We start from the raw sequence: 72,089 nt of genomic DNA on the forward strand, positions 1-72,089 counted from the left end.
TTTTTTTTTTATCCCAGACAGAGAGTGATGCCGAAAACTCCTCACTCAGCTCCTTAATATAAGCAGTTATATCACGCTCACTGGATGTTCCAGTTGTCACGTCTTTCAGGTCTTTAGCCAAAGGGAAAAAGACTGTCATCATTTTTATTTATTTATTTATTATACAATTTAGTCCACATATGCATAAAAATAAGCAATAAACATATACAAAATTCATACAGTCAAATATTTCAACATTGCAATACATTCCTATATGTTACAAATATTTATAAACTGCAGCCAGCTACTGCATCATCAAATACGTATCCTGAAATATTCCTGGGTACTGCTAAAGCACGAAAACAACTTTCAGGAAAAACCAAGGCAAGCAAATCTCACCTGCTTTCTCATATTGTAATTATTTGCGCATTTGCATTTGCGCATAAAACAACCTTTGAATCCATCAACAAGCTATTCATCCAATCCACCGCCAAGTGCCAATTCACCATTCAAGAATATACAGCGATCCACATTTACCAGTGGATTTTAATTGTTTCCCAAATCTGGTACAAGGCTTTTGGGGTAGAGGTAGCGTAAGAGTTTAGACAACCCGTCCAAAAATCCTCATTCAAGATCGTCTCGTAGTCATGGACTAAGTGACCCAGGTGTAACATGTAAAGATGTCCTAATTTGGGACATGCCATAAAGATATGTTTCACCGTTTCCAAGTTGGAAGGTTTTTAAAGATTCTGCAGAAACGATCCTCAAGGTCCATTTTTTGTAGACCACCCATGACTGACCACACCAGCATTTTATTTATCCTAATAAGCAGGTGTAAACGCCTTACTTTAAGGTCTGGGTAGAGAATTAGATAGCGTTGGGGTCGCATAAATTGATGTACTACTTTTGGGACCGGTGGGTATCCTTGCAGTGTAGCCAAATGCTCGTAATTGCACAGTCTTTCCCATTCTTTTAACTTCCGTGAAAACACTCTTTTTAATGTTTTGTAGCTTGTTCCACGTGAAAAGTCAGGTTTCCAGTTAATATCTACACAGATTGTATTTACCTGCTGAAAAAAGCTATCGTGCTGCCCCTTCCCGGTATAATGAACGGCCATCCGTGCCATGGGGAGGTTTCGATAGTAAGTTGTGAACAGATAAAAAATTCACCTTTACGTTTTAGCAACAGTGCCTACAGGGACAAAAGGCCAAGTTCGAGACGGAGGTGCTCCATCGGACTACTACAAGCAAGATTAAGCATACAGCGCCAGAAACGGCCTTAAACTATTTTTAGCCACTCCAGGTTTGCCAGCTCTAAGCCGTCCAACCCATATAGGATGGCCGGGCAAAACCATTGTTTTTATAACGTTAGCAAGCCCAATAGTGAGTAGCCAGCATATTCCTTTGCAAAACATTTGATTAAAGTCAGCTGTCGTGCTTTGGCGGCCTTTGTGCCTATGATGTTACCATAACTGGCATCACATGATAGATTTAAACCTAAATACTTATATTGGCAGGTGTATGTTGTTGTCGAATAAATTGCAAAGCAACAAGGCACAATTCGGAGGATCATCATTCAGTGCTACTTATGCCAACCCATTTGGGCCAGGCGCTTTGGAATTTTTGGATTTATTAATCAAATCGATCAGACAGCCATAATTAAAATATAAAGGCCATGGGTAATCACTATTTACCGGAATGTCTATTGTAGTTTGTTTTACCAGTATTTTGGCTTCAAGAGACTTTTGCTAGATTAATCCCAGGATAGGGTTTAATAGCCGATTGTCATGTTTAGAGCTCCGTTCCAGGAAAAGGGTGTGCCAAATGGTTTTAGGTTTATGGGTAATCATGACGTCCAGCAGGTGTAGCCACTTCTTATTGAGTACATGAATTTTGTATCTCTTTAGCCAGTTACGGTATTTATTTTTGGTTTTACGAATCAGAGAAAATTTGTCAAAAATAGGTAACGTAGATCTGTGCGTATTACGCACTTCCCTACAAAGTTTTTGTTTAGTTAATCATATTTCCAAATCAAAATGATTTTTTTCCCTCTCACCTAATTGGACTAAATGTTTGCCTCTAATTACACCTGCTTTCTTATTCATGATCTTAATCCATAATTCAATGCACTCTGCATTTAGGTCACACAGTGTATTGTTCTGTTCACCCAAGGAGGTGAGCAATAGCTTTCCTGCCCCTCTGATATTACCCACTGACCAGTGGATTCTGTACCCACCCGGATCAAGTACCAAATCCCCAGGTCCCGACTCTGAGGGATCCCTTGCCAGACCCCAGAACTCAAGTTCTAACCTATGGTGATTGCTATATGGAGTCGGCCTTACATCTAGAGTATGAGCACATTCAAGTAACGGCCCATACGTACATAGTCATTTTCCCCATCTTCCAAGTCAGTTTCCCTGGGTTATCATTCCTCAGATGCCCATTTAGGGAAACCATCTACCATCCTGCACAGAATTTAGACCACTCAGCGCCTTTAGAATTTTACATTTTGAAGATCATCTCATTTCTTTTAGAGATTTTCCCCGCCAAGATTTTCATAACAAACTCCCCACATTTGTCATTCATATCACCACATAATAATATCATAGTTTTCTTGGGGCCCATCACCCAGGGCATCAAAAGCCTATCTAAAAACTCAAAAATGATCTCTGTTTTTAATTCCCTGGAGGGTCATAAATGCATATTAGTAACAGACGTGTAGTTCTATCATCTTGTACCCAACTAGTTTCTACTGCAATTACATGACCACTTTCCTCTATCAGCACTATAAATGCAAAGGGCAATTCCAAAGAGACCCCAATCATTAAACCGCCCGATTGGCGGCCCAAAATGCCTTTTATTGCCATTGATTGAAAAATTGCGTACCTGTCCATGGGGAAAACATTCCACATCCAAGTTTCCTGCAACATTCATATTTTAAACTTAGACAAAAGTGAGAGTGAACCATAAACAGCAGTGATATGGGAATGCCCCTGTGTGTTCCATGATATAATATTTAATCAATTTTGGGCATTCAGCATACCAGGAATGATGCCCCGTAACCACTTCCAACCGTGGGCATTGTCAAAACCCTGTTTGTCCTCTTTTGTTGCTAATACACTGGGAGTGTTTTTCCCTTTCTTATCACATTTGCTACAGTTTTCACACACATTTTCATCAACTTTCGTGGGCGCCTCAGAATCCAAATGATATCCCAAAAATTCCAATGATTCATATTGGGCTCTGATTAGAGTGGCAGTTGTAGGCAGAGCACAATGAATCTTGGACATATAATAACAGCGAGGGCAAAAAGGTTGAACAACGTCCAAATCACTAGAATTCAGAATGCGCAATTATGGAATCTTAGTGAATAGCGTAAGTAAGGATGGGTGGTTTAGCACAGATCTTTTTGCAATTTGATCATTTTTACAAATAGTTACAATCTGTTTTTTCAGATCTGGTTTCACTGGGGGTTGAATAGCGGGTGCCACACTTTGTGGGGTCGGGTTGGTGTTGCAGTTCGATACAGCACCCAGACACAGGTTAGCTGGATCCAACAAACTTTTTTCAGATGATTCTTTGTCAATTATGGTATCCTCATCTAGCACTTCCACCAACTCTTCAATTGAGGCATTGTCTTTCTACAGCCAACCTGTTAGTTTACCTTCACTTTGTAGTCTGCACTTTGTCCTCCTCATTTCTTTCTTTTTAATTTTACGTTTAGAACATTGAGGCGCCAAAGGTTTTAACAGCACCTTAATTTCAAAGTTAGCCACGTTGTTATCATTCAAACGGTTTAAAGATACATATTGTTCATCGGCTGAAGAGGATGCTGCCTCAAGGGAAGGAGGCATTTCGTCCGTAACCAAATTAGGAGATACCGAAAGACGTTGGGACAATGGGGCCCCAGCAAACCCTACATATTCATTTCCAGGTGTATGGTGGTCCTCCAACTTAGATCTTCTATGATCATTTGCAGGTTCTGTGGCGATGTCGTGGTTAAGGTGGTGCATCAAGTTACTCACTTGATAGCATACATCTAACAGTGAGTTATTGTCAATACCACCAAAAGAAGAGTGTGACAAAGATTTACTTGATTCTGGTACTTCATGAATCTGAGCATCATTCGCAATTGGTGCTACGGAAGAATTTTGAGGATGGTCCTCCTTTTTTTGTGTAAAAGGAGATTTCCTAAGATTTACATGTTCCTCGGGATGATCTTGTTCTTTTTGGTGTTTTTGTATCTTCCTGGGGGGCTGTTGATATTTGATCAGGGTGTGCTGGGGTGGGTGCCCTCCGATATCCATTTGATTTGCCATATGGCTTTTGTTTCCTTAAGTTGTAAGTTCTTGTCTTTGTTGCAGTTTTCCCTGTCATAATAATGTGTTGGAGTGAGGGGCATCCCTCCTTTCCCTAGTACAAACTTGGACTATGTGCCTCCAGTGGTGGGAGCTACCCCCGTAGCCCTTATATGATGCCAGTATCACCTGGCAATCGTGTAGATGGGGCCATTGCGCAGGACAAAGGGCATCCATTTTGTATCCCCTTGGCTCCATCTTGGTAACTAGGCCTCACTGCGATAATACAAAAAGGCTTCTCTCGCCTTTGCAGCGCCGCGCACACAGCACACATGACCCCCACCTTTTCTCTTACTGTGTCTGGAAAATTCTGCAGCCCCATTCTCACGCTGAAGCTGAAGGTAATTGCAACAAAGAACAATTGTAACATCTCACTCTTCCTCTGAGATCACTGCCCTGCGTGTGAACCAGCTCGAGCCAAGCAATATAGCTCACCCATCTCCACAAATCTGTCCATGCCCCCTCGCCCTCGCTGTTGGAAAATGACTGCCAGTATAACTCTGTGTCCCTGCAAGGTATTCTCTTGATGTACCAGATATGCAACCTCGCCATGATGCCCACCAAGCGGGCCCCGACTAACATTAGACCGCTCTCATAGTATATTGTCTCCGACTGCTAACAAATGCCAATATGCCTTGGATCTTTTTACAAGTCCAGACCCTAGCTTCAATGAACGTTATCATGATGGTCAAAACCCTTTAACCTGATGCCATATATATATGCTGTTGTTATTAACAATGCAAATACATGTATGAAGTTTATAGGTTTACAACGATTTGTTCAAACGAAATGCAAATTATCATTATTTAGTGCTTGCATCACACAGATGTATTATTTTAGCTTAGTTAGTGGCCACCCCGCTTCACGGCAACCTGACCTTCACCCCTCCTGGACACTGACAACTGGATCACGCAATGCCCATCCTCCCGCCAAAGTACCGACCAATCCGGATGGAACAGTGACACCATAGCCATATGGTACTATTATGACGGTCCAATCCTGCACCAACTTAATACCCTATGTCAATTGCGTCACCTATGACAATTTTCCTCTTTATAATGTGATGTAATTGTGATATTTGTCAGAGCACTCTCGGGCAGCAGAGTTCTTTGGATGCCATTTAGAAAAAGATAGTTTTTTAACTTTGCAACCGGTTCTCTTAGTCTTATTCCCCATCAGGGGTGTCTTGTTTATTCTTTTTGCACGTCTGAAGACAGGGAGGGCTCTTACATTTGGTGACCCCCAGCGGCATGATTTGGGATAGGTGCCTCGAGGTCCGTGCAGTGCGGTGAGATCCGGGACACCCCCCAGCAAAACCATTGCCTCCGCGGTTGACCAGGCTGTGCGCACAACGAGAAGGGGCCAAGGGTTCCCGGTTAACAAATACCCAACTGTAAAAGCTGCTGGCTGAGCCGGGCTACGGCTTGGTTGGGGTGCGGACCAGATTGTGGATAGACCATGAACGGTTACTCTAGGACCACTCGACTGAACACGTGAGTACCGGTTGCAAAAGTTCCCAAGGGAAGGGTAAAGGAAGAAGGGGAACAGATAACAGTGGGCAAAAAAGGTAGTTAGGGTCTGTGTGAATGATACTGAGGCTTTTCTGATCTATCCTTTATATGGCCATTAGGTGTTGTGGAAATAAAGAAGTAAGGGAAAAGTGAGGAAGCCTAGCCCGAACGGGGTAGAAGGCGGCACCGCATAGCATTGTCTCGTCCAGTGCTGATAAATAAGTGAAGATAAAGACAAAATAGTAGGAGCCTCATATATGTAGTAGACTCGGAGTGCTAATTTAGAATATTCTTTTTCTGTATGAGCAGAATTCTTGGCGAGGTAGCGAAAGGGGAGTAAGAGGTGGGGAGTGCATGAGAAAAATAGAACAGTGGGTAAAGAAACTAAAGTAAGGGGAAAAGGGGAGTAAAAGAGCACAGGTAGTATATGTTAAATGTTACATGTTTTTATGTTCTATGTGTTCACGTGGGTCAAGGTGTTACATCTTGCTCTGTTAGTAACTGTTTCTGTGCATACAAATTGAAAAAGGTAATTAAGGTTGATCAAGAAAATTGAAAATGCAATGTATACGAACATGTTTTAAGTAATGGTAAAAGACAGATGTCCACAATTGAAAAAAAAAGAGGTTATCCAAAAGGTGCTGATACCCACAGGTAAGAAGAATGTTGTATAAGGCATCAAGGTGAGAAGAGTGTCAACTAAGTGCTTGTGTGTCTACACACAGGAAACTGTATAACTATGGGGGGAATAACACCATTAGTGCACATCTGCCAACATCTCCCATTGTATAGTGAGAAAATACAGAAGTACTATGACCAGTGCGTGGCGGACATAAAAGGAGATAGCATAACACCCATATGGCTAGAGGGAGGTTCTTTTGATAAAAGGGTGTTGGATCTAGTATCCACACATTTGCTGGCAAAATATAAGGGAAAGCAGTTACAGAATAGAAGGGAAGTGTTAGATTTGTGGCGAATGCTCAAGGAAATAACACCCTCAGGTGAGGTAAGTACAGACAAAGAGGCCGAGAAAGCAAAAACTCCAGAAGAAGTAGGTGGGTCAGCGAGGGGAGATTGTACAACAACCACAACTGAGATTGATACTACTAAAATATAACGGTGTTGACAAGGCCCGCATTAGGATACAGCGAGCCCTGATATGTGCCCACGTGCCCTACCCTGGCCAACCCAGCAGAGACAGTATCTACCGCACCACCCCCATACGACACAAGGGGGCTGTACGGCCCAACTAATGCCCCACCAGAAAACCTAGCACGGTTAACTGGGGATTTAGACAGACAGCTTGCACACGCACAGATAGAAATAAGACGATTAAGAACGTTGTGTGATAGGGGCCAGATGCTACCCAGGGGAGGGGAATTGCCACCATTAGCAGCGGCAGACCTCACACCCCCACCAAGCGTAGCCGGAGAATCAGCACCAGCAACGCCAGCACCATCACAGTCGGCGCCACCACAATCGGTATCAATACCAAGAGGGCAGGAGCAAGAGTGGCAATTGGGAGAGTTCCATTTAAATGGTAAACCAGTGAGAATAATTCACCCAACAACCCCAGATAGCCAGCGTGGGGAAAGACAAGAAGAAGTAAGGCAGCAAGAAGAAGAAGTAGAATAGGTGTGGAGTGATATCGATGAGTATGAATAAGGGGTAGCAGCGGTGGGATCCCCACTGCCATTACATTTCAATGACCTAGATGAAAGGTCGCCACCAAGATGGCAGGGCAGGTTAAGACAGCGAATGGGAAACATGCTAGTAAGCAAGGCAAAGAAGGGGACAGTAAACCAGGAAGAAAGCATACATTACAAATGCCATTGATACACAAAGGGGCAGGAAGGCTGCACTACATGGACAAGAACAATTTGTTGAAACTACTCTCCCCACTCTCGGGTGGGGCGGGGAAATGGATACACGCGTTTGAGAAAAACACAGCAGGAGTCCAATTAGCAATAGGGGACGTGAAAAGTTTGTTGGTGTCTGCTTTTGGCGATCAAGCAGACGCCGTATGGGTGAAGGCGGGGTTCCCGGGAGCGACAATGAGCTGTGACCGGCATGATGGATCGCCGTTTAATAACGTTAGAATGGGATGCATTGCAGCGCACCTTTCCAGACATTCCAGATTTACACTTAGTGATGCAGTGCACGATGGGAGAGTATGAGCAGCCCACGCAATTCATCCTCCGGGTGCAAGACCTGTGGAGAAGTGTAACGGGTACGGCGTGGGATCAATCCACTGCCCTGTTTTATTTTATAATTAAAAAGGGGCTTCCGAAGGAGGTACAGAAGGCCTTGCATAAAATAACTAGGATAGAAGCCAAGGCTGGCCTGAGATCCAAAGCATAATTGTACATCACGGTAGGAGGATCAAAGAAAGAGAAAAGGAGATAGCACAGAAAAGGTTGGCAGACAAGGCAAAATGTGCACAGAATAAGCTAGTGAAGGTCGCAGCACTGAATGCAACTACATCAACTGATAGAAGCAGTGAAGGGGATGATGGAGCAGGAAATGCACCAGTGAGAATGGCCACAGCATGGGCTGCAGGAGGGCAAGAACAGTGGGATGGAGAAGAACAATACAGAGTGCCCCGGTGGCAAGGAAGACTAACAAGGGGACGAGGTGGGTACAAGGGGCCATGAGGGGGGTTCGGAGGAATGAGAAACAGAGGTTTCGGTGGGCCTGGGATGAGAGGAGGACCACAAGGATCATGTTGGAAATGTGGAAGATGGGGACACTATTCAAGAGATTGTAGAATGCGACCTGCGGGGTACTTTCAAGGACAGCCCCTATGGGAAATGAACAGTAATACGGACATGCACACCCAGGTAGCCCCTACTGGTTACCAATGGGGGAGCGGGCATGGTGATCAATATTATAATGAGACCCAAATGCAGCAAAGACAGCAACCCCCTCAACAGCAACCACAACAGAGTGGAGCACAACAGCCTATAGCCAGACAAAATACAGTAGGAACGCAAGCAATAATATTTTTGCAACATCTGCTAACGGTGAACCTGCACCCTTTTGCAGCACAGCAGTGGTAGGAGACAATGTTTTCTCAGTGCCAGGGACTGAGACTTAAGCAGATTAGAACAGCCCACAGAGAGCACTTGCGTGTCCAGTCCTATCCACTACCCTATGTGCAGAAGAGGAATCACTAGTGGGAGCAGAGATAGGAAACAAGCAGTTTATCTTTATGGTAGACTCAGGAGCAGAAAAATGATGACTCATGGAAGGGCGGTTTACGCTCTCAGGAAGAAATTTGGAAATGCAGGGGATCTCTGGGGCTATTTTAAAAGTTTCTTACACAAAGGACCTTGACATAACAGTGGGGGTAGGGGGAACAGTGTGTGCACACTTACTGTATCATGAAGACATGCCAATTTGCTGGGAAGAGATTTGTTGAGTAAATTAAATATGACTATCTCTTTTACCGAGCAGGGAATAGTGTGTTCGACCCCAGGCGTATGCCCCATAAGAGCAATGCTGATGATTAGTACCATGACAAATGAAGTTGCAGTAAGAGAGGTGCCCATTGACATGGACATGTTCATATACTGCATCAGAGTTTTGGCCCGGGTAGTGCCAGAAATAACAAGAACGGATGGAGGGTGCCCGCAGATTTTATCTTTCGCCCAATTGTGAATACAGACTTTGTGCCAGGCACCATCTTGTGTATTGATCTAGAGGGGGTTCAGGTCTCAAGCAAACATATCGCAGTGATAGGACTGGACACACATGGATGCAAATGGAGAACAATACTATGTATAGACACAAGCATAATGTTGCATGATTTAACTGATGAAGAGCTTTTCACTGACAATGAGAGTGATGGAGAAATAATAATGGAAATAAGTATACCATGCAATATTATGATTCAATACAGGGAAATACACAACCCACTCATGGCCAGTGTTAACGAGCCACCTACAATTTTTGAGGAAGATATGGAAAGAGTACTGCCTGAGATCTGGACCACAGGTCCCGATGATGTAGGGTTATTGCATAAAGTAACACCCATTAAGATAAAATTGAAGCCAGGTGCCATACCCTCAAGAGTTAAGCAGTACCCACTATCAAAAGAAGCGGAGGAAGGAATAAGAGAAACAATACGTGCTCTGTTAAAACAAGGAATAATAGTTACATCCAACTCCCCATGTAATACAGCAAAAGTAAGCGGAGGGGTGTGGAGAATGATACAAGATCTCCGCCCACTCAATGACATCATCCAGAAAGAGTTCCCATTAGTTCCTAACCCAACGTCAATACTGTTCAGCATACCCAAAGAAGCCACATGTTTTACAGTGGTAGATTTGAAAAATGCTTTCTTTTCTATACCACTCGATCCAAGCTCCCAGTACCTCACGGTGTTAATGCTAGGAGGGAACAGGTACGAACAATGCAGATTACCACAGGGATATTGTGAAAGCCCAAGCATTTTCAATAGGATCCTACACGAAGATCTTGGAAATATTGATATAGAGAGCACGATAATACAATACGTAGATGATTTGCTCATCTGCAGCAAAACTGAAGAAAAGTGCAGAGAAGACTCTGTAACACTGTTGAATTTGCTAGCTACAAAAGGATATAAGGTAGATAAAGGAAAATTGCAATACTACCTAGCCGTGGTCCTATACCTCGGACAACTAATATCTAATGATGGCAAAAGAAAATTTCCCGACAGAGCAGCGGCTATACGCCACATGATAATACCAAAAACTGTAAAAGACATCCAGAAATTCCTTGGCATCTGTAATTAGTGCCACGCCTGGATACTTGATTATGCAGCCTACATGCGCCCATTGCTACAGGCACTGAAAGAGTCCCAAAAGAATAATGTCCCAATAAAATGGACAAATGAAATGATGCCACAGCACTTCAAGCTACAAGACCTGATCACACACGCACCAGTTCTCACGAACCCAGATTACGAAAGGGAATTCTACCTATACTCACACTGCAATGGCACACTGATGACTGCGGTATTAAAACAGAAAACGTCCATAGGCCACAAGCCATTGGCCTACTACAGCGGAACGCTGGACGAGGTAATGCAAGGTCACTTCGCATGCAAACAAGCTCTGCCTGCAGAGGCCTTCGTCACTGAAAAGATCGCCACAATTGTAATGGGCTGCTCAGTGACGCTGTATGCAGAGTATTCACTTTTTGTGATTTTAGAGTGATCCAAATCAACATTGACAATACAGAGGGCAGCAGCTTATGAGATAATAATCTCCAGCTCAAATGTGCATGTAGTGAGATGTAAAGCAGTAAATCCAGCAACGTTCATTACAGAACCATGTACTGTGGAAGACAAGCAGGAGAACAACTGTGCAACAGACCAGGGAGAGGAAGATGATATCCCCAAAGCAAGTGAGAATGCATTAAAGGAAAGAGAAATATACTTCATAGATGGGTCAGCATCCATAGATACTGAAACGGGAAAAACATGTGGGGATGGCCGTGGTAAGAATGGAAGAAGAGAACTATGAAACGATTGTCCAAAAGTGCCTCCCTTCTCATTATTCCGCACAAGCGGCTGAACTGGTGGCATTAATTGAGGCACTGCATACAGCAAAAGGTTGTGCAGTGACCATATATTCGGATTCAGCATATGCCACAACAACAGTACATACAGGATTATCGCGATGGCTACGAAGAGGGTTCAGACGGGCAGATGGGTCGCCAGTTCAACATGCTACATTACTAAATTAATTAATAGAAGATTTAGCAGAACCATCAGTAGTGGCGGTGGTGAAATGCTAAGCCCATACAAGTAACACAGAAGCGATCTCATTGGGAAATGAGGCAGCAGATGCAGCAGCGAAACACGCCTCGTATTTCAATGTACCCCAACAATTGAATGCATTGTGAAAACACCCACCGCACAACCATTAGAAGAAGCGTATAGCAATACACCAATGACACCACTAATAGAGTTGCAGAGGAGGGCACCAATAGAAGAGCAAGAGTTATGGGCCAAACGAGGGTGTAAGCAATCACCAATATGTCTGATCTGGAGACAGGAAGTGACAGGGAAGGTAGTGATGCCAGTAGAATTATTAGAGGTAGCATTCTAGCATTTGCTTGTAGCAAAACTACATATTGCAGCAGACATACAAGAGCAATGGTTTGTTCCCAACCTGCTGGAGAACTTGTCAAAATTCACCGTAGAATGCACCACATGCCAGATGTACATTTCACGGATGACTCTAAGAACATTACGAGGAACTTTACTGCGTCCTGTGGGACCCTTCAGGGAGCTCCACATTGATTATGCAGACATGGAGGAGAGATGTAATGGGGCAAGGTACTTGATTGTGGTGGTATGCCCCTTCTCAAGGCGGGTGGAGGCAGGACAATGCCCCCCCCCCCAGGATGCAAAGTGTGCTGCCAGGTTTTTGGTGCGAGAGGTGTTCTCAAGGTGGGGAATTTGCGATGTAATAAGATCAGACAACTGCACACATTTTGAGAATGACCTCTTCAAGGAAGTGACATTGCTCCTAGGGGTTAAGCACAAATTGTGTTCTATTTACCATCCAATGGATAACGGGCTGGTGGATAAGATCAAAGGCCTGCTCAAAAGTAAATTGTCAAAGTTGTGCAACACACTCAAGAAGAATTGTGAGTATTGCCTGCCCCTAGCACTTTTCCAACTAAGAATTCAGCCAAGCAAAGACCACCATTTAAGCCCCCATGAAATTGTAACTGGCAGGCGTATCCATACGCCACTCTACCCGATAAGAAAAGCATCAGATGCGCACAGGGCTGCCACAGTGCTGGGGGAAGAATTTAAGGAATATCTTACCCAGTTGACGCGCGCATTGCATACCATAGCGCAACAAATTGCACCACCTTTTACTGAGAATGCTGCAACAGACACTGTAATGCCAGCCCCAGAAGACCCAGGTGACCCATTAATGCCAGGAGATAATGTATACGTAAGGAGTTTTGTTTGGCGGTGGAAATCGCTGAGGTTTCATAGACCCTATGAGGTTGTCTATTGCACACCCACAGCAGTTAAGGTGAAGGGACTGAAGTATTGGGTGCATCTCTCAGATGTGAGGAAAGCACACAATACAGCACTCCCTCAGTGTGAACAAATAAGCATCACTGAAATAGTGAATGAAAGTGAAATGTAATTGCGAAGAGGGTAAAAGAAACAATGCATATGAATGTGCTTGCATGACACTCTCTCTCTCTCACTCTCTCTCTCTGCTCTCTCATCCTTTCTTTCTATCTCTCGCATGTCCTGCACTATCTATCAAATTGAATAAAAAGAAACATAAAGGGGGTAATTCATGGAATAAATGTGCGCCGAAATCAGTGGCTCAAGTAGGCGCAAGCGTGAAAAAGCCAGCTGCGCGTATAATTTCTGGGATGTGTGCCAAAACCGCGCATGGCGCAAACCCGCGCACGCATCATTTCCACATCCCGAATGCCATGCGTGACGTGCACAGCGAAAGCACACAACGTCAGCGCACACATCCAAAAGGGGGCAGAGCAAGGGGCGGAACATGCGGAATGGGGAACAACATGTGAAAATAAGGGCGTAACAGGGGATGTACCGCTGGGAACTACACGGAACGCCCACACGCACGCAACCTACACGTATTCATTGGATTAAATAGGAAAAACCCACGCACATCAAAACACACGCACATGCATAATTACGTCCGCCACACGAAAGCAGGCGGAAGCACCCTTGCGCAGTATAAAAGTGCACGCAAACAACAAACAAGCACATACAGCTACAATGAATGTCACGTTCCTCGCAGCAGTGAACGTGGGACACCGCAGGAGGAGGAGAATAGCCAGGCCCCACATTTTTTTGCCCAGGACCAGCCTTTTTGGGATGCCAGATGACCATGTCTATGGAAGGTATAGGTTTCCACCTCATATCATCCTAGAGCTGGTCTGGGAGTGGAAAGATGAACTCAAATCACCCAGCCTGTGCTCCCAAGTGTTGATCCCCTTGGAGAAGGTGCTCAATGTACTGCATTTGTTGGCCACTGGGTCATTTCAGCGGACAACTACCATAGTGGGGGTGGTCTCACAGGCCACGCAGTCACGCTGCCTACAGCAGGTGTTGGTAATCATCACTGGGCACCCCTCAGTCCACAGGCACATATACATGCCCAGAACACCTGTAGAAAGGCAGGCGGTGGTCCTGGACTTTTACAGGGTGGCACACTTCCCCAAAGTGCTCGGTGCCATAGATTGCACCCATGTGGGCCTACGTCCACTTAGGGCCACTGAAAACTGTTAAGACGGATTTCTGAACTCTGTCCTGGTGGCGCAGAAGTTCAGAAGGCCAACCTAATTACTTGGAACAGGGTAACCTCTGGACAAGCCAGACCAATCAAGGTAGCGATCGCGGCGGTCAAGACTAGGTCTCAAGAGGGGTGAGGGTGACTGAAGGCCCGCAATGAGCACTCAAAGCAAGAGCGCTAACAAACTACTCCAAACAGTTGTTATATCAAAAATAGATACACATTTATTTTAAGGCCTTTAAAATAATGACCGTAGCGAGAAAATCACAATATCACAATATTAAACCAACACATACCATATCAACACAATATATATACAAATACACAGTCGCAAGCGTTTAAAGCCCGAAATATGTAGTCCACCTGCCAGGGAAGGAAAACAGACAGTGCGATAATGCTTTCGACTCAGTTCGCCTTCATAGGCACCTAACTAGATGGAAGTCCGAGCCCTGCGAAGAGTGGAGCCTTGTGCTCAAAGTACCTGCCACGCCGGTGCCGACGGGCACAAGGGGAAGCTCTTTGGAGGAAGTCAGGCGGTTCACGTTAGTGCACAGCAGAAGAAGAACAGGTTCCGCAACTCAAGCGCAGCCTCCACAGCGGGCAGAAGCAGAGCGCGAGCGCGGCAAAAGGGTGCTGTTTTTACACAGCAGGGAAAAGCAATGGGATACTGCAGGAGGGCGACCAGATCCTAGATATACTACTCACCGGTCCCCGAAGCAAGCAGATCCAGGCTTCTCCACGATAGTTTCAGCAGCTGGCAGGTTCAGAAGAGCAGGGAACGCTTTGTAGTCGTGTAGAGCAAAAAGACGTCCCAATCGACGAAACCGGCACAGTTTTGTTGCCGCACAGGACAACGGAGCGGCCGTGTGTATTCGAGCCAAATGAACCCTCCTCCCTTCAGACCTGGGGACGCCAAGCGTACGAAGCGTGGGAGAGGGACAAGGACTCGCAATACAACACAACCTGGCGGCGGTTGCAGAGCCAAACTCCTCTGTAAGCTGGTCAGTCAACTGGATGGCCCAGAGACGCTTCCGAAGGCTTACTTGGCAGGAGATGGTTGAAGATGCCGGGAATAGCTGTTCCTGCTATTCCAAAGGTCGAAGCACCAGTACAGGCCTTCTGGTTCGATCAAAGGAGGACAGGGGCTCTCCGGACGACAGCAGTGCAAAGGAGGATTCCTTCAGCGGGTCACCAGCGATTCCTCGGTCCAGCCTCGTAGTTGCAGGATACTTGGCTCCTGTATTCCTTCGTTCGTGAGAACTCAGGAGATCGACATGGTAGTGGTGTTTCCAGCCCCCTCTTATCCACGGTTCCCTTCGCGCCAAAACGGAGGGGAGCCAATGGGAGATCCGCTCATCAAAACACATACCATACGTGGACCAATCACGGACCACGGTGGTCCCAGGCATTCACACCACCCTCGACTCTCTGGCACCCAGGATGTGTATTGGGACCAGACATCCCAGCCCACACCCTGGAGGCACACAAACGACATGTAGAAGCCCGCGAAAGCAACCACGTTTTGCGAGAAAGTACATGCCCAAATAAGGAAGGCCCCGGGTCGCCGGACCTGGGGAAGGTGAAGGGAGCAAGACGGACAGTGGACAGGACAAAGGAGCCTCGCGGCCTGGCCATTTTGGGAGCCAGGCCACCATTTTGGGTTCAGTGCAAAAACGTGCTCAGAACGCCAAAAGGAGCTCAAAATAAACAAAACGATCGCTGCCACCATTCCAGTCCCTGAATGACTTGCACCGATCAAATACCATCCTAAAAGAGTATCTAGGGCCTGTAGAAGGCTAGAGACCCAAGAGAGCTGTAACTGAGCTTACAGTGCCCTCTTGTGTCTTGTTGCACTAAAGCTGCGACACGATAAAAGAAACTACGGGAAACCACGTTCCCCGGTACTGACTGTCTTAAGGGCATGTCAGTTTCCCCGTAAGAAAGGAGCGAAAGCCCAGAGAAGTGCGGCAGAAGGCTGTACTTCTCTGGCAAAGTCAAGAACAAGGTTAAAAACAATAGCAAAAAGTTTAGGGGTTGCCACATGGAAGGAAAATTCCCTACAATTACGAAATCTTTCCTAACACTCGCCCCTCCCAGACTATGGACAGGGGGAACTAATCCATCCCTGGATGAGTCTCTTGTTCAGGTCGGTTAAACATTCTGGACAACCCATCAGCATTGCTATGTTGGACACCTGGTCTATGCTCAATAGTGAAGTCGAAGCCTTGAAGACTTATGGACCACCTAAGCAACTTTGGATTCTCCCCCTTCATGTTCATTAGCCACTTTAACGGCTTATGGTCAGTCTGCACAGTGAAGTGGGTCCCATAGAGGTAGGGCCTCAGCTTCCTTAGGGCCCACACAACAGAGAAACATTCTTTCTCTACCGTGGACCACCTGAGCTCTCTGTCCTTAAGCTGGCAACTAATAAAACCGATAGGGTGTTCCTTACCCTTCTCATCTACTTGTGATAGTACAGCTCCTATCCCAGTGTCAGAGGCATCCGTCTGCACGATAAAAGGTCTTTGATAATCAGGGGCCCTTAGGACAGGGGCCTGGCACAAGGAGTCTTTTAAGCCATTGAAGGCCTTCTCACACTCGTCGGTCCAAGTTACCTTCTTGGGTTTCTTCGGAGTTGTGAGGGCAGTCAGAGGAGCAGCTATGGTGCCATAGTCTGCCACAAAATTGCGATAATACCCCGTGAGTCCTAAAAAGGCTCTCACTTGGGTTTGCGTAGTGGGGGTAGGCCAGTCTTGTACTGCTTGTACTTTACTGGGTAGAGGCTGTATCCTCCCTCCACCTACTTCATGTCCAAGGTAAACCACTGAGCCTTGTCCAATCTGGCATTTACTAGCCTTTATGGTCAAGTGGGCTTTCTGAAGAGCCTGGAGCACAATCCTGAGGTGTTTCACATGGTCTTCCCAGGTGGCACTGAAAACTGCTATATCGTCCAGATATGCAAGGCAGAATTCGTCCAACCCATTCAACACATGATTCACAAGCCTCTGGAAAGTGGCTGGTGCATTCTTCAACCCGAACGGCATTACCCGGAATTGGTAAAGGCCGTCTGGTGTAGAAAATGCCGTCTTCTCCCTGGCATGTTCTGCTAACGCTATTTGCCAATAGCCAGCAGTGAGGTCAAACGTGCTGAGGTACTTGGAGGCACCCAAAGTATCCACCAGCTCATCTGTTCGAGGCAAGGGGTGTGCATCTGTCTTGGTGACAGCATTCAGAGCCCTGTAATCCACGCAGAACCTCAATTCGGAAGTGCCTGCCTTTGGAACCAGAACCACAGGACTGGACCAAGGACTACTAGAGGGTTCAATCACCCCAAGGTCTAACATTTTGTTGACCTCGGTCTTAATATAAGACCGTACTTTATCCGACATCCTGTATCCCCTACTTTTGGTAGGTACACTGTCTCCTGTGTCAATGTTATGTTTGCACCAAGGTGTCAAACCAGGGGACTGTGAAAACAGGGGGGAAAACTGCCTAAGCAAACTTTTCACCTCCGCCTGCTGATCAGAAGTCAGGTGAGGGGCCACTCGGACACCCTCAATGGAGCTATCTGAAGGACCGCTGTGGAACAGGTCGGGGAGAGGTTCTGACTCCTCTTCCTCAACGTCTGACGCCAGTAGCAGTGCTGCGATTTCGACTCTTGGGACGAAAGCCTTCAGCCTATTCACGTGAAACACTTTTGGAGCCTGTCCAGGCCTTCCAAGGTCCACTAAATAGTTCACCTCACCCAGGGGCTCCACCACTGTGTAAGGGCCTGACCATTTGTCCTGTAAAGCGCGAGGCCTTATTGGATTCATGATCAGGACTTGCTGACCAGGTGTAAAGTTGATGAGGGAAGCTTTCTGGTCGTACCAATGTTTCACCAGCGCTTGCCCTGCCTTCAATTTATCACTAGCCAAGCCCATCAGAAGTACCATCCGTTTTCTGAGCCCTAGCACATAGTCAACTACATTGGTAGTAACAGGGGAAGTGGGCATCTCCCATCCCTCCTTGACAATGGCTAAGGGTCCCCGTACGGGATGACCGAACAGAAGTTCGAAGGGGCTGAAGCCAACACCCTCCTGTGGTACCTCTCGGTAGGCAAACAGCAAGCATGGTAAAAGAAGATCCCATTTTCTTCTCTGGGGCTCCTCCAGAGCCCCAATCATGCTCTTTAACGTTCTGTTGAAACGTTCCACCAGACCATTGGTCTGGGGGTGGTATGCAGAAGAGAACTTGTAGGTGACCCCACATTCTTTCCACATAGCCTGCATATACTTCGACATAAAGTTGCTGCCACGATCTGACACAACTTCTTTAGGGAAGCCAACCCTAGTAAATATGCCGAGTAAAGCTTTTGCAACTGACTTGGCAGTTACAGTTTTCAATGGGATGGCCTCAGGATACCTGGTTGCATGGTCGACCAGCACCAGGATAAATCTATTGCCCGAGGATGTTTGCGGGTCAAGGGGACCAACGATGTCGATCCCTACCCTTTCAAATGGTACCCCCACAACTGGGAGCGGTACCAACGGAGCTTGGATTGTCGCGCCAACCTTACCAGACAACTGGCAGGAGGCACAACTCCTGCAGTGACTTTCTACTTGCACCCCCATCTTGGGCCAGTAGAAGTGCATGGATAACCTTTGCTTGGTCCTCTTCATACCAAGGTGACCAGCAAGGGGAACTTCATGCGCCAACTGCAGGAGGAAGGGCCTAACAGCAAGGGGAACCACCAACCTCCTATGGTCTCCTTCTGTAGACTCTGTGGGCTCACTATACAGGAGTCCACCTTCCCAATAAATCCTATGCTTCCCAGGAGGTTCACCCTCAAGCTGGGAGCAGGCCTGTCTCCTTAGGCCTTCCAGAGATGGGCACTCACGTTGGCCTTTACTGAATTCGTCCCTATCAGGACCTCCTTCAACTAACAAGTCTTTTAGTTCAGGATGATCGTTGGGGTCGAATACTTCAGGCATCGCCACCTCCTCGTCAGGCTCGGGCGATTGACCAACTTCCTCCACCGCAGTGGTAGGCGAGCTCGGGGGAATATTCTCTTTCCCCCGTCTTGACTTGTAGACTCCTTTCGCCTTGGGTTGCCCCTTCGGCTGGGGCGGCGTATTGGACTTGGCCAATGCTGCCCATGCTTGAGACCGTGTGTAGGGTCTTTCGGCAGTGTCTCCTACGAGCCCTAAAGCTCTGAGATCATTACCCAACAAGACCTTTCCCGGGACGTTTCTCTGAATGCTCACTGGAATCCTGACTGCTGTACCATTTAAAGTTAGATTAACAGGGATCACGGGAAACATACGGAGGGGGCCGTCAGCCAACTTAGTGGGCATCAGAGTAGCTCTGGCAACTTCCTCTGAGTCTACCAAGGTAGAATCCACTACAGTTCGACTGCACCCACTATCCCTAAGAGCTGGAGTATCCACTCCATTGATCAGCACACTGTCTTTAAAGTAGTGCTTGGTATTATCCGGAATCCTAGCATACGCCTCTGCGACTTTAGGCTCCCAGGAACCCAGGGACACTAAAACTACCTCGGCCTCTATTCCGCTGGGAAATGAGTCCGAGGAGAAGGATGCTCCTGTAATCTCTTCTTCCTCGTAGGAGGAGAAGGCCAGATTAGCGGAGTGGACCCCCAAAGGTCTAACCTTACAACGGGGATCCCCCTTCACATGGTCAGTTGCTCCACAAGAAAAACAAGCCCCAGTGGGTCTGTTTACGTAGGGAGGCTTATTGTAACCAGAGTTCTGTTTCGGAGGCGCACCTCCACTACCCTGTGAGTTCTCTTGTGTCTTACCCTTGTTTTTCTTTTTGTGGCCCTTTTGGGAAGAAGATTTAGGAGATTCCCCACCCTCCATATCTTTGGACTTTTTCCCCTCCTCCTGCTTACCAGGATGAGTTTTGTCCTTATGGGACACTCGATGTGACACCCATAAGTCTGCTGCAATGGCCAGCTTCTTAGGATCTATCTCCTTCGAATCGGCCAAATGCTGCTTAAGCTCCGGGGAAGAAGAAGCAAAAATGTGTTCCAGCATGACAAGATTTATCATGCCGTCGAAGGTAGAAACCTTATAGCCTTCGACCCAGCCAGTTAAGTTTTTCAAAGATTCAGCGACATAAGATACCCAAGTACCACCTTCCTTTTTCTTATACTCTCGAAAACGCTTTAAATATTGGGCCAGAGTCTTCCCAAACTTTAAAATGAGAGTTTGCTTTAACATTGCGAAATCAGCTCGCTCAGCCTTCGACATTTCCATGATGGCACTACAGCCAGAATGGGGCAGTCTACTGAGCAACCACGCAATCTTATCAGCATTGTCAACTTCTTGAACTTCGCATGCATACTCAAACGCATTCAGCCAGTCCATAATGTCATTCCTTTCTTCATACACACTGAGCAGATCTTTTGGAAACCGTGGATGAGAGGAAGCCCCAGACCCATGTCCAGGACCCTTGGATCCATTTGCAACCTGAAGCTTGGCCAGTTCCAACTGGTGATCCCTGTCTTTTTGTTTTTCTGCCTGTTCGATTTTTAGTTTGGCTATGCTGAATTCAAGCTCCTGCTGCCTAAACCGCAGCTCTTGCTTCTTGAATTCAAGCATAGCCTCCCCATCAGCACTGGCAGAGGAAACATTAGACAGCTCGTCCTCCCTGTCCTCGTGGTCGCGGTGGAACAGTGCGGCGGCAGAACCGTCGGTTCTACCAGTGAGAGCAGCCCCACCACCTTCCGCACTGTCCTCAGAAGTAATAGCGTCAAGCTGCGCTTCTTGCCACGCCACGATTCTTTGGATCATTTCCAATTTCGTGCCTTGAGAGGAAACACCTCTCTCCGCACACATCTTTTTCAGCGTTTCTGATTTGGAAGCATTTAAAGTTAACAACGTACTTGTTTCCATACTGTTTGATAGGACTATGGCCTTTTTAAAGTTATACTATAACAATTCACTACGTGTACTGTTTGGAATAACCTGAAATGCCTTAGTTCGAGCGCAACACTGGATACCTTCAGTCGTATCCCACCGCTGTACACCAATTTGTTAAGACGGATTTCTGAACTCTGTCCTGGTGGCGCAGAAGTTCAGAAGGCCAACCTAATTACTTGGAACAGGGTAACCTCTGGACAAGCCAGACCAATCAAGGTAGCGATCGCGGCGGTCAAGACTAGGTCTCAAGAGGGGTGAGGGTGACTGAAGGCCCGCAATGAGCACACAAAGCAAGAGCGCTAACAAACTACTCCAAACAGTTGTTATATCAAAAATAGATACACATTTATTTTAAGGCCTTTAAAATAATGACCGTAGCGAGAAAATCACAATATCACAATATTAAACCAACACATACCATATCAACACAATATATATACAAATACACAGTCGCAAGCGTTTAAAGCCCGAAATATGTAGTCCACCTGCCAGGGAAGGAAAACAGGCAGTGCGATAATGCTTTCGACTCAGTTCGCCTTCATAGGCACCTAACTAGATGGAAGTCCGAGCCCTGCGAAGAGTGGAGCCTTGTGCTCAAAGTACCTGCCACGCCGGTGCCGACGGGCACAAGGGGAAGCTCTTTGGAGGAAGTCAGTCGGGTCACGTTAGTGCACAGCAGAAGAAGAACAGGTTCCGCAACTCAAGCGCAGCCTCCACAGCGGGCAGAAGCAGAGCGCGAGCCCGGCAAAAGGGTGCTGTTTTTACACAGCAGGGAAAAGCAATGGGATACTGCAGGAGGGCGACCAGATCCTAGATATACTACTCACCGGTCCCCGAAGCAAGCAGACCCAGGCTTCTCCACGATAGTTTCAGCAGCTGGCAGGTTCAGAAGAGCAGGGAACGCTTTGTAGTCGTGTAGAGCAAAAAGACGTCCCAATCGACGAAACCGGCACAGTTTTGTTGCCGCACAGGACAACGGAGCGGCCGTGTGTATTCGAGCCAAATGAACCCTCCTCCCTTCAGACCTGGGGACGCCAAGCGTACGAAGCGTGGGAGAGGGACAAGGACTCGCAATACAACACAACCTGGCGGCGGTTGCAGAGCCAAACTCCTCTGTAAGCTGGTCAGTCAACTGGATGGCCCAGAGACGCTTCCGAAGGCTTACTTGGCAGAAGATGGTTGAAGATGCCGGGAATAGCTGTTCCTGCTATTCCAAAGGTCGAAGCACCAGTACAGGCCTTCTGGTTCGATCAAAGGAGGACAGGGGCTCTCCGGACGACAGCAGTGCAAAGGAGGATTCCTTCAGCGGGTCACCAGCGATTCCTCGGTCCAGCCTCGTAGTTGTAGGATACTTGGCTCCTGTATTCCTTCGTTCGTGAGAACTCAGGAGATCGACATGGTAGTGGTGTTTCCAGCCCCCTCTTATCCACGGTTCCCTTCGCGCCAAAACGGAGGGGAGCCAATGGGAGATCCGCTCATCAAAACAAATACCATACGTGGACCAATCACGGACCACGGTGGTCCCAGGCATTCACACCACCCTAGACTCTCTGGCACCCAGGATGTGTATTGGGACCAGACATCCCAGCCCACACCCTGGAGGCACACAAACGACATGTAGAAGCCCGCGAAAGCAACCACGTTTCGCGGGAAAGTACATGCCCAAATAAGGAAGGCCCCGGGTCGCCGGACCTGGGGAAGGTGAAGGGAGCAAGACGGACAGTGGACAGGACAAAGGAGCCTCGCGGCCTGGCCATTTTGGGTGCCAGGCCACCATTTTGGGTTCAGTGCAAAAACGTGCTCAGAACGCCAAAAGGAGCTCAAAATAAACAAAACGATCGCTGCCACCATTCCAGTCCCTGAATGACTTGCACCGATCAAATACCATCCTAAAAGAGTATCTAGGGCCTGTAGAAGGCTAGAGACCCAAGAGAGCTGTAACTTAGCTTACAGTGCCCTCTTGTGTCGTGTTGCACTAAAGCTGCGACACGATAAAAGAAACCACGGGAAACCACGTTCCCCGGTACTGACTGTCTTAAGGGCATGTCAGTTTCCCCGTAAGAAAGGAGCGAAAGCCCAGAGAAGTGCGGCAGAAGGCTGTACTTCTCTGGCAAAGTCAAGAACAAGGTTAAAAACAATAGCAAAAAGTTTAGGGGTTGCCACATGGAAGGAAAATTCCCTACAATTACGAAATCTTTCCTAACAAAAACATCTACCGAAACCGCAAGCACTGGCATTCCATCAACGTGCAGGTGGTATGCAATGCCAAGGGGATCATCATCTCTGTCTATGCAAACTTCCCTGGGTCCACCCATGACAGTTTCATATTCAGAATGTCTGCCCTGAGCCGGGCCCTGGAAGCTGAGAAGCATGGCGACACATGTCTCCTAGGTGAGTACAAATGCCTGTCCACATGCATACATGTCACACACAGACAAATACAAAAGCCCCACTAATGACAACTATTATCACCTTACCAGGGGACAGTGCCTACCCTCTAAGCACCTACATGATGACACTCATATGGAACCCCACCATACCACCCCAGGTAAGATACAACGCAGCCCATATTGCAACTAGAGCCATAGTGGAGCGCACATTTGGAGTGCTCAAGTCACGCTTTTTCTCCCTTGACTACTCTGGCGGCCAGCTACTATATGCACCCCCAGTAGTGTGCAGAATAATTGTGGCAGCATGTGTCCTGCACAACGTTGCAACACGGCATGGTGTACCAGTGGACATGGTGGTGCCCCCATATCCCCAACCATACGCATGGCCACTGCGTATGGGAGGGGAAAGGGCATGTGGCGAGGTAGCCCATACCCAGCTTGTGGCCACCTTTTTCACCTAAACTCCAACCCCTGTGGAGTGCACACAGGCCAGGCACATACCAGGTCACAATCGATGATGACACAGGGACAGTTAACTGTCACTACCTTACCACCCTGATAATGTGTCCACGGAAGTACCACATTGTGTGCATCCCTAGATACTTAAACACAACCAATCCCATGTGACCAAAGGGAACACATTCAAGGAATCCCCCCGCCCCCTTGCTAAACAGGGCATGAAAAGACTGGCATGCCACCCAAACACTCCCAACACTCCTTGACCCTGAATGCCACACCATATCATGGCATGCAAAGTGAAAACATTCAACCATATGCACCACACATGACACAATTGTCATGAAGTGCCATGTGAAAAATGTAAGTAGTCACCAGACAATGATACCTCACCTGGAATCGGAAGAAAGGAGTGACCAAAATCTCACACCCAGAAAATGGTGCCACAAATGCATGCCACCAGTCATTTAAGCAACAAAAGTCTGAATGCCTTTTGCAATGCACACTGGACAATAGCAAATGGCCATATCAAACACTGCACACTACACAGCACAGTGAGTGTGCATTGCATTTGTGAAAACACCTCTGCATCAGTTCAAAACAGGTATACAAACAAATATCATCCTTCCATGCCTGTCCACGAATAATGACTCGGAAGTGAACATGGATTGTCGTGACACAGCATGCATGAGAAGGCAATCTGGGTGCAATGTCTCTGGGTGCAGTGTTGCCTAAGTGTATTTGTCCATATGGACATGTCTAGAATACATGATTGTGAAATGAAGTAAATGCCAGTGTCCCGTACACAGCACATATGAACATAGCACCAAGGACCCCCCTGTGTCTCAAACCTCACCAATCCCCTAACACGTCAAAACAAATCAACACATTGCATCAGCCATTGACCAGCAGAACATATCATGTACAGAGTACACCACATCGGCAATGGCAGACAGTGACCCATCACTGAATCATTGAAATTGATGAAATGAACAACACACAAACTTCATCAAATTGCATCAATGAGGATGTGAATAGGGGAGAAGAACAGTACATTCCTACATGTCCTTCAAACAGTCCACAGTGTGAGAATGAACTGGAAAAGCAAAGTACTTATAATAAATGTCAGGACCAATAAGGGAGTGTCTAAGGACGGATTGTAGGATGACATAACTAGCATCAACATTCCCATGCCTGATGGGAATAGTTGCAGTGCAGTAGTCACATAAGGAGGGGAGTGACGGAAGAGGATGGAAGAGGTGAGGAGAGTAACAAAACAAGTGACAAACTATGGTAGGTCTACAAAGATTCAACATAGTGCTGGGGAGGCGGAGAAGAAAGAAAGAAGGGAAAGGGGGAAGAGATGACCTGTTTTCAGTGATGGAGGGAGAAATGATCAAATAAGCTGTCAAAATAATACTGAAAATGGTGAAGGTGGGGTGTGGAAGGACTGAGGCAGAAGGGCAAATGTCTGCAAAGAACAAGAGCCTAGGTATCACCATGGTCAATGGCAATTGGGCTAGTGGTTGAAAATGACAGCCAGAGTACAAGGAGGAGGCCAAAGGGGGGTGGAGAGGGAGATGGAGGAGAGATGGGAGGAGGGGGCCAAGCTCAAAATGACCAATGGGGGAGATGGTGAAAGAAAGCACTCATAGGGGGCAGAGGGAAACCTGCCGGTAAGGAGAGTCGGGGATGTGATGATGAAGGGGGGAGACAAAGGGACACTGACAGGGGCAGGGGAGACAGGGCGCTCTTCAAGTGACTGAGAAGGCATGTGGACATGTCTAGACAGGGGCACCTTAGTGGCCTTTTGATAGTGGTGGCAGGCTCAACCATCCTGATTGGCTGGATTGTCACAAGGGCCAAGTGCAAACAGTGGGATGGGGGGATCAGGTTCAGGGCACAAACTGATAATTAAAATGACAAACAATGTAATCATAACTCAGATGTCACATCCAAACACCAGCCAGGGCTGGGAAATGGCCAATGTGGTGGTAGCAAGGAATGGGGCAGTTGTGCAAATGCATGGTGACAGGGGTAACTCAGCATGCAGCCTTCATGTGGTATATCAAAATCACTGTGGGAATACTGTCCCAATTCAACATTCTCAGCACATGGACCACTCCCACCATCAGTGTGTACTATGCAGACAAAGGGCGCATGGTACCAGCTACAGCAGGAAGTGCATCAACATACACATTCAATACATAACAAACATCTCAAGCAACATGATGAAATGTACAGTCAGCTTAATACTCACCAAAGTGAACTGCAGACATGCATAGGAGAACCCATCTGGAATACTCACTAGTGCACACAAGTAGAACTGCAGGCTGGCCACAGATATGACGGAAGCCCAATGCCCATGTGAGATATGCTCTTAAAGCCGAGCCATCCTTGTGAGCCCATGGAAAAGGGAAGCAGGAGTAGCATATGTGTCAGGACCCCAAGCAAAACACATACACAAGACAAGCCTGAATGGGCCCAGCAGGAACATACAGTGGATGCCTTCCGATGCCACAAAGCACCACACTGTCATATGTATACACAATAGACAAAATAAAAAAGAAAAAAATAGAATTTGAAAGAAAACACAAATAAATTCAAAACATGTATTGAAAGAAATAACATGAAAAGAGTAACGAATTAAAGAAAAACAACATTAACAAAAAAGAAGAAAACATGAAAAAAACAAAAGAAATTAAAGTAAGTCAAATTAATTCAAAAATAATAAAAAAATATCCGAAACTGTAATTAAATGAATAATCAAAATGATAAGATAACATACTTACCAGAAACCATACAATTTTGATCAAAAATCAAAAATATATTCAGATTAAAAAATGCTGGGAAAAAAATTGCAGGAAAAAAATAAAAAAAATAAAAAAATGCCATTTATGACCCAGTGGGTGGGGAGCATCCAGGAGGGGGGAGGTACAGGGTGCACCTCTACACCCACATGCGTAGATGTCGAGGTAAAAAAAAAAAACTCACTGGGCTCAGCGCCTGCACGGCCCGACCTATGTGGGAGATAGGTTGTCATCGTCACCCTCTGGATCTGATTCAGAAGGTGGGGGTGGTGCAGTTGATTCACCATGCCTACCCACGCCTTGCCCCTCAATGGCAGCAAGTATTTTGGGGTTCGGTAAGCCAGGTCCTGGTGGGCAATGAGACTAAGGCCAGCTTGCGTCACCTCACTTGTCACACGTGCTTCCTCCAGCAGTGACTGACGTGTGAGACAGAGTTCGGCTTGCATGGCCTCACATGACAAACAAAGTGTCTCCCGGCTTGCACGGAGTTCAGCTGAGATAGTTCTTTAAAGCTGTTCAAACCTGTCTTCTGTCCGCTTACTCAGATCCATCATGAGGTCAGCTCGGAGGGATTGTTGTTCCACCCTCAGGGCCTCACGGTGTGCCTCTACTTGAGCATCAAGTGCTTCACGCAGCACTGCCATTTCAGTCCGGTGCGCCCTGTCATACACCGTCATGCCCAGCCTGAGTGAGCGGCACATGGACTGCATAGCCCGCTGATGGAGCACCATTTGCTTAACAGAAGGGAGGATGGGATGGGCCACACTTTCCATACCTTGAGCAATCATCTCAACTGCTCCCCCTGTTGCTGTGCTATGGAAATCATGGAACGCTCCCACTCATTTGACCCCGGTGCCACACGGCCACCGCGTTGCCGGATGCCACACCTGCTGGGCCCAAGGAGACATGGTCCTTGATGGGTTGGAGCCGCCTCATGCCCCAGGAACATGGCCAACTGGTGTTGAGTGTGACCATGCACACATAACCACCACAGGTGATCATTCCAACCCTTCCAGGCCCCCAACTGTAGGTGTCGCAGACAGAAGACCATCCAACACAGGATCACCTACCGGCAATGACACGTCATGATGCAGATCCGGCTCAACATAGTGGTCAGAGGATATATCAGAGCCTGACTCAGAGTCAGCTCTGGACAGGATGGCCTGGAGCACCTGTGGGTTCTCGTGGGCTGCCACCCCACGACCACCACTGGTGCATGGTTGGTCATGTGAACTGACCACCGTGTCTGGTATGACATCTTCATCCTCCGCTGCCAGTGTGTCATCACCTGCAACATAAATAGAAAAACAAGAATACGCACTACAGTACCAGATACCACACACATAAAGTTCAGAACATTGAAAGACAAATAATGAAACAGCCATGTCACATGCAAAACAAACCACAACATGCATCCAGTAGCATTGCAAAGCAGGGCCATTCCGAAAGAAGTAAGGATGTGTGCAAAATGTGAATGCAACACATGAATTGCATGTTGCACATCACCAGCATCAAACACAACTTCTAGAGGGCATACATGCAATCCAAATATGAGAGATGGTAACAAAGATTCAGCACCTAGCACACAGAGAGACAGAGCTAGAAATGTAACCAAAGACACCATGATACATGTAACATGCATGTTCATGTGTAGAATTCTACTACAATCAACTATGCACAGTACATGTGTCATAGGAGGCATCTACGCTAGTGCATTTCAATACTGTGATGGGGGACATGGTGACATACATGTCAGGTCAACATCACACAGCACCATCATGATTGCACATGTACACAAGGGGATCAGAGCGCAAACTAGTGCATGGAGAAGGGATAAAGGGTTGAAGACCCAGAAAGGGGGAGAAGGGGAACATGCAAAACAGAACAGACCAAAGAAGGCAAATGAAGTGCATTGATAGAATGTCCATTCAAATAGTGGTAGTGCAGCCAGCAAGTGGCAAGTGCAAAATGATTTGGACAGGGCAAATCTGATGAGTGCAGACAAACAGTGCTGGACCTCATGGGGACAAGCACTGGACCCATTGATATGGGAGGCCTTTAGGCAGTGCAGCAGGGAGGCAGGGTGAGCAGGTACCTGATCCGATGGACAGAGTGTGTGCAGGGGCACAATGCCAACAGAGGAAACTGTTCAGCTGGGTAGAAGAGGGGCTAATGCAGGAGCAAGAAGAAAGGTATTGAGGTGCTATCAGAGGAAGATATATCTCCCCTCAAGATTCAACGAGGCCAGTTGGCACTTCAAAAGCGAGCTCCCAGCTGTACACACAGATCTGCTCCTACCTCATTCATTATATTTCACGACTGACCTTGGGGGAATGTGGGGTAGAGGATGAAAGGACTAAAGGGGGGATGAATTGGTAGATGGATTGTATAAGGTATCTCCTACCCTGACCCAAAGAAACCTTGTGCACAATGAAGAGGGTCTGAAATAACATCCTTGCATCCACTAGTAGCCATTGAAGGGGTCACATAGCTGGAATGATGGGATCCCAGGGCTTGTGGCCAAGGACAAGTCTTGCAGTCCAGTACCGGATTAGTGGTGGAGGGTGGAGGCTAGTCGATTATTGAATGAGACTGTCACAGTACCCCAACCTTGACTGAACCAGAGCTTGACAGACTGTGAGCATATAGGAGAATGTTAGGGAGGGCACAGCACCCTTGAGGTGGTGGAGCAATAAGTTAATCCATACCAAGATACATCACAAATGTGCATGTAAAAGGGATGTGTTGAGTCAAAGGTGACCCAGAGGTTTATGGCCTTGCAGGTGGAGGCAGGAGGGGGGCCAAGTGGGGCTGGCCAGAGATTGATTGCAAAGGATGGAAAAGGTGCATCAATGAGGAGGATGTCAGTCTTGCTGGCAATCAGACAGAGACCGTTGGTAGCACACCAAATGCAAATGGCAATGAGGCTATCTGAAATAAGGGAGGGACAAGAGGTGGTCAAGGGCAGCCAGGAAATGAGTTGGTTGTCATCAGCATAGCACCAGAACTGGTATAAAAAAATGATAATGCAGTAGTCAAGAGCTTCCAGGTTCTCTTTGTGATTTGAGGTCGAAATGTCAGACCCCTGGTGAACAACACAGGTGCAGATTCAGATTGAAGATAGTTAAGAGGCAACTTGTAGCTGGTCGGGTCACACATGCCAAACACAGTTGTCATTGAGATGCATGCATCAATACTCACCAGATGATGCATCATAGTCCATCCTCTCTCCATGAACTCTGAAGCAATCTACTCATGCTGAATTAGTTCATCCTCCTCTGATGGTGGCCCACCACCAGTCACCAGAGACATGGGCCCTCATCAGGACTCCGGCGGAAAACCATGGTGCTATTAGCACCACAGTCGATGCCGGAGTCCGCCACGGCGGAATGGGGAATTAACACCCCATTCCAAGGTTGGCGGGGTGGTAATTCCCCATGCCAACATTGCCCTTCCCCATTCCCATTTTTGCCCCATAGGGCATAATAGGAATGGGGAAGGCAGTAAGTATGGTACCGCAAATTGCAGTACCGTACTTACCTCGAGAGCCCCTTTGCGGGCCCCTAATTTAACGGCTGGTCTATACCAGCCGTTAAGGTCGGGTCCCGCAAAGGGACCGCATAGTAAGGCGTTAAGGGTTTAACGGTGCTGACACCTTTTACGGTTCTGTTAACCCCTTAACGCCAGGGTCCTAATGAGGGCCATGGAGTAACTGGAGGCACGCTTTTGCTTAGCACTGCGTTTGAGGTCATTCCAGCACTTGTAGCAGTCCTGAGCTGTGCACACCTGGAATCCCATGGATGTCACACCATCCGCAACACACGGCCAGTGGACCCAACGCTGGTGATGTGTCGTATTGCACTCTGGGCCCACAAGCATATCGTGTTGGTGTTCCGACACGTAGCCCGCAAGGAAGTCCAGTTACTGATTGCAGAAAGGCTTCTTCCTTGACGTGCCGGAGGCCGTGGCCGTGTCTGGGGTCCCAGCCTCTTGTGCAGGAGCACGCTCCATGCTTTTGAATGGTGGTACTGACCCTGAGGGGTCAATGTGGCCCTGTTCAGTGGGGGCAGTAGCGCTGGTGGACTGGACCAACGCAGTGGGTGTTGGTGTGAGGACAGAAGGTCTTGCTCTGGTCTCAGTCACTGCCGGGGTAGCGTTGGCTGCATCTGCACATGCAGTTACCACCACCCGGCTGCTTGGGGCAGCAGATGTCAGTACTGCCCCAGATATGTGTGCCACAGTCACAGCCACAATGGACGCACATGAGCCCACATTCCGGACAAGTTGAAATTCGTCCTGGGAGTCCTCCTCACACAACGAAACATGCGCTGCCTGACCCAGAGCCCGGGTGGAGGTGTCCACAGCTGCATCTGCAGCTACCACTAACGGTGGGCCTGTGACAGCAGAAGTAGATTGCTGTTGGGTGATATGGGCACCAAGTTGAGATGCAACAGCTGCATCACCAGGAAACACAGGGGGGTGGTGGCATGTCTGCACCAGCACATGGCTGTGCATCCTGTCCCAGAGGGGCACCCCTGCCTCTTCCACCCCTGTAGCCAACCTGGCCACCCTGGACTCCCATCCTCCCTGATCTCCGCGCCCACGTGCCCTGCCACATCCAGCCCTTGGAGGACGGCCAACTTTGCCACCCTTAGCCTTTGGTGGCCTCCCAACCATTGCACTGATGGAAAATGGGCTATGGGAAGTTCACTCAACAATTGTCCTGGGCAATTGGTTAGAAGGGGGCAGGGTACTTGATGGTATGGGTACCCAAGTGCACCTGCAAGGCTGTTTGCGACCCCTGGGGAGAAATGACAGGTCAATCAACGCTTTGGCACCCCCTGAAAAAAAAAAAAAGTTAAAATGAGATTATGCTCACCAAATTCGAAAAAAATATATTTATTTGTGCACGCAACCCCGGTAGCCCATGTGTGTGAATATTACCTCCAGCAGTACGGTGTGGCACCCAGGAACACAAAAAACACATACACATGGAACACGTGGTCTACAATAAACCTCTAAACGGTACGCATGCACAGGGGGTACCACAGTGGAAAAAAAGTGTATGCGACTCACCGTCTGCCTTGCGTGGAAAAAAAAAACACACGTGCTTGTGCGCGTAGGCAACACCCTGCCAAAAGAAGAGGTACGGGCTTCAGACGCTGTGAAGTAATCGCGTGTGATTCCAGCAGAGTTAACACACACGTCCGTCTCCACGTACAGCACGTACAGTGCTTTGCTGGCCAGCGCTCACCTTTAACCCATGCATAGAGCAACACCTGCATGCATAACGTCACAGACGCGCTTATACGGCAAGGGCCTTACCTCGAATTAGACGCATTAACACGCGGACATGCTTTTTTTTACATGCTGAATCACTATGCACCCGTCACAGGGAAAGGCCTGTGCGCGTAAAGTCACAACGCGCCTACGCGCTAAGGCCCTTTCCTCTAATTACATTCTGATGTGCAGTTTTTTCACATGCCAAATCATTCCGTATAAAGCTGGCCACGCAACAACACACAGAAGACCACGCTCCTGCCCAGAAGGCCATTTTCCTACCCCCCAGAGCCCCGAGCATGCTCCCACCTGCCATCTGCTGGCGCCTGCCTGCTGCCCATGTGCCCTGCTGTTTGGTGCCTGCACGTCAGCTATCTGCAGGGCACATGGAACAGAAGGCTCCAGACTGGGATACCATCGCTCCACAGCCCAGCCCCAGGACCCAGGCCCACCCCCACCTGCCTCGGGGGTTGCCATGTCAGACAAAACACGATCTGGCACCAGTGGTAAACCCCCAGCAGAGAGGCAGAGGGCTACCAGCTACAGTGCCAATGAAGTTGGTATCCTGGTGGAGCAAGTCCTGGGGCAGTATGATGCCCTCTTTGGAAGTTTGCGCACCGACAATGAAGGATGGAAGAGGATTTGGATGGACATCGTGACTGCCATCAATGTGGAGGGGGCGGCAGTCCACAACATTCAACACGTCTGCAAGCGCTGGGAGGACTTCATGTCCAGGACCCTCAACAAGGCCTGGCGCCTCTTGGAGGCAGCGGATGCTGAGGGGTGCCGGGTCTCCCTAACCAACAACCAGATGGGGGTCCTGGAACGTATACGCCCAGTGCTCCACCTCCAGGTCCTTGAGAGGCAGACCCGTCTGGAGTCCAGCGGTATGTGTACATGCGTACTGATTGGACGCAGTGCATGTTGAGGTGTGGCAGGAGTGTGCAGGTTGCACATATGACTTTGTAGGGCCATGTATGGATGTGTATGTACAGGGACATGAGCCTGCCGCATGTGAGTCCACTCATGTGTGAGACATATCGATGGTGTATGTGTTGGTAAGCATGCTGGCCAAATGCAGGTGTGGGTGCACACATTTTTAAATTTCTGTGTATGTACTGTGGCATGGCTGTGGTGTCACACATGGATGCTGCTTCCACCTGCATGTATCTGCACAATGTACATGTGCATGTGTGTGTATTTTACAAGTGTGCAACTGTGATACACCATAGATGCATGTGACACTGACATGTAGGAGGCTGATTGCCAGATGTGACATGGATGGTGATGTTATCAATGCAACCGGTGGTGGAAATGTACAGATGCAAGTCTGTCTGGTGGCGTGTGTGCATGTGTTCTGCACTCCCTGTGTTGCATGTGACGTCAGGCTCACCTTCGGCTGCTCATGCTGTTGTTTGTGTATGGATGGTGGGGCCAGCTGCAACATTCCTGTTTATTTGCTCATGTGTGTGAGTTGAAATGACATGGGTGTTGAGGAGTGTGATGCCATGTGAAGGCACAGCTGAGACCCCACAGGGTCTGATGAGGAAGATGGCACAGAGTCATCCAGGTTAGTGGGGGGTTTGGTTGAGGAGGAGGCCATGGAAGGGACACACCCGGGGTCTGGAGGAGGGTGTTCTACGAACTCTGTTGAAGTCCTCGAATAAAATAAATGTGCATCAAAACTTGGACAGGCGGACGGGATATGTGTTCTACGGATTTATTCATTCTGGTTGCGGACATTACGAACAGCGGGGGTGTTCTTAGGATATCCCCATTTTGGGTGATTGCAGAAAGGCAGACATCTTGTGTGTTCTAAGGACTCCTCCATTTTAATTACGAACATTAAGAACAGGTATATTGTCCTTAAGACACCCCCATTTGGGTTAATTGCGGACAAGCACAAATCTTGTGTGTTCTGAGGACATCACCACTTCAATTACGAACAGTACAAACAGGTATATTGTCCTTAGGACACCCCACATTTTGGTTAACTGAGGACATACCGGACAACCACACCGTCCGCGGACACCCTAACTGCCTTTTAAACAAAAAAATAAGACACTGGCATATAATAAGAACACACTTAAAATGTTATTATTGTTTAACAGTAGAAAAATTAGGAAAGAGAGGGTGAAGCAGAAACTGAAACAAATACAGTGGAATTAGGGGTTTGGGCATGATGTATGGGAGGGGAGGAATGGATGGAAGTCTAATCCACCATTTTTCTTGGTGGGTAGTGTTTGGGGATAGTTGGCTGGGACATGGAGAGGGGGAACAGGTACATGTGAGACAGTGGTATTTAATGTTTTCTTTAATGTGGTCCACAAAATACTCTTTTAGTTGATTGAAGTGTTGCATTAACACATCCATTTTTAGTTCCATTTGTTTCAGAGGATCTTCTAATATGTCTTTTGGTACATTTGGTATATTTATTGGTTGTCTGGTCTGTTAAAAAAATGTGTTAAGTAAACATAACGTAATGGTTATTAATTGGTTTATATAGAGAAATATTGTGTGTACTCATTTCATCTCGTGGGAAATTTTCTTCCAGCCATTCCAAAGTACTGGACATTTCTGTGTTAAAAAGAAATATGTTAGTTTTAGTGTACCTAATACAGAAAATTATATGAAATATATTTAATGTACTCACTAGTTTTTTACAACAAACTTTTACTGTTACTGCTGTGTAAGTATGCTCTTGAAAGTATAGAAAGTATTTACTTTTTCATGAAAAGTAAATGCACATATGATGTCATCACTGATGTCATCAATGACATTTGTGATGTCATCTTTGATGTCCTGAGTGTTAGTCTTAGCAGTGCACGGTGGTGGCGCGAGTTATGGTTGCTGAGTTTACCATAGCTGGTGAATTTCAAGGGTTTTTCGGTTATACTTGGAACCATAACGTCCCTTTAACAAAGTTTTTTTCAATGAATATATATATATATTACATGGGATGTGGTAGCGGCCATGTAGTTATGGTTAAATTGCTAAACCCTTAGGAAGAGCACTTTTTTGGTGGCTTATAACTTTGTTCCCCCTGGACGAATCCTCACCAAACTTTGCAAAGAAGTATATGGCCCACTCTGAATTTTTTTGCAAAGTTTGGTGAGGTTTGATGAAGGGGGGACAATGTTATAGTGGGGGTCAAAACATTTCTTTTTTTCCCATAGACTGAATGAAGAACATTTTTTGCACACGCCTACAGCCCAAACCGATGGATGGATTTTCACTTAATTTGCGGCAGGAGCGGCGGATTGATTCACAAAGTGTGCTTTTGTATATTTGGTGAACATCCGTCCAGTAGTTCTTTTTAAAATGACCAAAGAGTGGGTCTAAAAAAAATTGTGATATCTATGTCCGCTCCGCGGACACACTTCCCTGTTCACTTCGCGGACAGAACACTGATTGGACAGCGCTGTGTGGAAGTGAGCATAAATCCAATTTTGGGGAGTTTGTTGGTGTGTAGGAGTACTTGTAGAGGTTGGGGGAGTAAGAGATGGGTCAAATGATTTATTTGTTTAGGTGGGAGAAGGCCGTGATGTGTTTGAGGCGTTTGCAGTCACTGCGGTTTTCCGTGGACATACTAAACACTGGGCACAGTACTGGTTATTTTACTTTAATATGATATTGGTTTTGGGTCGTTAGTAGAGCATTGGGTGAAGAGGGTATGTACTGAAGAGTTTGTGTATTGGTTGTGATTAGTATTTTAGAATGTTGATTGAAGTGGATAGGTTTTGAGGTGGATGTGTTATGTTTTTGGGTTGTGGTCATTTGGTAGGTGTTTGTTTCTATGGGTGTATTATGCTGCAGTGGTAGTTGCCAGGGCCTAGAGTCTTGGGTGCATGGCTGCAGACTGTAGGCCTTCGGCCATGCACCCAAGACTCTAGGCCCTGGCCACAACCACTGCAGCATAACACACCAATGCTACCAAACATTTTGACTGTGGTATGTGGGCTGCTTAGGGGATATGTTTTCAAAAATGTGAGTACTGATTGGCAGTTGTGGTGTTTGTGAGTCTAATTATTATATACTTACTGTTTCCTTTGTTGAGGCTGTATGTTGAGTTTTGGCAGGCCATGCAGTCAAGATTGTAGTGTTTGGCAGCAGGCACTGCAGCATAAGATACCCATGGAAGCAAACATTTTGGATTGTGGTCTATGGTCAGGTGTTTGCTTGAATGGGTGTGTCATGCTGTGCTGTTTGTGAGTCCAATCATTGTATACTTACTGTTTCAATTTTTGTGGTTGTATGCAGTTTTTGACATGGGTAGTTGGAGCAGACATTTTTTTCAATCACTGTGATAAAAGAAAAACATACATGTTAGTGTAGGTAATTTGTAATGAGTATTACATTGCATAGTAGACATTTCTGTATTTTGTCGACCCTCATAGTTAGTACTTTAGAAGTACTATAGTTCAAACCAGTGTACTGTGCAAATTGCTCAGTTACTGTGTTTGTTCATTAAATCATTGGGTCTGCGGGAAAAAAAATCCATGCTGGATTTAAAAAAACGTTCTACGTTGTGGTACAATATATTTCCTTCATTGATTTCAGTAGGAGGAATTGAATAGTTGTATGGTTTTTGATTTGTAAGTGGTGGTGGTATTGTTGCAATTAGATAGCAGTTGGTGTATTCTAATTGTTTATTTCTTTTTCTTTTTTAATGGTATTCATCTATCTGTTGGCTTGTTGCAGATTTTGGGGCAGTTAGATACCCGTTGGCATATTCTAACTGTTTATTTCTTGTTTCATTTTAGTGGTGTTCATTTATCTTTTTGCTTGTTGCAGAATCTTGGGGCAGTTAGATACCTGTTGGCGTATTCTAACTGTTTATTTATTGTTTCATTTTAGTGGTATTCATTTATATGTTTGCTTGTTGAATAATCTTGGGGCAGTTAGATAGCTGTTGGCATATTCTAACTGTGCATAGTTTTGAAGTTAAAGTTTTGTTTATGTTCATACACAGATTAGTTATTACATTTTGGTTTTAAGAATATTAAGTGTTTACAAGATTTGCTGGTAATCTCTGTTTTAGAGTAATGGTAGTATCATTACATTCAAACCGTACGCAATTCTTTTTTATATATGCAGTGTAGTGACCTTCATTGGTTGTGGCTCCTGCGTGGTAGATTATACCTATTGTTGTGAAGGTTTTCTCACCAAGTAATACTTGACCATGTGTGAATCCAGTCAGCTTGCAGTTGTTTTTGGTACCATCTGCATTGTAACGTAAAAGCATTACTATTACATATTTACTATGTGTCTGTATTTCTAAGGTGGAGTGATTATCTCAATTGCAGGTAGTACATAATCTGCTATGGTTTGCATTTTGTACAAGTTGCTGAAATGGAATGGATTCACAGTTAGGTATGGATACATATATGAAGCGTTCATTAGGAACTTCTTCTTGTGCGACATGGCTGCAAAGAGTGCATGTATGTTTCCACATGTCTGAAATTTGGAAGATTTCATTTATAGGTATGTTTTTGTTTTCTAGTACTTGTAGTAAGTACATTAGAAATTATTGTGGATCTTCTTGTGTATTTATAGTGAATTTGACCATTCCAGCACAGTAGTCCAATTTCTGCCTTATTCCAGAAACACGATTGTTGGTTGCATTTTTATGATGGACTAACATTTGCAAACACAATTGGTCTGTCCTGCGTAAGTAAATGTTGCAATAATTGGTGGCAATTGGAATAGAATATTGGATGCTACATTTGTCTAGCAATTTACACCAGTTGTATTTGAACATTTGAATGGATCTGACAGTTCTGTGTCCAAGTCATTTGTTCGGAGTGCACGTTGTTTCTTTGAAGAGGTAGTTGACTTTGTTTGTGCAGTACATTCCTCTTTGGTTGTGGTCCTTGATGAAGTAGTAGCTTCTTTTAATTCATTTGGAGGAATTGCTGTGAGATCCTGCATTATTTGGGAGTGAAGTAGTTTTCTTTTACAAAGTTTTTCTTTTTGCGGAACAGGATAGGTTTTTAGATGGGGGTGTAGCGTGAACGCAGTCTATTGTATTCTAGAATGCAAGGAATATCAGCATTTACTTTACCTGCATCAAAGTTGATTAGAAATAGTCCATCAAGTGTATGTAAGCATGATAGTGCTACATAGCTCATGCCTTCTTTAAAGACTCTGCTACCAATATTTATCAATACTTTATCTAGGGTAAGACCTTGTGATTTGGTGAATGGTGACTGCATATGCTAGTGGTAGAGAAAATTGTTCTCTGTGTACATACATGTCTTTGAAAAGAAGGAAGCGGGCTGTTGAGCGTCCTATCCTTTTAACTTCTGATAGTTTGTTAAAGAGAATATGGACAAACTGAATGTTGTTGTCACGTGGGTATGTTTGAAAGCCAACAACTGTACCAAGTGCTTCATTAACTAGTCCTTGGTCCACCTCAAGGTTACGTTTAAGCATTATTGTACAGTTTAAAGATAATTTTAATATTTTCTCCAAACCAGCTGTGTAAGAGATAGACTTTTCTAAGGCATTTAGCCTTGTTGTGGCTTATTAGTGTCATGCAATGTACGTCCAGTTCGTCTGTGGAGCAAATTTGAAGTATTGGTTGCATTTCGTTTTTTAACATCGTTTCATTAAATTTTGAAAAGCTTGCAAGAGTTTGCATCAAGAGCATACAGTTTACATTTTTGTGTGCTAATTGTTCCATGACATCAGTAGCACATGAGTTATATCCATAGATAGTGAAATAGATAGTGAAATAGTACACCAACTCTATTAGTTTTCAAAATGTTGGCGTATGTGAGGTCTGCAGACTGACGCATGTTTTCAGTTAATTCTCTGAATTGGTAATGTTGCCAAAGGTTGACATTTCCTATGCTGCCAATAGTTTTACAGCATAGTTTGTGCCCTAAGGTTTTAAAAATAGGTTCACCTTTAACTATTGTTAATTGAAGAAGATCTCAGAAAACTATAATGAGTTTTCCTCCAAAGAGTTCTTAATAGTCTGTTTTCAGGACCTCTTGGAATCTGAGGTGAAAGAAGGCTAACATTAGATTGAAAATCATCTATTTGTTTGAAAACTCTGCGTAGTTCCATTGCAGCTTCTGGATAAAGTTGTAATGGTCTAATTTATTTTGCTGTTCTACTGGAAGGACTAGTAATCAGTGTAAAGTGACACTGCCTATGTTGTAGGCAGCTAAACCAGTGGGGGCAGTTGCAACAGCTGACAGTTTTTTGTCAATTGTTGGAGGAACTTGATGATGATTTTGATTAAAAATGTTTTGCCTGAACCAGCTTGACCGCTCACGTATAGCAGTTAGGTTTGTAGTCTTGGCAGGTACAATTTTTACTTTCATGCTGCAGACCATGTTCAATTTGTGGGAGAGCATTGTTATGCCGAAGCTGTACAATTCTGTGATAGGGTTTTGTCAGAGGATATGTCATCCCAGAGGTCTTGGAGCTCTGTTTTTTCTGTTTTGGTTAAGTCGGCTGTGATATTTTGTTGAACTGCAGTGGAATTGTCTGCAATGTACTGCACATCTATATTTGCATTCCATAGGAGGGCAATGATTGCATTGTAATCATTGATGTATTTTGATCCTTCTGTTCTATTTATGTAATATGTGTTCTTAGTTGGCTTACCTTTAACACTATGTCTAACTGAAGACATGAAGTTGTTTACTTGACCTGTTGATGAAACTGCTATGGGGAAAGCTAAGCGGCATTTGGTGTAGTAGTTCCTTTATTTTTATATTTGCGATGAGAATTCTTCCCACATTTGTGTTTTTGAAATTGTAAAATGTGTGCATGAAGGTACCTATGTTTTGTTTGTGAAGGGATTTCACAAGTGACATATTTTTAGATGAACTGTAAAAGAGTGGCATCACTGTCCTGACCTATTTAGGAGCATGTTTAATCCACAAAAGCATGCGGATGTGTGGTGCTCCTCTGGCTTGGTATTCTTTTCTCCAAAAGAAGTGTTACACTTCTCCAAGGGGAGGAACAGTTTTATTACAAATGACGTGAATCATAGCAATGAAGCAATGATGGAAATATATTGATACATTTACACGACCTAGAGAGCAGAGTCTCTTGGTGTTTTTATATCTATATTTGTTTTGTTTTTGCTTGCTATGCGTAGGAAATCATGTAAATCTTCCCATGCCTATTCTGCACAACTTAATGTCACAAACCAAGTCGGTGGGCCAAGGTTTCTTATCATACAGTTTACATCTCCGTGACGTTGGAACCAGTATTCTTTTGTACCACGTATGTTTGCTAAAAGATTTGTAATGCTTGAGTGTAAAAACTCATCTTTTTCTTGCACTTTTTGTAGTAATTATATAGCAGACATATATTTTGAAAATTGATACCTGATTTCAATGTGTGTGCAACCCTGTAGCATAGAGTTGCCAGTTCACTTTCATAGAGAAGGTGGAATATGTATTACACGTTTTATCTGAATCTGGAGTCTTCAGAATACATTTGTAAAGTGCAATAGTCTGATGCTGTAATTTGTGTGGGTCTATCATCGTACCTTCCTCTTTTTCCAGTAGGAAAGAGTAGAGGAAAGGCACGTGCTTCTATACTGTTTTCCCATATGCTGATTGGAGATCCTTTGGCTTGTCACATTTGGTACGTTTCCAGTGCATCATCTCTGGTGTCTTTAAAGTATAATAGGTGAATTGTATAATGGTCTAAAATATTGGCTTCTGTAGCAGGATCTAGAAATTTAAATTGACCATTTTCTGATGAGTCTTGAATTATTTCAGTGGTTTTCCTCAGGTTTTCTTAAAGGAGGTAGTTTTGCTGTTTTTGCATGAAGACGTATTATTACTTGAAATGGTTGCAGTGTTTTAATTATGATGCTCTCATACAAGTTATGTTGCTGTAGGGGTTATTTGTAATAGCACGTGAAGGTGTTTGGTTTTTGTCATGTTTTGCAGTGCAGTAACTGCAAAGTATCAAGGGGTGAGTAATTTTGTATTTGTTTTCTTCTATAAGATAGAGAGCTAATTGGAACCACTTAGAATCTTCATTGTCTTCTATTGTGTACATTATATCTACCGATTTGTGTGCTATTCTTATAAAAAGTCCTGCGGCAACACACACACACACATGGTTTGGTACTTCAGCAGATGTACTTTTAAACGTTAGTATTTCTTTTTTGTATGTGTGTAGTAGAAGATTGTCATCTGTAAAGTTGTTGCTAGTCTGTTGTAAAGCAATTACATTTTGTAAGTGGATTTCACTTCCAAAATATTTTCTCTGGACATAATCTATTTCTTTGAGTAGTTTTTTGGCTGTACCATGTAGAAGATTATTATTTAAATTGGCTAGTGCTAAAGCAGGACTGTTAGCATAGTACAGTTTATGAACCAGATTTCTTATAGTTGAATGGTGTGTTGATATCATTTTTATATGGTGGAAGGTGCTTTTGCAAATAGGTCCAGAAATGCAGGCTAATGAATGTCCTTATAGTCCTGTGTATTTGTGCACTGGACAGGAGTCAATACTTTGCAATAGTCTTATTTTCAATTTGTCTTTGCCTTTCACATACTGATTGAGGAACTGGCGTAAATATCTGAAAGATGTTTTGGCTATGTTACACATTGATGTGCACGGCCATTTATAGACTGGAACATTGGTTCAGTGGAATGGAGAGTTGATACTAAGTTTTCTGGGGATATTTTTGTTAGCAGTGTTTCTTGTTTCCTAATGGTATTCTTAAGTTTTGTCCACTGCTATGTATGGCAATTGGTTTTATTTGCTTTTGTTTGTATGCTTCTTCATTGAAATATGGTTCTGTGCTGGTGGTGTGAGTCCATTCACCTCCACAGATGTTTGCAAAGTTATGTTTGTTGATATTCCGTTTATTGAGAAGTCTTTTTTGTAGTTTAGTACTTGTTTTGTTAGGGGTTTCATTCTGTTTTAAACTAAAATAAATAATTTCTTTTCGAGAAGGATTGCACTGCCTATGACACCTTCTAGGATTCATTTTCTACGGTAGGTTTTAAGGGTTGTGAGTGATTACTCTCCTGTTTTTATAAGGTTCTGAAGGACTCTGTGGTGGAACATGCTTTGCAAAATAAGTTCCTTTGGTATGCTTACTTGTGGCTACATCAAGTTTTATAGGTGCAGTGTTAGCACTAGTGGTACCTGCAGTCTTGTTAATCACTTTCTGTTTCGTTTTACATTTTGAAAGAGGATTAACTTTTTGTACAAATGCTTATATTGGACACTTGTATTTTGATTTTGTCTACTTCTATGTTGCTTTCTACAGAGTTGCTTTTTGGTAGGCATGCTTTAGGGTCTGTTAGAGAATAAAAGAAAGTGTGAGTTGGGATGTTGTGTAGTGTATGTGTGCTTTGTCCATGATTGTCTGAGTATGATGGTAAGCAGGTATGTGGAGGTGTGTGATTGTGCAATGGGCTGTTACTTGAGGTTGGGAAGGCTATTCTCGTATTTGTGTGTTACTATACTGGTGTTCAGATGACATTACAAAGTATGCAGCTGCTGAGGGGCACGCAGTAATACTGAATATAACGCAGCAGGGTTAATACAATTGTTTGTTCTATAATACTAGACTTCTACAGTGTTTAAGCAACTGTAAGAACATTATGGCAGATTTCACTTACTTTTTTGAATGGAAAGAGTAGGTTTCTTCTGAGTTCTAGTTCGTACTGCTGGTTTTCAGGACAGTGGTCTTCACTTCAATAGTGAAAGAAAGAAGTTATTTAATAAGTGTCTTAATAGCACTCTTAATGTAGACATGATTTTTATGTTTACAGTAGCAGTGCTTTCTGATAACTGTGCATAGCATGTAGATGCACTTTCCTTTGTCCATGTGTATTCTGTATATTTTACGTAAAATCTGTCAGTTGAACGTGCTTTAGAAATGATTACAATAGCAAGCACACTTGGCTTTTAAGGTGGTGTTATTGGATGTTAGGAGATTGGAGAAATAACTGTATGCCTTTCTTGCTATTTATACAGGGTAAATGGCAGGAACTGTGGGGAAAAGCATGCAATGTTTGCATTTGGGAAGGTGTGGGAAATGAAGCAGAATGATTTGATGGGTTCAGCAGCTTATTACTCTCCAGGATAGTTGTAGGGGACAAGGTTCAAATAAGAAAACATGGAAAAGTGGCAGTGGGACAAAGCAAGTTTACCAGACTACAGATGATTAGCAAACTACTGGGGGATCCTGTGGTGCTTGGAGATGAGAGCATCTGAAATAAAGTAAGGGTTGCAATGAAGGGTGTGGTGCTTGGCTTGCAGACTGAAGGGAAGGGGGGATATGTTGTATGTGTTGGTTTCCTACACTGTTTGTACATAGTTGTACATGATGTGATAGACATGACTGCACATGTGTATAGTTGAATGCTGTGGTAAATTCTAGAATGGAATGGGCACCAGCTGGAATGAGAGAGCTGTCTAGATTGGAAGAACAGTTGTAAAGGCAGTGGTGTTGTTTCAGCTGGGAGCCTTTCAAATTATATTGGCTCTCTGTGAGCATGAATAAAGATGCATGTACTCATCCTGGCTGTGTGTCATTTTAAAACACACTACAAAGCCTTCTTCCAAAATGATATTGTTATTTCTCAAATCTTTTAACATGACATGACACCTTGTTAGACAGTTGTGTGTGTTGTGTTTGATTACTATTATAATCATTTCTAAAGGAAGTTCAAATGGTAGATTGTGTAAAATATCAGATTGTATAGAAAGGAAACTATATGTACATCCTATGCACTATAATGCATTAAATGCAAGTATAGTTGAAATGTGGACAAATAGGTGGCAGTGGTTACATAAATGACAGAATGAATGAAGAGAATAACAGTTTCCGCATTACAGTTAGTAATGTGGGTAAACAAAAATTTGGAGAGCAGACTGCTTTGCAAGCAACACTTGATCATAGCAGATGGGAGGAATGACAGTAAACTTTTTTTACAGGTTATGCTTGGTAAGTGGCAGTTACCCCATTTATATGCATTTATACAAGCGCTGTACATGTACGGTGCAGAAAATATTCATACCTGTAGTTTGTGTTCATTCATGTGGATGTGGATGGAGCTGCAAGCAGAAATCTTGGCGAGTTTTACAGTAGTTGTTGCTGTACGTGCTATGCAATCACAACCCATTTGCAGTCAGAGTGATCAACAGTACATCTAAAGTGCTAAAGTGCTAAACTGTGATGGTGGAGTTAGATGTAGAGTTCTTGGATGTGATTGGTGGATGGTTGTGTGACTGCCTAACAGTAGCCAATGACGGATTGTGCAGAGAGTGAAGTGGAAAGGGTAGAAGAGCTCCCCCAGTGTTACTTACACACTCCGCGGACACCGCAGCTGTTCGCGGACAGGGTGTGCCACATCCGGACCTTCTGAGCATGAAATGGATGTGTATTTTGGGGATTAGCCAATGAGGTGTTGAGGTTCTGCTTTGCATTGAGTGAGGCTGTGTGTGGAGAAAGTCAGGGTGTTGGTGGTTGGAGATATGTTAATGAATGGTTTGGAGCAGTATGCTAAATCTAGGAATGTGGCTAACAATGTTGATATAAAAGGAGTGGAGGTGGTGTGGTGCACTGTGCCCGGTTTTAATTTGCAGGCAATGCTAGAGGTTTGTCAGGATATGGCTAGATTTAATAGTCCACATGACGTTGTCCGGCACTGTGGTGCTTTGCATTTGGGCTATGTCAGTGCCCCTACTTTGTTGCAAGATCTGGACAACTTGGTTCAGGCAGTCATGAAAGTACTTCTAAATGCCAAGGTTATTTTTTCTGCTTTGGTACCTAGGGCAGTATGGGACAATAGTTCTGTTTTTTGTCCTCAGCAAAATGTTGCTAGGTGTTTAATTAATAAAGGCGTGTTTCCTTTTATGATTAGAGCTGGCATGTTCTTTTGCAATAATGACAACATTGATTATGGTAATGTTGTTTACTTTAAAGAAGATGCCATGTCTTTATCTTTTATGGAAATGCCATGCTGTTTTGGAACATAAGGATTGCTTTGGAGAAGCTAATGTGAAGATATTTGGAGGAAAATAATGAAAAAACAAACAAAATATTTTTACAAAATAAAAGTCGTTTCTGAAGCATCTTAGAAAAAAAAAGAAAGGCTTTTTTCAGAGCCAACCTCAAAGGGGAAATGGGGCACACTATTTAAATTTTCATTCCGCTCTCTCAGATTTTACGAATGGTCCACGGACAGCGCGTATTACATACAGGGATTTTGAGACTGAGAGGCATGAAAATGAGACTTAGCAGGCAAGCGATTGGTAAATAAGGTTTACTGGGTGTAATGTGTAAAGAGAGACTTTGTCAGAAAGTCCTTTTCCCTAGAGGAGAGCAGTTAGCTATGGCTGTGTCTTTCATAAAGCAGATTGTCTGGATTTTGGGAGACTTGTGGATAAACTGGTGGGAGGTGCATGCAGATTGCTGTGGAGTGGCTGCACATCTTGGATTCCCTTATGTGGAAGTGCACTGGCATGGAGTGCGTGGAATGAAGTGGCTGGATCTGGTACCTCTTTGTGCTACTTTGTTGACACAGCATCATCCAGACATTATTATTATTGATTTTGGAGGGAACAGTTTAGGACATGTCTCTGGAATCTCTTTGCAATTTGCAATGAAACAAGGACTTGGGAAAGACATGGACATGTTTCCAAAGTCCCAAGCAATTTATTCACGTATTGCACAGACTAATGTGGCTGCGTTCTTCTTCATTTGGTCCACAAATGGAGAACACGAGGCGCAATGTCAACAAGGCTGCTTGTGCTTTTTGAGAGGTGTTGGCATGTCCTCTTTTCACAATGAAAATATTATGTTTCGTAGTACACAAATTTTTGCAGAGATGGAGTACATCTTACTTATGCTGCCAATCAGATTTTTCGGCGAAATATACAAAATGCATTGCGACCCTTTTTGGAATTATAGCAATCCTTTTTCCAGTAGGTGTTGACCATTTGAATTTTTCAAACACAAAAAAACCCACCAAAAGGCTCTTTTCAGAGCCACTACCTCCTCTCAGAGAAGAGTGCAATGGTTTTGAGAGGGCAGTCCCCCAAAAATGTCAATGTCCACAAACTGTTCACAGACTTCTAAAAATGCACAGGGCCCTGAAGAATTTCATTGGCACTTCTATTCTTGAACTGTGAAAGGCGGTTCTGAAAAGAGACTTTTTGGTTTTTGGTTTTTGTTGTTTTGTATTTTTATTTTTTTCAGACATGACACATAATGATAGGAAGGCAAGGCAGGGGCACCAACCATGGGGTTAAGAAAGGGCAGGTGAAAAGAGGAAGATGTAGGGTGGGCCTTACTCAGATAGTTGGCAGTCCTTCTCATGCTCCCGGACCACAGCCTCGAAAGCACATCAAAGGGTCTCCCCCCTGCAGAGTATTGGATTGCAGTACATACCTAATACTGTGACCCTTGAAAGGTAAGGGTCTACAGAATCATGTATGGCCTGTGCGGCAGCTGGAGGCATGCTCTGCCCCACAGGAGTTTCTCTTGTGGTGGCAGGAGCAGAAACAGAGGATGCTGCACAGGAACTCAACCTACTACATTTATCGCAAGGTACAACCTTACAAATAGCCCCACCGTGGAATGACTTTAGGTGTTGCTTCATTCAGGTAGTACAGTAGCTGTACAAACATGGTTTGCCAGACTCAGCACCAACTGACACTGAGTGCAGCATACTTTGTTTGTTCGAGCTTTTGGTACTCCGTCAAGAGTGGCAAACAACCTCCACACCCAAGACTCATGGTGAGTGCTAGTAGTAGGGACTTCCACTACCTCATCCTCGTCATCCTCTTCATCCTCCTCTGCATCCACACACCTGTTCCTCTCCGCAGGCCCCTGGGGAGATGGTGGTTATGGAGGGGCTGGGAAAGGTGCTGAGACAGATATAGCACCAGCAGCAGCCATAGATGCCACCAGAACAGCTGTCAGGAATTTTCCAAAAGAAATTAATGCAGTAGCAAAAGCAGGTCCACCAAGGATCAATGTCCAGCAATGCTCTGTCTTGCTTGGAAATCAAAAAGCAGAATGAGGATCAGCACTGGGGTGTGGCCTTTTATAGGAGTGCTGGGGTGCGCTTTGTGGCCTCCCGTGCTGTCTGCAAACACTTTAAACACCAAAAAAGGGCTCAAAGTTCACAAAAAGTATGTAGATCGCTTGGGACATGTGCAAGGGTGAATTTTCCCAGGTAAATTTCTCGGATTTCTCAAAGAAGCACTTTTTTAATGTCCAGCGGCCCAGACTGTGCTAGCGAACAAGGACCCACACTTAGCGTTGGTGCTGTCACCTGATGACGTTGCAGACGTGTTCGCAAATGAGACAGGTGTCCGTAAGACATCAAATGCACAGTCGGGAGTATGCATGCGTGTGGGTGTTCTACGGATAGTGTGTGTGTCCCCAAACTAATTAAAAGTGCGACACACGTGGTGCAGACAATTACTGACAGGCGCAATGTTCATAGTACCCAACGGTGTAATACGCATGTGTGAGGGTGTTCTATGGACAGAGTTCAGGTCCCCGACCAAATTAAATGTGTGTCACAACTTTGCGGACAGGCGGACGGGCTATGTGTTCTACGGACATATTCATTGTAGTTGCGGACAATACAAACAGAGGGTATGTTCTAAGGACACCTTATTGTGAAGAGTTGCGGACATTCGGACGGATTAAGTGTCCTGCAGACACCTCCATTTTGATTGCGGACAGTGCGAACAGGCATAGTGTCCTTAGGACACCCCATTTTGGTTAATTGTGGACATCCCGGACACCCGCACTGTAGGCGGACACCCTAACTGCCTTTTTAAAAAACAAAAACAAGACACAGAGGAATATAGTAACTGCACACATAATATTTTATTATTGTATAAAAATATAAAAATTATGAAAGAGAGGGTGAAGCAGAAATTGATACAAACACAGGGGAATTAGTTGTTTGTACATGTTGGATGGTAGGGGAGGAAGGGATTGACGTCTCATCATAACGTTTTTCTTGCTAGGGAGTTTTTGGGGATGGTTGGCTGTGACATGGAGAAGGGGTGCATGTACATGTGGGACAGTGATATTTTTTTTTTTACCTTTATATGGTCCTCCACAAAGTTTTTTAAAAGCATGAAATTTGTCATTAATAGATCCATGTTTTGCTCTCCACGCTGCAGATGATTTTCCAAGGAGTCTGTTTCTGTATTGTTCTTATTGTCTGTATGGTCTGTTAAAAAAAAATATATATGTAAAGTACACATACAATAATGGTTATTAATTGGTTTATTTAGAGAAGTGTAGTGTCTACCTTTACTATCACTGTTTTCACTCATTTTGTCCAGAGGAAAATTTTCTTCTAGCCATTCCAAAGTACTAGACATTTCTGTGTAAAACAAACTTAGTGGTAGTGGCCATGTAGTTATGGTTAAGTTGCTGTTTCCATAGGAAGAGCACTTTTTGGGCGGCTTATAACTTCGCTCTCCCTGGATGGATCCTCACCAATCTTTGCAAAAAATGTATTTCGGTCACTCTGAATTTGTTTGCAAAGTTTGGTGAGGATTCGTCCAGGGGGGGCAAAGTTATAGGGGGGTCCCAAAAATGTGCTCGCGTCTACAGCCCAAACCGCTGGATGGATTTTGGTCCAGGAGCAGCGGCTTGGTCCCAAAAGCGTGCTTTTGCAAATTTGGTGAAAATCCGTCCAGTAGTTTTTTTTTTTAAATGACCAAAAATTAGGTAAAAAAAAATAGTGATATCTGTGTTCGGTCCGCGGACGAACTTCCCTGTTCGCTCCGTGGACAGTGTCCTGATTGGCCAATCGGCTTGCGTGATGTTCGCAGACATGCAACGTGTTCGCTGATTGGACGGCGTGGAGCGTGAAGCACGTCAGATTTTCAGTAGCGCCCGCAATCTTGGATTCGCGGTCATCCGCGGACAGCGTGGTGAAACTTTGTTCAAAATTTGTATTTAATAGAGTGTGTTGGTGTGTAGGAGTGTTTGGGGAGGGTGGGAGTGTATGAGATAGGATGAAAGTTGTGTTTTTTATGTGTTAGACGTTGTTTTTGTGTTCGATTTGTCTGCGGACATCACAGGTGTCCTGAAATGTTCCAAATAAACTGAATTGGGGGTGTTCTGAGAACTCAATATGTGTCCGTTTTGTTCGCACGCAAACTGAAACTGTTCTAAGAACACTCGCAGTGTCCTGAAATGTTTGCAAATAAACAAAATGGGGGTGTCCTGAGGACGCTGTCCGTATTGTTCATTGTCAAGTTGAATATGTTCTAAGAACACTTGCAGTGTCCTGAATTGTTCGCAAATACACAAAATGGGGGTGTTCTGAAGACGTTGTCGAACACTCCCTGTGTCCTGAAATGTTCGAAAATATGAATGGGGTTGTGGCTGACAAGTTGAATGTGTTCTAAGAACACTCACGGTGTCCTGAAATGTTCGCAAATAAACAAAATGGGGGTGTCCTGAGGACGCTGTCCGTATTGTTCTCTGTCAAGTTGAATGTGTTCTAAGAACACTCGCGGTGTCCTGAAATGTTCGCAAATAAACAAAATAGGGGTGTCCTGAGGATGCTGTCCGTATTGTTCTCTGTCAAGTTGAATGTGTTCTTAAAACACTCATGGTGTCCTGAAATGTTCGCAAATAAACGAAATGGGGGTGTTCTGAGGACACTGTCCGTATTGTTCGTTGTCAAGTTGAATGTGTTCTAAGAACACTCGCGGTGTCCTGAAATGTTTGCAAATAAACAAGATGGTGGTGTTCTGAAGACGCTTCTAAGAACACTCGCGGTGTCCGGGGAATGTTCGTAGGGGGTGTCCTGAGGACACTGTCCGTATTGTTCGATGTCAAGTTGAATGTGTTCTAAGAACACTCGCGGTGTCCTGAAATGTTCGCAAATAAACAAAATGGGGGTGTTCTGAAGACGTTTCTAAGAACACTTTGCTCAGTTTCTGTATTTGTTGGTAAAATCATTGGGTCTGTGGGAGAAAAATAAATCCATGTTGGATTTAAAAAAAAACCTTTTTCTGTTATGCTACAGTTTATTTGTTTGTTTGTTTTCAGTGTTCACTTGTTGTTTCTGGCTAATGCTTAATACTTTGGCTTGTTGTATTTTTTTGGAGCAGTATCATATTATTTATTTGTTTTGATATTATAAAATTTTGGAGCAGTTAGATACCAATTGGCGTATTCTAACTGTCTATTATTTTGATATATTTTAGTGGTATTGATTTATCTATTTGGATATTGTTAAATTTTGGGACAGTTAGATACCAATTGGCGTATTCTAACTGTGTATTTTTTGGTCTAATTTAGTGGTATTCATTTATCTGATTAGTTGTTAGTTAGAATCGTTGAGCAGTTAGATAGCTTTTGGAGTATTCTAACAGTTTATATTTTTTAACACAATTTTACTTAGGGTTTAAATACAGTTTAGTTATCAAATTTTGGTTTTAAGAACATCAAATAAGCGTTTGTAAGATTTCCTGGTAATCTCTGCTGTAGAGTAATGGTACTATCATTACATTCAAACCATCCACATTTCTTTTTTTATATATGCAGTGTAGTGCCCTGAATTGGTTGTGGCTCCTGCGTGGTAGATTATACCTATTGTTGTGTAGGATTTCTTACCAAGTGATATTTGACGATGTGTGAATCCAGTAAGCTTGCAGTTGTTTTTGGTACCATCTGCATTGTAACATAGAAGCATTAGTATTATGTATTTACTATGTGTTTGTATTACTAACGTGGAGTGATTATCTGAATTGCAGGTAGAGCATAATCTACCATGGTTTGCATTTTGTACAAGTCGCTGAAATGGAATGGATTCACAATTTGGTATTGATATACATATGAAGCGTTCATTGGGGATTTCGTCTTGTGTCACATTGTTGCAGAGAGTGCATGTATGTTTCCACATGGAAACAAAAACCTTACATCAAGAAGAAACTCGGAGGCACCGCTTTCTACCACTTAGCCGCGAAAACCTGGAACAACATCCCAAAAGTAATAAGGAACACCAAAGACCACCTTAAATTCAGAAAATTACTAAAAACCTGCCTCTTCAACACCGGAGACTAAAACCGAAACAACAATAAGACAAACGACTCATCAAAAAAGGACATTGACAAACCCCTAGAACCAACAGAAGTACCCTGGGCACCAGTAGGGCTGACGCTGGACACAGGGGTCCACCCGCGAGACCCAGAGAAACGGATACAACTACTCCAGCCAACCCTTACCATCCCCCACCGCCCGTACAGCCACAACTAGGTTCCACGAGGCTGTGGAACGGACAAGATACCACCAATCACCACACAACCGGGTGTATGGACACTAGCAGCGGCGGTAGTCATGTGGAGGTGGTGAGGAGCATGCAAGGTAGGACAGCTAGATCCTCAAACGGCCTCGAATGGAAAAACGGGCACGTACCTCCTGAGGCTCAGGGTGTACAAGCATCCCGTCGGGTAAGATTACACAAGCCCAACCGGTTCAGTCCAGGATAGAGATGACTAACGAATACCATTAACAATTTCCTTCTCTGCATACACCTCTCAAACCCCAAACCAAACACAACCACAAACCTCTAGCGCAGCAAACTGCACGAACTTCACTACACTGCAACAACAAAACAAAAAAACACATAGACTCACACATCAGCACATGACGACTACCGGCCGCATACACCCCAGGCCCAGCCGACGGAACTACCGGGCTGAGGCTGCCAACAGCACATCACTGCAATCTTGCACTTTTCCAGCCTCCACCCACTAACCCACCCTCCCCCCTCTTTCAGAGCTGCCAGAGCGCCAGGGGACCACTCCGGTGGTGATAGTGCACGGTACAAATGACCTTTAAAATCAACATTAACATTAACATGTATGAAATCTGAAAGATTTACTGTATAGGTATGTTTTTGTTTTCCAGTACTTGTAGTAAGTACATTAGAAATTCTTGTGGATCTTCCTGTGAATTTATAGTGAATTTCACCATTCCAGCACAATAGTCCAATTGTTGTCTTATTCCAAAAACACTATACGTGTTGTCAGGATTGTTTGCTGCATTTCTGTGAAGTACTAACATTTGCAAACACAATGGGTCTGTACTGTGTAAGTAAATGTTGTCAACAATTGGTGGTAATTGAAATAGAATATCATTGCTACATTTGCGTAGCAACTTACACCAACTATATTTGAGAATTTAAATGGTCCAGGTAGTTCTGTATCTAACTGCTTTTTTTGGAGTTTGTCTTCCTTCTTTAAAGAAGTACTTGGTTTACTTTCTCTAATTGATTCTTTTTTGCTTGTGGTACTTGATGAAGTATTAGTTTCTTTTACTCTCTTTGGAGGATTTGCAGTGACATCCTGTTGCATTTCTGTTTGATTTATTTTTCTTTTGTAACGTTTTACTTTTTGTGGAACAGAATATGTGTTTAGGTGGGGGGTGTATAGTGAGCGAAGTCTATTGTATTCTAAAATGCAAGGAATATCAGCGTTTATTTTACTTGCATCAAAGTTGATTAGAAATAGACCGTCAAGTGTACGTAAGCATGATAGTGCTACATAGCTCATGCCTTCTTTAAAGACTGTGTTACCAATATCTATCATTGCTTTGTCTAGGGTAAGACCTTGGCCCTCATTACGACCCTGGCGGAGGACCATGGTGCAATTTGCACCATGGTCCATGGCGCAGAGCTGCCAACTCCGCCATGGGGGTTGGCGGACATACCACCCCATTCCGACCTTGGCGGGGCGGTAAGTCCCCAATCCCCATTTACCCTTCCCCATTCCCATTTTTGCCCCATAGGGTATAATGGGAGTGGGGAAGGCGTTAATTACGCCACCATAAATTACGGTGGCGTAATTAACAACAGGTCCCGTAGCGCCATGGATTTTTCCGCCCGGAAAAACCAGGCGAAAAAACCACCATGGCGTTACGGGAACTCGTAGTAAGGCGGAAAGGTACGCCATGCATTACGCTGGCGTAAAACCCTTTCCGCCAGGGTCGTAATGAGGGCCCTTGTGATTTATGAATCGTGACTGCGTATGCAAGAGTTAGAGAAAATTATTCTCTGCGTACATACATATCTTTGAAGAGAAGGAATCTAGCTGTTGAGCGTCCTATCCTTTTTACTTCTGAAAGTTTGTCAAAGAGTTTATTGACAAACTGAATTTTGTTGTCGCGTGGGTATGTTTGCAAGCCAACAACTGTACCCAGTGCTCCATTAACTAGTCCTTGGTCCACGTCAAGGTTACGTTTAAGCAATACTCTGCAATTTAAGGATAATTTTAATATCTTTTCTAAGCCTGCTGTGTTTGAGATTGATTTTTCTAAACTATTTGGTCTTGTTGTGGCTTGGTCACACATGGGTAGTGTCATACCATGTACATCTAGTTTGTCTGTGGCACTAATTTCCATGATTGCTTGCATTTCTTTACTTAGCATGATTTCATTGAATTTGAAACAGCTTGCAAGAGTTGGCATTAAGGCCATAGAATTGACATGTTTGTGGGCTAATTGTTCCATAACATCTGTAGCCATAAGTGCACTAATGTGCAGGGTTTTCAATATTGCTTCTGCTTCTTTAGAAAGTATACCAACTCTGATACTTTTTAAAATGTTGGCATAAGATAGATCTGCAGATTGCCGCATGTTTTCTGTTAATTCTCTGTATTGGAAATGTTGCAAAGGTTGACATTTCCAATGCTGCCAACAGTTTTACGGCAGAGTTTGTGTCCTAATGTTTTAAAAATAGGCTCACCTTTTACTGGTGTTAATTGAAGCAGATCTCCAAAAACAATAATGTGTTTTCCTGCAAAGAGCTCTTCATAGTCTGTTTTGAGTACTTCTTATAATCTGAGCTGAATCAAAGCTAACATCAGGTTGGAGACCATGCTCACTTCATCTATTAGTAGCATTTTCATTTGTTTCAATGCGTAATTCCATTGCAGCTTCTGCAGATAGTTTATAATAGTCTAATTTGTTCTGGTGTTCTACTGGTAATAGTAGTATTCGGTGTAAACCTGTGGGGGCAGGGACAACAGCTGACAGTTTGTTGTTTGTCAATTGTTGAAGGAACTTACTAATGATTTTGATTAGGAATGTTTTGCCAGAACCAGCTTCACCACTGACGTACAGTAGTATAGGTTTATAATTATGGCAGGAATATTCTTTATTTTCATGTTTTACACCATGTGCGATTTTGTTTTGTTACTTCTTGAAAAATGCTACTTTGCTCATTGTTTAGTTTTTGATTGTAGTATAGTTAAGTCTTCCTTATCTTCATACTGACACATAGGGGCCGATTCATGGAACAAACGTGCGCCGAAAATCCATGCGCAAGCAGGCGCAAGGTAGCGCAAGCGCGAGAAATACAGCGCACGCGCACGTGTGCGATTCAAGGAAGACGCTGCGCGTGTTTCCCGCTGTCCGTGCGCCCAATCCAGCCATGGCGCACGCAGGCATACACGGCGTGCGCACATAGCGCGGCGCACACAACCAAAGTGGGCGGAACAGTGGGCGTAACACGCGGAATGGGGAATAACGTGTGAAAATGAAGGTGTAACTGGGGAAGTACTGCAGGGAACTACACGGAACGCCCACACGCACGCGAACAACATGTATTCATGGCTCCAAATACGGGAAACCTGTGCACGGCAAAAGACTCACACAGGCGTCAACGCATCCGCCACACGAAGGCAGGCGGAAGCGTCCCCGCGCACAGTATAAAAGTGCGCGCAAACAACAAACACGTATATACAGCTACGATGAATGCCCCATTTGTCGCAGCACTGATCGTGGGACACCGCAGGAGGAGGAGAATAGCCAGGGCACCCATTTTCGCACCACGGACAAGCCCTTTTGGGATGCCTGACGACCAGGTCTATGGCAGGTATAGGTTTCCACCCCACATCATCCTAGACCTGGTCAGGGAGTGGGAAGATGACCTTACATCCCCCACCCTTTGCTCCCAAGCATTGAGCCCCTTGGAGAAGCTGCGCAATGTCCTGCATTTTTTGGCCACTGGGTCATTTCAGTGGACTACTGCCATAGTGGGGGGGGTCTCACAGGCCACGCAGTCACGCTGCCTACACCAGGTACTGGCAATCATGACAGCGCGCCCCTCAGTCCGCAGGCACATATACATGCCCAGAACACCCGAAGAAAGGCACGCCGTGGCCCTGGATTTTTTCAGGGTGGCACACTTCCCCAAAGTGCTCGGTGCCATAGATTGCACCCATGTGGCCCTACGTCCACCTAGGGCCACTGAGCACATCTACCGAAACCGCAAGCACTGGCATTCCATCAATGTACAGGTGGTATGCGATGCAAAGGGAAACATCACCTCTGTCTATGCAAACTACCCTGGCTCCACCCATGACAGTTTCATATACAGAATGTCCGCCCTGAGCCGGGCCCTGGAAGCTGGGCAGCATGGCGACACATGGCTCCTAGGTGAGTACAAATGCCCTTGCACATGCATGCATGTCACACACACACAAAAAAATAAACAAACCACAATAATCACAACCATTTACACCTCCCCAGGGGACAGTGCCTACCCTCTGAGCAACCACATGATGACGCCAATCCGGAACCCCTCCACACCACCCCAGGTAAGATACAATGGCGCCCATATTGCAACCAGGGCCATAGTGGAGCGCACATTCGGAGTGCTCAAGTCACGTTTCCGCTCCCTTGACCGCTCTGGCGGGCAGCTACTCTATGCACCACCAGTAGTGTGCAGGATCATTGTGGCAGCATGTGTCCTGCACAATGTTGCAACACGGCAGGGCGTCCCGGTGGACATGGTGGTGCCCCCACATGCCCAACCACAGGCACAGGCGCTGCCCATGGGAGGGGACAGGGCACATGGCGAGGAAGCCCGGACCCAGCTTGTGGCCACATATTTCACCTAAACTCCCACCCCTGCGGAGTGCACACAGGCCTGGCACATACCAGGCGACAATCGATGATGACAAAGAGACAGTCAACTGTCACAACCCTACCACCCTGAGATAGTTGCCATGGAAGTGCCACATCGTCTGCAACCCTAGCTACTTAAACACAAGCTCTCCTGTGTGCCCAAAAGGCACACATATGACATGACATGATATGGCCTATATACAAGTATTTCAAGGTGCGATGAGGCAGGGAGGGGGGAACAAGGGAAGACAGACAACGGTACTACTAGGCCAGGTGTGATTGAGATTGTGCAAGTGCAGGGGTAGGGGGAAGGGAAAAGTGCAAGGGGAAGGGGAGGGGGGAGTGCAGTACAGGGGAAGTAGACCAAAAAACAAATACATAGGCCAGCTGGTGGCAACTGCAAAGGTAAGTGCAGACAAGTGCTGGGAAGGGGGGGCTGTAGGGATAGAGAGACAGTACCACAGTGCAGGGGTTGCCAGGGAGGCAGTGCAAGTGGAGAGTGGCTGGGCCAGGGACCGAGGTCGGTGAGAGTGGCCCAGTTGCAGATCCAGTGCAGTTCCAGTGAAGAATTTTGCAAGGGAGAGGCAGAGAGAAAGCAGAAGCAAAGAGGAAGGTCTTGAGGTGCTTCCCGAACCGGAGATGGTTCCCCTCAAGTTCCAGTGAGGCAGGAAGGCTGTTCCAGAGGGAGGGCCCTGCCGCGGAGAGAGATCTACCCCCAGCTAGTTGCTCTGAGAAGCGGATGACCCTGACATGCAAGGTGTGCATCACACACACCTGCAAAACAGGCCATGGCCATCACTGTTATGTCACTCAAACCCTCCCAAACCACAACATGACATGGCAAGCAATACCCATACACCAACACAGTAACAATAAGGTACACATTGCCATGTCCAAAATGTACAGTGGCATCAGAGAATGATGCCTGACCTGGAATCAGATGAAATGACAGACCAACAACCTCCCACCCAAAATAAGTCATTTCCAAATGCATTACAAGAGTTGTAGACGTAACATAACAATGAATGCCTGTCTACATGCACATTGTGCATTGCAAAATCAACACTGCAGCTTCTGTGTGCTGTGTCCTACTCCTGCAACACACTGCTCAGCGCACAGCACAGTGAACAGCCATTGTGTGTGATGCACACCCTGAGCATCACATCTAAGCGACAGACCACATCAAAAAGCAAATTAGGCATGTACAGGATCCATAATTGGTCACAGAACATGTGCTGCAGGGACACAGTGGGCACCAGAAGGCAAACAGTGTACACGTGGATATGCAAGGGTGGGAGTACATGTAGTGCATCAGAGTGCAAGTGTGTGGGTCAGCAAGGACATGCACTCAACATATGCATGTGCAATCAAGTGACCATCAGTGTTCTCTACACATCACATGTGAACATTCACCATGTGTACACCCCAGCATGTCAAACCATAACTATCCCCTCGCACCTGAAAGGTAAACACAACACATGAACAGGCATTGATCAGCAGAACACAACATGTACATACCATACCACCATTACAATGTCAGGGTTCCCATCACACTGCAGGGCAAGGCAACTATCAACAACAACCCCCCCTCCCTCACAAATGACCATGACCCACTGAACAACTGCACCTGGGTCATGGAGCCTTCAACCCTCAATTCCACCTGGCCACAGGATCACCTTTACCCTTCGTCACCATCTCCCACCTTGTGTGTAAAAAGGTGCCTGCACTCTCAGAATCCACACTCATTTGCAAAATCACAAAATCCAAGCCATAAAAACGAAACAGAACACCCTCCAGTAGAAGACTTGACGTAGCAGTACCTCACAAAGGCCAAGTACTACCACAATGATGCAACAATCAAGGTAGCACAGTAAAACAATGCCACAACAGGATGTGAACCATGTGTGGTACATAACATAGGATGATGGACCATGAACGGATGTGTACTGTCACAGGTCCCGTGTACAGGCGCGGGAGTGTCACGAAACAACCACCCCCACTGTGTCCCGGGTGCCTGCAAGGTCAAACTCACACAGGCCCCTGAGACCCTGGTGGGGAAGGAGGTTCAGGGATATGCAGTCGGGACAGGTGTTGGCACACTGGATAACTGGAATGAGTGGCAGGAGAGGGGAGGAGGAATGACACATGAAAGTAGGGTAATGCACGAAAATGTACTACCTGCATGAACACATACACAATCCAAACAAACTTGGACATCATTGTCATGGCCTTCTGCAGTCCAGGCTTAGGAGTGGTACGAACCAACCACCCCCTCTAGGGTTTTGGCGCCTGCAAGTTCGGGGCTTACACAGGCATCCGCAACCCCAGCGGGGAAAGAGGGTTAGGGAACGTTGCTTGGATAGGTACGGGAAGCAGGAACACCGGGTAGAGGGTAAAGGGTTCAAAATTGCATAGGATTCCGGGTGATTAGGGGGAAAAAAACATACCAAATTGAATCACACATACATCCATGCATTAGTGCACCCCCCAGCAAGCCTATGCAGAGCAGTTTGAAAGAAAAACAACAAGACACTTAGCTCTGGTTTTGAGTGCTGGCCTCCTGCGTGCGCACTCTCAGGTTCAGGTACAGGAGCACTGCAATGCTGCAAAGAGAGCCACAGTCAACAACCTGTACGTGCCAATTACACAAAAACACACCACCAAACATGCCCCAAAGCAACAAACTACTCTACAAATAGACAATCTGGTGTAGATGCTCCGTACCCATATATAACATTACCCCTGTGACGGGTCATACACAGTCAATGCAGTAAGTCAGCCGCCAGTGGGTGCGTGGCAAATGTAACACCAATCTGTCACAATTCACAAAGCATGCAATGTTCCCTGGGTAAGCAGACAGACCCATATAGCAAGCCATGACTTCAGAGCAAGTTGCGTACCACCATGACCGAAACAAAGTTGGCAGTGCATTCATCATAAAGTACATGGAAATGAAATGCACTGCACCCGAGTATGTCCCTTGCTGTATGTCCCTGTGAGCTGCCCCTTTCCATGTGTCTGAAGGCTACATGGTTGATACAAGTGCTGTACCCTGCAGGTGTCCCAGACAACCTCACAATCAACAGCCATCAGTCCACCAACACATCTGAGCTGCATTGTGTGCTTCAACACCAATATTCGTCCAAGCTCACCCTCAGTTCTGTGACTAAGCCTGCATGTGCAACTCGCCCGGTGCAAGCTTTGCTGTGTTGTGTCCCCCCTGTGCTGCTCACCTTGCCTGGAGTTCCTTGGAACATGTCAGCAGTTCTAGGATGTAGGTCTGCAATCCCTGTGCCTCTGCTTGTGCACACATGTGCATGTGGGCACCAACAAACGTGTGGAGAATTCCGTCGTACAATGGGCCATGTCTGCTGGCAAAGGTACTCTGGAGGCTCATCCCCCTGCAGAAAGGGCATGAAACACATGATTAATGCTTCAAAGTCATCTGTGTGTGTCTCTTCAGGCATCTCATTACTTGACCATGTCAGAGAGTCACATCAGAAATCACACCATCAGTCCGTCTTTCACATCCAAAGTATGGAACATTATCTACAGCATGAATTGCAACAAGCACGTGTACAGTAAAGATAAGAAACATACTACACAATGCATAGCAATTAATGTACACATTAATCATGAAACACCCCATCTAGCAAAAGCTGAACAGTGGACAATAACACCAAAATCATCCCCACTAGGGGTGTAAACACACATCACACAGCACCAGACATGCCATAGATATGACAGTCCAAAGCCCTTGTGTAAAAGTTTGTGACACCGAACCATCCATGCGAGCCCATGGATAAGGGAGGCAGGAGTGGCATATGTGAGTCAAGGACCTCAAGCAGCAAACACATACACAAGACAAGCCTGAAGGGCCCAGCTGGAACAGACAGTGGATGCCTTCAAAAGCCACAAAGCACCGCACTGTCACATGAAAGCACAATAGACAAGCAATTTTAAACTATATTAACTAATTACACTATGGAAAACTACATTACCTAATTAAACTAACTATCAAACAGAAACTTATCTAACTAAACTAAAAGAAAAATCAAAAATGGCCACATACGACCCAGGGGGTAGGGGAGGCACCCAGGAGGGGGGAGGTACAGGGTGCTGCTCAACATCCACATGCGATGATGCTGAGCCAAAAAAAAAACCTCCATGGGCTCAACGCCTGCACAGCCCGACCTATGTGGGAGATTGATGGTCGTCCGAGTCTGGCTCATCCTGTAAAGGAGGACGTGGCACAGTAGCCTGGCCACGCCTAGCCGCAGCTTCCCCTTCGTCGGCAGCAAGTCTGCCGGACGGGTGAGCCTGGTTCTGTGTGGCGATGTGACGTAGGTCTGCATGCAGAACCTCACGTGATACACCTGCTTCCTCTTGCAAGGTAGCACGTGTAACACGGAGTTCCTCCTGCAAGGCCTGGCTGGACAACCACTGCACCTCCCGGCAAGCGTGTAGCTCAGCCGAGATGGTACGCTCAAGCTGTGCAAACCTCTCCTCTGCCTGCTGCCTCTGGGACATCATAAGGACACCCAGAGTGGATCTGAGGGAAGCATACTCCTCCCTCAGGGCATCCATGTGCGCCTCTGCGTGAGCAGCAATTGCTTGACGCAGAGACGACATTTCAGCCTGGCGTGCCCTGTCTGAGGCCGCCATGCCCAGCCTGAGCGAGCGGGCCGTGGACCGTGCCGCCTGCTGCTGGAGAAGCACAGATCGGGCCACACGCTCCATGCTCTCAGCGATGTTCTCCATTGCTGCCCCCTGCAGTTCTGAATTGGCAGTCATGTCTTGCTCCCACTCAGTATACTGCGGTTGCGCGCGGCGACCGCGTTGCCGGGCTTGACCCCTGCGGGACCCAAGGACCGGGGGTCCTCGCTGTGTTGGCACCGCCTGCGGCTGCACGACTACATGCCCCCGTCGACGTGATGTCCCAGGCACATCAGTGACTGGTGTGGAGGGTGACCCTGCGTCCCGATCCACCACGGGCGGAGGAACCAAGACTGTCTGATCCCTCAGTGCAGGGGTCGCAGACAGAGGAGTGTCCACATCAGAATCACTCACCCCTGACACATGGACTTGATGCTCATCCAACTCAACATGGACGTCAGAGTCGTCATCAAGGCTGGACTCATAGGCAGCCAGAGACAAGATGGACTGTAGCACTTGGGGGTTTTCGTGGCCTACCACCCCACGACCCCCACTAGTGCCAGGTTGATGTCGTGGTAACAACCCTGTGTCTGGCATGACAACACCATCCTCCGCCTCCATTGCGTAATCACCTGAAAAATAGAGAGAAAAAAGGTCACTACACATGTCAAAAGCACACAACACACACACACACCGACAGCAAATGCATCAGGCAGACATGTGACACACAAGATATAACCTGGCATGCATGCTGGGTCAACTTTGAATTGCTTCTGTGATCAGACCTGTTGAAAGGTGGCAGTTTACATGGAAGTGGGTCTATGCAGTGCAGACATTGTGTATGCCACTCACTACCTACATGTACAAGGACTCTATGGTGTGTGCCAGGAAATGTGAAGGCAGTGCAATGTCAAATTCAGACATCACGTGCATTGTGCATTCACTGTGTACCATATCTAGAAGCCAAGCACCCCTCAACCCCAGTACCAAAGCAGGGATGCCTAGCATGGTATCAAAAGGCTGACCATACACCTGTGTATTGACAGGCAGTCTTGACTGGCATCAACAGCTTAATGTGATTCAAGTGACAACACTGCAAATGATGTTGGGACAGTAAGCAGGACACATGATGAAAATTCTGGATTCCGCCCATGTGTGAAGAAGACACAACAACAGTCGGACAGAGTCATTGGCCATTGAACAGGCTGAGGCCTGTGAGCCACACAGATTGTCAGACCCTAAAAATGTGTGCAACGCAGGACTGAGCCACAGTTGACATGGGAAGGCTGATGAGATGGCAGGCAATGTATGTAACCAAGGACTTGTATTACAGTGATCATCCAGTCAAGGACACATAGGGGCATGCGTGCAATGCACATTGAGCATGAATGGGGACTCATGTCCCTGCGGGACATGTGACCTATGCACAGTACAAGTGAGATACCCTGCATCAAGTACTAAGGCTGTACTACACAGCATATTTTTTGCAGATTCTACGCTGGAAGTTAGCATCTACACAGGACGCATGAACAAGAAAGTACACATTGGCAAGATTGAAGAAAACCAGTGCAAAGGTGGAACTGGGGTGCAGAGTGGTGGAGGAGGGGCAAGGGAGCATGCCTACATGGAGTCCCCGCATGCAGGCAGAGGAGACATGCATGACGGAAGCATTGCATTACTTACACATCAGAACCATGTACACGTCACATGTAGCAGCAATCATGCACAACACATCCCACAAGTGAAACACACACGTCCTCAACAAACACGCATCAACACTCACTGGACTGGGCATCAAAGTCCAGCATCTCTCCCACTCCTTCGACCAATTCAGGTGGTATGAACTCCGCAACGAGTGCCTCATGCGGACTGAGCTCTTCCTCCTCTGGTGCAGGCCCACCGCCAGTCACCAGAGTCAAGTTGTAATTTGAGGCACGCTTGGCCTTAGTGCTGCGCTTGATGTCATTCCAACGCTTTTTGCACTCCTGCGCCGTGCGCACCTCATGGCCGAATGAACTGACATGTTCCGCAACATGCTTCCAGTGGGTGTCACGTTGGGCAGCCGTAGTCTGACTATTGGCACCCACTAGCATGTCACGGCTGTGGCCCCGCATGTAGTCCACGAGGAAGTCCAGTTCCTGCTTACAGAAAGGCTTCTTCCTCAACATGCAGGAGGTTGTGGCTGTGTGTGGGGTCCCAGCCAGTGCTGCAGGTGCAACCTTCCTCCTCTTGGACTGTGGCGCAGACCCTGGCTGGCTAATGCCGCCCTGACCAGTATGGCCAGTGGGTTCGGTGGATTGAGCCAAGGGAGTGGCAGGTGGAGGGATGACCAAAGGCCTGACTTGTGTCAGTGGAAGCTGGGTGCCCACTAATGGACCCTGCGCAGCAACATCAGCTGTGGCAGGGTCATTGACCGCAACGGTCCTGGTTGGCAGACTCACAACCGGGGTGCTGTTGGGGGCATCTGCCCCTGCACTTGCCAACACCCGGCTGTTCGGGGCAGCAGATGACATGACTGCCCCAGGGACACGTGTCTTGGCCTGAGCAGCCCGGCCTGCCCCTATGGTTTCCTTCCTGGCCTTCCATGTGCTTCTCCAGTGCCAACGCAGGCTGCACTGGCAGACCCTGAGCCTGGGTGGTGGTGTCCACAGCTGCAGCTACCACTACCCTTATGCCCGTGGCAGTCGATGGAACAGACTGCCGGGTCACACGGCCCCAGTGCCAGATGCAGTAGCTGCATCTCCCGGAACCAAAGGGGGTGGTGGCATGGCTGCACCGACACATGGCACAACATTGTGCTCAAGTGGCGCACCCCTGCCTCTTCCCCCTCTGTGGCCGCCCTGGACACTCTGGAGTGCCCCTACTCCCTGGTCACCACGGCCACGTCCCTGACCACGCCCACCACGAGGAGGACGCCCAGCTGAGGCGCCCCTCACCTTTGGTGGCCTCCCAACCATGGCACAGATGTAGTAGTGCCGGCACAGATGGAGTGGTGCCAATGGGAGGTGTACACCACAATTGACCTGGGCAATTGGGGTGAAGGGGGTGGAAGCAAGATGTTAACAGCCCCCCTGCACCTGCAAGGCTGTATGTGACCCCGGTGATGTAGTGACGGGACACGCAACGCTCAGGCACCCCAAAACTGCAGTAAAACCGTGCACGCAACCCTGCAGCCTACGTGCGTGGATTCAACCTCCCGCAGTACGCGGTGGCACCCAGTAACACGAATAACGCGTATGCGTGGGACACGCAGGCTACTATGACATCAAAAATGGGTGCGATACACAGGAGCACCCACAGTGGGAAAAAGAGCGTGTGCGACTCACCGTCTGACTAGCGCGATGCAGAAAAACACGCATAGCCAATACCCCCTCCAAAAGAAGAGATACGTCCTTGATAGCTGTGAAGTTGTGATGGCGCGCGAAACAACAGGAAGCAGCAACACACGTCGGTCTCCATGAAAGGCACGTACAGCGAACTGCTGGGCCCGCTCACCTTTAACCCGTGCTGAGGGAAAAGCACGCGCGCGTCACGTCACTTACACGCATGGGCCCTTTACTCGTATTACACGCGGACGTGCAGTTTTTCACGCGCGCTGAAATGCCCATGCACGCCTGTGCTCGTCACGTCACAGGGGCGCTTGCGCTTGAGGGGCCTTCTGTCCAATGAAATTCCATATGCGTGCAGACGCGCTTACGCGCTAAGGGCCTTTCCTCAAATTACACGCTGACATGCAGAATTTTCACGTACCAAATCACTCCGTATCAAGCTGGCCACGCGTAAGCACACGGAAGACCACGCTCCTGCCCAGAAGGCCGAATTACTGCCCCCCAGAGCCCTGAGCACGCTCCCATCTGCTGCTGCCTGACTGCCTGCTGCCCACGTGCCATGCCATTTGCTGCCTGCACATCAGCCAGGGGTGCTGTTGCTGTGACCACCCCTGCTGGAACCGAAGACTCCCGACTGGGATTCCATCGCTCCACAGCCCAGCCCCAGGACCCAGTTGCCCACCCACTCCTGCCTCTGGGGTTGTCATGTCAGGCACTGCAACATCTGGCACCACTGACAACCCCCGGCCAGAGAGGCAGAGGGGCACCAGCTTCAGTGCCAGGGAAGTTGGTGTCGTGGTGGAGCAAGTCCTGGGGCAGTATGATGCCCTCTTTGGAAGTTCCCGCGCTAACAAGGAAGGACGGACTCGGATCTGGACTGACATCGACGCGGAGGGGGTGGCAGTCCACGACTTCCAACATGTCAAGAAGCGCTGGGAGGACTTCAGGCGCAGGACCCTGAACAAGGCCCGGCGCCTCTAAAAGGCAGCGGATGCTAAGGGGCGCCAGGGCCACTTGTCGGAAGATCAGATGAGGGTCCTGGAACGCATATCCCCAGGTCCTTGAGAGGCAGACCCATCTGGAGTCGAGCGGTAAGTGTACATGCATCATGATTGTGAGCTGTGCGTGTGGTGATGTTTCAGTAGTGTGCAGGTTGCACATCTGTTTGTATGGGGTCGAGTATGGGTGGGGGTTTACAGGGCCGTGAGGCTAACACATGCGAGGGCTGTAATGTGTGAGACATGGATGGTGCTTGTGTGTGTAGGCTTGCATGCCAAATGCAGTTGTGTGGGCACACATGTTTGGATGAATGTGTATGTAAGTAGACATGTTTGTGATGTCATGCATGTATGTTGTTTTCGGCTGCATGTATCAGCACTGTGTACATGTGCATTTGTGTGTATTTGACAAGGGTGCAACAGTGATGCAACATGGATGCATGTGACAGCGGGATGTGGAAGCCTGATTGGCAGATGTGACATGGATGCCCATCTCAACACTGCGACACTTGGCAGAGGTGTACACCTGCATGCAAGTGTGGTGGTGTGGTGGTGTGTGTACATGTGTAGTGCACGTCCTGTGTTGCATGTGATGTCTGGCTCAGCTTTGCCTGCTCATGCTGTTTATGTGTATGGATGATGCTGGCAGTTGCGATATGGCTGTGGTATGGCTCATGTGTGCGAGTTGAAATGACATGTGTGTTGGGGATTGTGATGACATGTCTGAGGTTTGCCAATGCCACTCATGTGCAACTGTCATGTGTGTATGTGTCCATTGTACAGTGCCCTGATGCCTGTGTTTTATTTCTCCCTGTCTGCAGCGTCAACTGATGAAGAGGGCGGAGAAGGTGCTGTGGAGCACAGCGGCGGGGATCCCACCGGCAGCCGGAGACGCAAGGCCTGGCTCCCCTCCCATGTTGTCATCTCGTCGGGGAGTGAGGAGTCCGGTGACGCATCCCAGGCCGCAGCTGCCGGGGGGAGGTCCAGGAGGCGGAGGTTGGAGTTGGACTCCTCGGCAGCAGAAGGGGCAGCTGGGACCCCACAGGGCCCAACAGGGGAAGATGGAACGGAGTCATCCAGGTTGGTGGGGGGTTTGGTGGAGGAGGAGGCCGTGCAAGCAACAGAGATGGGATCTGGAGGTGGGGATCCCACTGGTGCTAGTGGTGCAGTGCAGGACCAGGGACAGGAGGCAGCAAAGGCCGCTGCAGAGGTGCCTGTGTGCAATCCTGTCCCTGATCCTGTCCCTGCACATTCTTGCACCAGCAGGGATGCCTACGTCCAGACCCGTTTTCAGGCAGGGGATGAGCTAACGACAACTGGCCTTCCTCTGCCTGCGGACGTGGCTATCCGGGTCCGGGTTGAGCCTGTCCTGACTGGTGTGGCGTTGCGTCAACGGGCCATGCGAGGTGACCTGCAGTCTTTTCATGAGGAGACTGCACATCATCTCGAATGGCTCGTTGACCGCGTCGGCCTACTGGGACAGGTCACCCAGGCCGGATTCCTCCTTTTGATGGGGCTTGCTACGAACCCCTCCTCAACTCAACCCCCTATGCGCCAGTCCTCCGTGCCATCTTCCCACCCATCAGTCACCTGAGTGCCCTGTGGAGCTGCCTCTGACGGTGCGGCCAGGCTGGTGGAGGAGGCATCCCTGCCACAGTCGGGAGTCGGACGTCCAGCAGGGGTGGCCACATCAACGACTGCACCCCAGCCAGCGGAGGATGTGCAGGCAGCAGGAGGCAGTGCACAGGCAGAGGCACAGCAGCAGCAGAAACGTGGTGGGAGCCATGTAGGCTCGGGGCCTTCAACATCGGAGGGGCAGGCATCGGCCGGAGGGCAGGAGGACCCAGGACAGAGAGTGTCTTCCGTGTGGCAGCGGTTGGGCCATGCCATAGATGCGGAGCAGCAGCGGGCGGAAGAGGCACGGCTCACAATGGTCAGGGCGGAGAACTCCATGCGGAGGGCCTTGAGGCGGGCCGAGTGCCTCGAGGCAATCCGCAGGGGGTTGGAGGTGGACACGGCGACGGCCCTGCGGACCCTCGGGGCCATGGAGGAGGACCGCCTCCGGGACATTGAGCAGGAGATTGATGATGCCCTGGCCCGGGACATCCAAAAGTGAGCAGTCAGACTAGCCCGCTGCCCTTGTACATAGGTATGTAGTTAGTGTTAGGTTTCCTTTGTTTTTGAATTTATTTTGGACCTTTTGGACAATGGGCCACATTTTTGTATATAGTTTTTTTTATTAGTTAGTGTTGTTAGATAGGTTTAATTTCTTTTGTTGGGATAATGGACCCTGGCTTGTTCGTTTGTACATAGTTCACTGTTGGATTTTCTTTTTCTTTCTCAATTTAGCCATGGAGCAATGGCTTTCAATTATAATTTTCCATTGGATTTTCTTTTGTGGATTGTGACTTTGGACACCATTCCTTTGGATTATGATTTTTGGTTTTGCTTTTTTTCACGGACATGCTTCTTTTCATTTTTGTACATTCCCATTTCTGTTTCTTTATTTTTGATTCAATTTATGTTTCCTTTAATACATATTTTTTGATCGAACTTCAATGTGTAGTATCATCTCATTGGTTTAATGCATATCATGATATGGGTTTTGAGATCCACTGACAACCATTGGGTGTATGTGGGGGACATGTGTTTGTTTCCAAACTTGCAATTGGTGTTCTGTCATGTTATTGCCATTTCTGAGTGGGTGGATGCAATACTCGGGTGGGTGTTTTGCATTTGGAGGCTGACCATAGGGAACAGGGATCTAGATTGTGATGACATGTTGGCTGGGGAATATGAGTTGGACATGGGTGGGGGCCTGCTGGCAGGTGCCCCACAGTGCTGGGGGGTGGGGGTGCAGGGGAACATGAGTTGGACATGGGTGGGGGCCTGCTGGCAGGTACCCCACAGTGCTGGGGGGTGGGGGTGATAGGGGACAGGAGTGGGGGCCTGCTGGCAGGTGCCCCACAGTGCTGGGGGTGGGGGTGATAGGGGACAGGAGTGGGGGCCTGCTGGCAGGTGCCCCACAGTACTGGGGGGTGGGGGTGATAGGGGACAGGAGTGGGGGCCTACTGGCAGGTGCCCCACAGTGCTGGGGGGTGGGGGTGATAGGGGACATGGGTGGATAGGGGACAGGAGTGGGGCCTGCTGGCAGGTGCCCCACCGTGCTGGGGGGGTGATAGGGGACAGGAGTGGGGGCCTGCTGGCAGGTGCCCCACAGTGCTGGGGGGTGGGGGTGATAGGGGACAGGAGTGGGGGCCTGCTGGCAGGTGCCCCACAGTGCTGGGGGGTGGGGGTGCAGGGGAACATGAGTTGGACATGGGTGGGGGCCTGCTGGCAGGTGCCCCACAGTGCTGGGGGGTGGGGGGATAGGGGAACATGAGTTGGACATGGGTGGGGGCCTGCTGGCAGGTGCCCCACAGTGCAGGGGGTTGGGGGTGATAGGGGAACATGAGTTGGACATGGGTGGGGGCCTGCTGGCAGGTGCCCCACAGTGCTGGGGGGTGGGGGTGATAGGGGACAGGAGTGGGGGCCTGCTGGCAGGTGCCCCACAGTGCTGGGGGTGGGGGTGATAGGGGACAGGAGTGGGGGCCTGCTGGCAGGTACCCCACAGTACTGGGGGGTGGGGGTGATAGGGGACAGGAGTGGGGGCCTACTGGCAGGTGCCCCACAGTGCTGGGGGGTGGGGGTGATAGGGGAACATGAGTTAGACATGGGTGGGGGCCTGGTGGAGGCTGCCCCTGGTGGCTGGGGGTGCAGGGGGACATGCGTTGGTGGGCAGTAGTGCAAGTTGACATGTGGGTTGGCTGGGGGGCATGGCCATGGTGGATGGGGTGCCTGCAGGACATGTGCAGGGTAGGCCCCTGTGGTGTGGGCCACCTGCAGGGGCCGTGGAGGGTGTAGAGGGAACACCTGGGAGGACCCACACGTGCAATTCACGTGTGGTGCTCCCCGCGCACCCCTGTAATACACGTACCCTGCTGATTTTGCGTGTGAAACTTCCCGCGCACCCCAAGATACACGTACCCAGGACATTCGCGTGTGAAACTTCCCACGCACACCGAAATACACGTAGCCAGTACATTCGCGTGTGGAACTTCCCGCGCACCCCTGATATAAACGTATCATGCTGATATCGCGTGTGTAGCTTCCCGCGCACCCCAAAATACACGTCGCCAGGACATTCGCGTGTGGAACTTCAAGCGCACCCCTGAAATACACGTACCCTGCTGAAATCGCGTGTGGGACTTCCCACGCACCCCAAGATACACGTACCCAGGACATTCGCGTGTGAAACTTCCCACGCACCCTGAAATACACGTAGCCAGGACATTCGCGTGTGGAACTTCCCGCGCACCCCTGAAATACATGTACCCTGCTGATATCGCGTGTGAAACTTCCCGCGCACCCCAAGATACACGTAGCCAGGACATTCGCGTGTGGAACTTCCAGCGCACCCCTGGAATACACGTACCCTGCTGATATCGTGTGTGGAACTTCCCGCGCACCCCGAAATACACATAGCCAGGACATTCGCGTGTGGAACTTCCCGCACACCCCTGATATACATGTACCCTGCTGATATCGCGTGTGAAACTTCCCGCGCACCCCAAGATACACGTAGCCAGGATAGTCGCGTGTGGAACTTCCAGCGCACCCCTGGAATACACGTACCCTGCTGATATCTCGTGTGGAACTTCCCGTGCACCCCGAAATACACGTAGCCAGGACATTCGCGTGTGGAACTTCAAGCGCACCCCTGAAATACACGTACCCAGCTGAAATTACGTGAGGTACTTCCCGCGCACCCAGTGATACACGTAGCCCGCTTGCCGTGCTGGTACAGGGTTAGCACAGCCCTTTGCGCTGGATTGGGGATTTTGATGGCTTTTCCCTGCGCGAGAGGCGTTCTTGGGGGCGTAACTGGCGCTGCTGCAGGGTCGCTGCGCCACTGTGCGTCACGGCTGGTTTTGGTAGCTGGAATCCAAGAATACGCTGTGCGCGGAAATGGGTTTGGGCGCACGCGGCTGGCGCAGGGATTCGCACACTATGCGCCAGCCGCGTGCGCCACTTGTGCGCTAAATTCTATGAATTACCCCCATAGTGTTTTCTACTTCTATCATAGCTAATTCTGCCTCATTTATTATTAGTGGTTCTCCCAGTGGTTCTTGGCTTCCTGTTACAGAAGGTTGACTACTGTCAGGAGTGTCCTTATCTAGTTGGGCTTGGAGTTCTTCTTCGTGTTGCTGTTCATTGTGCAACATTGTTTTGTACTGTGTAAAGTTTACATCAGTTATAGTGCTTTCATTTGCTTTGAAAGCATCCTCATATGAGTCATAGTTATCTAGTAATTGTTCTTCTTTTCTCCATGGTTTGAAGAGTTGTAGCAGGGACATGTAATATACTTCTTTATGTTGAGGAGTCTTTAATGACAATATGGCAGGTGCCCCACAGTTGATATGATTAATTAAATTTGGTTTAGTGAGTTTAACTAAGCTGCCTTCACAGTTTGTTACTCTATATTTACCTTTTTTTTCATCAGCTTTCATATTATTTTTGTATGTGTAGTTTTGGGCTATGTGGTATAGACACATGTTTTCCAAAGTATTACTTCTGTTTGGGTAGTATGTGTCCAATAAATTGTTTTTTAAAATGTCTTGGCTGTTGGGATCATGTTTGGCTATTGTTTCTATATCTTCATATGATTTTAGAACTCTTTTTCTAGATCTAGCTGGACCAAGACTTAGCCATACTATATTTTCAGATTTACCATAGAATGCAGTACTAGTTAAACGATCAGCTGCTTCCTATGATCCACATTCTCTATGGCTGAGCGTTTTTATGCTCAAGCTGTATAGTTTCTGAGATACTGTTTTATCTGATGACAGGTAATTCCAGAGGTCTTGGAGCTCTGTCATTTCTGCTTTAGTTAAGTATGCTGTGACATATCGTGCAACTGCAGTAGAATTGTCTGCAATGTACTGCACATCTATGTTTGCATTCCATAAGTGGGCAATTATTGCATTATAATCATTGATATATTTTTCTTCTTCTTTTCTTTTTATGTAATATGTATTTTTAGGTGACTTACCTTTAACACTATGTCTAACTGAAGACATGAGGTTGTTCACTTGACCTGCATTTGTAACTGGTCTAGGGAAACCAAATCGGCATTTGGTGTAGTATTTCCCTTTGTTTTTGTATTTGCAACGACAATATTTTCCACATTTGTGTCTTTGAAATTGTAAAATTTGTGCATGAAGATCACTATTTGTGGCTTCTGATGGAATTTCACAAGTGACATATTTTTCAATAAACTGTAAAACAGTGGCATCACTGTCTTGACCAAAATTAGGAGCATCTTTAATCCATAAAAGCATGTGGATATGTGGTGCTCCTCTGGCTTGGTATTCTTTTCTCCAAAAGAAGTGTTGCACTTCTCCAAAGGGAGGAACAGTTTTATTACAAATAAAATGTAGCATAGCAATGAAGCGATGGTGAAAATATCTTGAAACATTAACAGGATCCAAAGAACAAAGTTCTCCAGGTGTCAGTATATCTATGTTTGTTTTGTTTTTATTTGATATGCGTAGGAAATCATGTAAATCTTCCCATGCATATTCTGCACAACTTAATGTAACAAACCAAGTGGGTGGGCCAAGGTTTCTGATCATACAACGTACATCTCCATGACGTCGAAACCAGTACTCTTTAGTACCACGCATATTTGATAATAGATTTGTAATATTTGATTGTAAAACCTCATCCTTTTGTTGCACTTTTTCTAATAATTGTGTAGCTGTCATATTTTGAAAGTGTGATCCTGATTTTAATAAGTGTGCAACTCCGTAACATAAAGTTGCTAGTTCACTTTCAAAGAGTAGGTGGAATATGTATTCCACATTTTGTCTAAATCTGGGATCTTCAAAATACATCCGTAATGAGCGGTATTCCGAAGCTGATATTTGAATAGGTCTATCATCATACCTTCCTCCTTTGCCAGTAGGAAAGAGTAGAGGAAAAGCACGTGCTTCTATACTTTTTTCCCATATGCTGATTGGCGATCCTTTTGTTTGACGCATTTGGTAAGTTTCCAGTGCATCTTCTACGGTGTCATTACAGTGCAAATGATGAATTGTATAATGGTCTAAAGTATTTGATATTGTAGCAGGATCTAGTAGCTCAAATTGACCAGCTTCTT

This window comes from Ambystoma mexicanum, chromosome 8 (assembly GCF_040938575.1).
Source record: "Ambystoma mexicanum isolate Mex_15411 chromosome 8, UKY_AmexF1_1, whole genome shotgun sequence".
Classification (NCBI taxonomy): Eukaryota; Metazoa; Chordata; class Amphibia; order Caudata; family Ambystomatidae; genus Ambystoma; species Ambystoma mexicanum.